Consider the following 71,881-nt stretch of genomic DNA (forward strand, 5'->3'; position numbering starts at 1 on the left):
TGGTGATCTCGTGTCGCCTTTCAGTCTGTTCTCCTCAGATCTTTTCCGTATTATAAAACTTCTTCAGCTCCAGGCTCTCCAGTAAAAGGATCTTTTTCTCATTAGCATCTTGCAAGGGGAGGAAAAAGTCGGCGTTCGTTTTACATTTTTCATTTCGAACTTACTGCTCTTTGAGTTGAGTGGAGGCGTTACTTGCATTGGTTTTAGTTTCCTTCTGGCCTTTTTTGTGTCTCCTGCTGTTCCTCCTTCCTTTCTCATAGACTTTTACATTACGAAATTTTAGATGTCACAGAATGGTCTTAGCGGAGATTGAATGATTGCTCACAAGGGCATCCTAGAGTTGGAGGAAGGGGGCACAGAAGGGCCTTAAAATTTGTGTTTTCAAATGAAAAACCTTTAATCGGCTGTAACTTTTAGGCTTTGATGGAAAGCTCAACTTTCGTCTTGCTGGACCTCTATTGCGTAGTGTGAGTGCACACAGTAAATAAGCGAGAGAAGGGAAGCGAGGGGGGGGGGGGATTGGTTTGATATTTCTTGCAAATATAGTCATGTGGGGTGTCAAATGAAAGGCCCTGATTGGTGTTATCTGATTTGAATCCTATTTTGAAGATTTGAAAAAGAATAGAGCGAAGGGCGCAACCGTACCAAATTTAAAGTGCAAGGACCTTATTACTAAAAACTAATTAACTGCAAAATCATTTTTTTGGCTCCCTAGTTTCGAAACTGCCGGAATATTAGAATCAGTACTACTGATATGTCGAAGCTGTAGATTCCGACCCACACCAAATTCTAATCTTTGACTCATCGTCAACAAAAATTACCAGGAAAACTGGCAATTCTACACTAGAAAACCCGATAAGCGACAGGAGTAATGCTTACGTAACCTTGACTTCTGTAACAGATTAACGTGATGTTTTCCTCACATTATGCTCAGCGTCTTAGAAACCATGAATGAGTGAACTGGAAGATGTTTTCATCGGAGTCACGATGATTACAACTCCCAAGTCTTCTCCATGCTTCCCACAACCAAGTGATTATAAGTGGTCTTATCAATTTATTGCGTAGGTCACGTGGTGTATTTAAATATTTTCTTTTGTTTAAAAAAAATAGATGTTTTGAGAGGATTTCAGATTTCAGCTCATTGGCGACTGTTCTTTATCGCCTCGCTTGATATAGTCCATGTTTTGAGTTTGGTAAAGCAACTCGAACCGCAAAAGTGGCTTTCTGGGGTTTGTTTTTTTGTCCCGGAGTGTCATTTCCGTGAACGATTTATATTTAATGGACATTTTCGCGGAAAGTTTCGCTTGCGGGTGGTCGCCATGTGGACTGTTGGAGCGCTTGTTTTAGTGCTAATATCCTCGGTAAATATGATTTTTGGGAGGCTTAGTACCTTCAGTCGTGTGACTTTTAACTTTGGACCTAGGTCCGTGCATCTACTTGAGTGCTTTTTGTATCTTTTCAAAAAGATTTTCGCCGGGAAAGGTTCTAGTTTACACAAGTAATCAAGTTAATGTTTGTGTTAAGTGTAAATCGTGACCTTAGTGTTGAGAGGAGCTAACTAGCCTCTCAGTATAAAAGAAGTGAGAAAGTTGGGTTGGGAGTGAATACAAGTGTAATCTCGTCAACTGGTTCAATGTGTTCTACTTATAATATGTTTTCTTAAATTCGTAGCTTCATCTAATTCTTTGTTTATCCTGCAGATACCAAAGTGTTCTACCGAAGAAATCAACTACGAGTCCTTGGCAAGCAGCCTAATATTCAGCAAACAAGATGACTACACATCTCTTCTTCGACAAGTTCAAAACTTTACCTGGAATTTCGATACATCCCGAAAAATATACACAAGAAATTACGGAGACGACACGAATCCAGTCAGCAAACTCAGGAACCTAACCGTCACACTGTGCCAGGAACTCAAATCGATCCCACACGAAAATATCACCCAACCCCGATTACGACGTCAAGTGAAATTGCTAAGTGATCTCCAGATAAATGGCCTGGAAGAGAATGACTACCATAGAGCTCAAGATCTCCTTAGAGGTCTCGCTAATTTGGTGAAGACCGCAAAAGTATGTTCCTATAGGAATCAAACGGACTGCTCACTGTCCTATCTACCACATATCAATGACTGTATTATCCGGACAAAAACTTCAAGTGAAATGGAGTATTATTGGATAGAGTGGCGTCAAGCGATCAAGTCTCGATCTCGACGATTTCTTGAGGAATATATTGAACTTTATAGAAAGGCGGCCTTGTTGAATGGTATGTATTTCCCTTTTGATAGCCAATCTTTCAAATGTTTTAAAACATGTACGGTATTTCAGGAACCATTTGATCTCTTCTCCAGTCAGATATTGAGAGAGCGGGAGAGATTTGCGAAGAACTTACTCTGAAGAAGAGATCAACTGGTTTCCGAAATACAATCCTCTATTTCCATCCCTTAAGGTAGTAATCAAGTTGAGCATTTTTTAAAAATTCGTCCGTTTATCTAAAGGGTTTTGAATTGCTGTTCCTGAAGTTCGGGGCTTCAGATTTCCTCAAGAATCTTCCCGTGCGCCTTCGGAAACCTAGTCCTTCGAGAACCGTTTAAATCTTCATAAATCCATTTTATTTCTCTGGGTTACCAGATTCAAAAAGATGGTCCTCGACCATCCCAGAACTAGACTGGACCTAAAACCGCGCATACTCATTTTCTACTACTCCTTCTTCTTCAGTTATGATAATGATATTATTTTTTTTAGGACACATAACACCATCACGAACCTGGTACCTATATTATGAAGACGATTTGTTAAGCGAACTCACAGAAGTTATGGAAGAGCTAAAACCACTTTATACTGAGTTTCACGCCTATGTTCGGCATCATTTACGTCACGAATATGGAGAGGAGAAAATATCAGATGATGGTCCAATCCCAGAGCATTTTATTGAGCAGGTTCTGCTCCATGCCTGGAGACAGCATAGTGCCATTGATACACCGTATCCGGAGAAACACTTACCTAACGTCAAGGAAAGTATGAATCGGCTCAGATATAATATTCAAAAAGTAATTCTTGTAGCGGAAGATTTCTATGTATCTTTGGGATTCGAAGAACTGTCTAGGTAAGTTTTTTTGAAAAACGAGTGAGTCCCACGTTGGGCACTGTTTGTGATGACTGTGACAGCTTCGGGATAATCAATTGATCATCCGAGGTGGTGATTTCTAAGGGCCCAATTTTGGCATACTTTTGGAAAGAATCAAAAAGGACTTCAAACTATTTCTTGCTTATCACGAATACAGATTCAATGTTTGCTATGGAGGGGAATATCATTTCACTCCTTTGGACTCTAATTTAAAATTATGTGGTTGCCATTTATCCGTTGGTACGAGCCATCGCTTGGACTTCTCGAGATGTTCGCGCTCCTTTTCTATCGTTCTACGTCAAGTGCTCCTGGGCTGATCCACTTGTCGGTCATCTTAGGAGAGTGGGTTACACTGCATGGCGTAGTCAACAATGCAATTGTCGCCCCTCTTTAATGTGTGACCTATCCACTGCCACTTCCACCTTCCGATCACATCGTGTACATGCAGGAGGACTGCATCCCGACCAAGTTCTTCGTTTGAAATCAAGTGAGCAATTTATTTTATCCAGCCGCGGCAGGCTTGTTCTTATTGATTGAGGGAGTCCTGAGTCCATATTCGCCTGATGATGAATTAATGATGCGGTCAGTATATTACTGTCATGCCAATACCTCATTAACTGCGACGATTGGCATCATCGCACTTGCTTTGAATGACGGCTGGTTTTGCACCGGCGGAAGTGGAAATTTTAGAAAGCCATTGCCACGCCAGGTTCCATCAGTGTAAGGGATTCTAACCCACTAAAACCACCTCTACTTTCCTGTTTTCCCTTCTATGCGAGATCGCCGCAAAGCATTACTTCACGAGGAGGATTGTGCTTTAAGCGACTAACCCTCTCACTCTTCGTACCGTCTTTGCGCGCTCCCCTTCTCCAAGTTCCGCCTGAATTACATCAGTTTCTCCGATGATGTTCTGAGGGTTTATGCTGATTTCTAAACGGCCCTCCAGGCTCCTCCTCTCTGAGCGAAATAGCGAACAGTAGAACATAACTGGTGTGCGACCATGCCCTAACAAGAATTGGGTCAGGTGGTAGCGAAACTCGTCGTGTCATCTCTGAATTCACATCTGAATGCGGGTTCAACGATACATCTGTGAGTCAGTCCACCATTGCTACCATTTTTCTAGCGACCCCCGCCTTTGGTATTTTGTGTCCTTTTCAGGTAAATTTTCTCGTGCAGGCAGCGTATCTTACTTGGAAGAATATCCATCGGGATCATTCCCGTAATAACAGACGTTGTCTCGCCTGAGATTATACTGAAGGCGCTACACTCCCTTAATGCCACTAAGTGACAAATCTTGTAGCAGTTTAGGGGTTGTCAACGATCTTTAACGGGTCGCTTACGATACGGGGTCCCCAAGGTGCCCGAACAAGTAGTTCTGACCCCTAAGCTGGCATAATGCCTGCGTCCTAGGTAGTAGCCTCGAGAAAGTTGCTCGGTGAAGTGAGAACTGCTAATGACCGGTACATGCTAGGACACACTGGGAGTCCCCGAAGCCGTCGACAACTTCTTATCGACGAGACTAGATTTCCTCGTCTGCTACTTATAGTCAAGCCTAAAATTAATAGACAAGAGGTACCATCCTCCAAACTACAAATTAATATGTACCGGAGTGCAATCGCTCACGAGTTGCTAGCGCAATTCGCTGCGGAGATCAAAACTGATTTACTGCTCATTAGTGAGCAGTACCGGCCCAGTTTCAAAGGCCGAGGGGACGGCTTTGGTGTTTCGGGATGACGTTTCCCAGTGTCTATCTTACGCCGAATGAGACGATGCCGGACTTTCGACACAGCCTTAATGCTTTGGAGAATACTATCTTGGGCACAGATGGGCGGATCCTGGTCGGGGGTGATTTCAATGCCAGGGCACTTAAATGGGGCATACCTCACTCAGACTCCAGAAAGAAACGACTTCCTGAAATGGCGGCGAGAACAGGACTGGTAGTTCTAAACACCGGATTCCCCTCAACGCTCCGTTGGCTAGGCTGCGAAGGAAGCATTCCAGACGTAACCTTCGCGTCAGAGTCACTGGTGTCGCTGGTGAACGAGTGGCGAGTTCTAATAGACTCTTTGTGTAAAACAAAACCTTATTAAAATCGGTTTACTGTCTGTCTGTTTGACACATGCATTTTTCACGGAGACAACTGTAGCAATTCACACCAACTTTGGTGGAACGATGGCAACTATGAATGCTTACGCTTACAGTGAGTTACCTAATTCTACGTCGGATTTAAGAGCGGTTCCCATACATGCAAAAGGGGGGTGCACATTTTTTCTCATCAAATATAGTCATGTGGGGTATCAAATGAAAGATCTCGATTAATACTTTCGAACCTGTTCTTAGTTTTGACATTTGTTGGAAAGGTGGGGAGTGCGGGGGTCGAAAGTGATCATTTCTTCAACGAACTCATTCGCAGAAACTACCCAACGTGTTCTCATTGCATATCTATTTCAGTAGAATGTCTAGTAATATTTCACAATTTTTTTAAGAATTAAAAAAATGTCATCGTGCAGGTCTTTTTTCCTGCCTACTCTATCTGAATTGACATGAGACATGCTTGAGGCACTGGAAAATCGTCTCCATGCCCCAGGCCAGCTATTGGGGATGTTGAGGGCTATTTAACTTTTACTCTACAAGATCCGGGAAGGACAGCGCAGAATGACGGTAACATTGGGGTGGCTCAGGAATCTATCCTTGATCTGGATCTTTGGAATGCCTTATACGATAGTCTTCTATGACTTGAGATACGCGGACGGTGTTGCGGCACTAGTTACCGTACGTCCAATCGAGCAAGTTCAAGGTTTACTGGGAATGATGATGGATGGATGGATTCTTCCTAGCACGAGAGAAAACTGAAGTTGTTGTGCTGACGCAGGAGAGGGTTGTCACAGTTCTCCCTTTCAGGTTGGTGAAACCATGGTTTTGTTGAAGCCGGCGGTGAAAGATTTCGGCATCATGGTAGACACGAAGATGAGCTTCTTCCAGTAGATTCGCAACACCGCAGACACGGCTGCGGCTAGAATGTTTCCGATTTTCTGGCTGATGTCCAACGTCGGATGTCCCTTATCCAGTCCGTCCTCCTTTACGATTCCGAAATATGGGCTGACTCTCTCAGTAAGAAAATGTACCGTAAGCGCCTAGCGCAAGTACAAACAACAGAATCGAGAAGAGGATGGACGTGAGTCTCATAAAAGGCCGTGGCTCCATCGAGAGCACGATAAGGTTGACTATTACTTAACCCAGCTGCTCAGCGGACACGGGTATTTCCAATCTTAACTGCACACAATTGGGAAATCACGGTCGCCCGACTATATTTATTGTAAGGACGTGATGGATGATGCCTGCCAGACCTTTTCGTCTGCAGAAAGTGGTAGTGGGTTTTGGGTTTTCGGACACTTAATTGACGCCATGCTGTAGGGCGAAACAGAGGAAGTTGGATTGGAATGCCAGAGCAACTGAGACTCCCTGAATGCACGGGGATTTGCTTCTATACGGAATAGGCCTGGCCTGATGTAATGTGTCAAATGTTCCGGGCCTGGACGCTTCAGAGGGTGTTTTAGCTGGTAGTCTGTATGAAATAGAAGTCCACCTAAAGAAGGGGTGTAATTTTTTGTCATCAAATATAGCCATGTCGGATATCAAATGAGAGGTTTCGTTTAGTGCGGATATTACTTTTGACATTGGTCGCAAAGGGGAGAAGTGCGGGGGCAAAGGAAGGACAATTACTTCGAGGAGTCGGTCTCAAAATCTACCCAACAGAAAAATCTGAAAAAAAATGATGGCAGTCCTGGAAAGGCTCCCAAAAGTATCTTTTATAAATGAGCGAGACGTCGTTCACTAACTGTGACAGTTACTTTTTAATGTTGCCATTTGGATATCTATTTAAGTAGAATGTGGAGTTGTGTTTTAAAGGTTAAAAAAATGCCATTCTCATCCTGCGAATATTCAAATTTTCCCTTTTATTTATTGAATAGGTTCTCCAATGCAAACCAGCTTATCTGCTTTATTTATACTTTTCAGCACATTCTGGACCGAGCACATGTTAAAGATTCCGGAAGATGCGGATGACCACGATTGTAAATCGAAAGTTTATGATCTCTATCCGGAGGTCGGTCTACGCTATTGTACAAAAATCGATTTCCGTAAATTGATGCAAATGCACGGTACCATGGCGACCGTTTTCTATAATTTACAAAAGAATTCATTACCAATTGGCGTAGATAGAGAGGCATTTCCGGGCTTTGGTAATATAATTGGAGAGGCGGTAATTTTATCGGCATCAACCCCTCGACATCTTGAAAATGTCGGATTAATTGAGAATTATTCTGTTGACAAGGAATTGAATTTGAATCGACTTTTTCGGTTGGTAGGTATCCTGTTTGCTATGGTCTCCCAGATCCTCATGTAAATTGGATGTTTGTCGCTATTGAATTGAAACCCGGCACAAAGGGCTGTAAGTTGTAAAAGGCAATCATTTGGAGGAGGATTCGTAATTGAGAGCTTTGTTAAATGGAGGCTTTGTATGTTTCTCATTTCAGGGGACACATACCCTTCTGTCGATACCAATGTATTTTGTGAATGAAAAGTTTTGGGTTGACGCATTGGATCATCGAATTAGGGCGGAGGATTACAATTGCGAATACTGGAAAATTAAGCAGGAATACGCGGGAGTGGAGCCTCCGGAGAAAAGAACCGAACAGACCCTGGATCCTGGCTATCGATTTTACTTGGGCCTGGATGATGCTCGATCCAGTACAATGTACCTACTTGAATAAGCCACTTGTCATTGTTACTCCCCTACATTTTTTTCACTTAACTTTCTTCCAGCAAGCTCCTTTCGGAATTAATGGGATACCAAATCTACAAGGGACTGTGCCTGAAAACCGGACAATATATTCCCGGCGATCCGAACTATCCGTTACATAATTGTGATTTCTACAAAGAGCGACAAGCTGGAGATATCCTAAAGTAGGTTTTTTTTTCCGTTCCTTCCTTCCGGGGTTGTATTTTTCAGTGTCCAAAGTTTGCCTGTAATATATTCGGAGAGATACTTACCAGGGAAGATTTTTATCGTAGGAAAATAATGTCATCGGGCGCTACAAAATCGTGGCGTGAATTGCTAGAAATGGCTACAGGCGAAACGAAACTCTCAGCGAAACCCATTTTGGAGTTTTACGAACCGCTTTATACTTGGCTTAAGGATTTTAATGCAAATAACGATATTAATGTCGGCTGGGATATAACAGAAAGTAAGAGTATAAAAGCATTCATTAATTCCTCCCTACAACTGGTTTTAATGCAATTTCATACTCGTCCCTAGAGTGCGAAAAAGACGGATGAGGATGTTGATATCCATTATATGGTTCTAGACGTCTGCATGGGTCTTTATTTGAACAGGAAAGGGTGATTTTTTACAGGTTTACGGAGTTAAGGCGGTTGTTAGGGATTTAAGATGTAATCATTGTATTTATGTAATTATGTTATGAATAATATATTTGAAATAACAATTCCGAATAGGTTTTATCATCATAATAAATGTACTCTTAAGTGGTAATGGAGAAAGTAAAATATTAAAGGATACAGCAGCCTTTGGTGTTCCACTTTGTCTGATGAGTTTTATGTTGATATGATAAGGTAGAACTGAAAGGAAAAATTTATGGTTATGCTTTTGCACTTTCTTCACTTCTTCCTCGCCATTGAACCTATTTAACGGATGCCGTCATAGATATCACACACTAACCAATCTGATACCACATCAAAGATCCAGATCTCCTTCCCCGAATTGATCCATTACTGACTCACATTCTGGAAATAAAACAAAAAAGATTTAATAAACTTCAATTCGGTATCTATTCTACCCAAAAATGTACTTAGAGGTGATTCCCATCCAACGTGAATATTCCGTTTTGTATTCTCTCGGATTAGCCACTCTTCCAATGGTTTGAAGTAGTCAAGAAGAGCTGAAGCATTGAAGGCTCTTGTTCCGGTCAGAATCTCCAATAAATCCCGCCATGTTCGTTTTGATCCAAGACTCATTATCTCCCTGATAAAGATTGAATTTGTTAATCTTAAATGATGCAATCCAACTAAAACTGAGTCAACTACACACATTTTAATTTGAAAGACCGTGATATTTATGTAAATATATGTTCCAGTCAATAACGCAGGAGATTCAACTCGCAGTGTATTGTTCGGAATTTTACGGTGGAGAATAATCATTGCACATCTTTGACCGTGGACGGTAATTGTATAAGGTCTGATGTTAGTGTCATATGTGTGATGAGGTGTATTAGTGTGTGCTCATGTGGTCGCAGATATGTGACATTACACAATTTTTTATGGTTTGTCACTTGCGATGGGGAAACACACGCAAGCATACCATCTAAGTGCCATCGGCCAACCAATTCACTAGTACATCATTAACTACATGGGTCACGAGCCAGTTAGTTATCTCATCCCTACCTTAAACATACATGCTGAAATTTCGTGCCCTTTTGCTGCTGGGTTTCCTTCTCCTGTATGCAGTCTTCTTGTTTTTAGTGTTGTACCCATTCAATCGTGGGACGAAAACATGGGTGGATAAGATGAACCCACTTCGTGCGTTCTTTCTTGAAATAGAAACATTGTTTTTTGGCGTTAAACCCGTTGCTCGTTCGTCTTACCAAATTTTCCTGAGAACGAATGCTTGTTCTTTCAACTTTATTTCGAGAGGGGGAAAAAGATCAGGAGACATGCGAAAGCTCCTCACACAAATTGTTTCAAATTTGACCATAAAAAAGGGAAGGTTTTGACTTTTCTCATTTTCTTGACTTCGAAAAACAATTTTTGAGAGCGAAACTAGATCGCAATTGCGTGCGTTCGACACATAGCTTTGTATTGATGAAGGGTGTAAGCTACTGGTCTATCAATTTTAGATACAAATAGAAGACAATATCTAACCTCTACGTATTCTCTTGTTATTTTGGGGCTGCATTTCTTAGTCACAGCAGAGGAATAAGGTTGTTCTTGCACCCACTAGATAGTAGAGAGTCTAACCCATATGTCTACTGCATTCCGCGTCCAAAAGGGTCCATTCGATTGCACTTGCACAGGAGTGACTTAGTTTTTCAAGGAACAAAACATAATTCAGTCTAAGAAACTGGCAGCATGTAGGCAATTTTAGTTGGATTTTACTGAATGAATTGACGCAGGTTGCAATCACCCAACTCAAAAGTACTCACCTGAGTTTATCTCCAACTTCCTTATTTCCATAAAAATGACAGGAGCTTGACATATTCACCCGATGACGTTCAGGTTCCACTAGATCACAAAGTGCTCTATACGCTTGAAATCCGAAGATCTTGGAAAAAATTTTTCTATTTAATGAAAATGCTTACAGTATAAAAGGATATACGGAAACCTTTACAGTAAGGTATCAACTTACGCGATTGGTCGTCCTTCGAAGATATCATAAAACGTCAGATTTGGGTCGAAATGAACATCGCTTCGATACTGACAAGGTTCTATTCCAGCGTAGTCTTTCATCAAGGACCAATAGTCGCAATTATACTCCTTTGGTTTGATACTTTTTTCGAGGATTTTTGTCCATAGCTTTTCCAAAACAAAGTCCTCCATAAGAGGGAACAGAGTTTCCACGCTCTAGTTATATGTAGAAAACATACAAATCAAATTATGTAATTGTAAAATTATTAAAGAATTTAGGGACCAAAAAAATTTAAGGATATACTTCAAATTACCAAATAGAACAGCAAATTAATTTGTAACTCCTTTTTGAATTCATACTTTTCCGGCATCCCGATTCTCCGCAAGTAGTCAAAATTCATGGCTGATAGAGATATTGCATCGGCAAGTCCTTGTGCGAATCCTGGACAGGGTTGTTTGTTGAGACCAACAGGTAGTGGTTTTCTCTGCTGATCATATTGGATGAGAGTCATGTCGCCATGTAATTTTATCAAAGTTGTGAAATCATGCTTTGCACAAAATCGAATTCCAATTTCAGCGTCAAAATCGAAATATTCACTTGTACATATTTTGTGGGCGGTCATGTTGGGTTTGGAGATGCGGGAATGATTCCTGAAATATCCTCTGGGGAAGAAATGGTTTCTTTTTTATTGAAAATTTATATTTTATTGGTAGAAAACTGAGTATTGGAAATGTATCCAGTGGGGCTAGAATGCGGGCTTAGCTGTTATATTTGCTATTAAGTCTGAGGTCTACGCACTTTCCAGAAAAAAACTGTCGAAATTTTTAACTGACACTTGGTGTCTAACCGGCCATTGAGGAGTTGGAACTAAGAAAGGGAAGAGGTCGACCAGTGCCTTTTATCTTGGAGGGAAAGTACTCATTTACTCCAAGTGCAGGCTTGACGCTTCCAGTGAATACAAGGCCTATCTGATACTTGACACCTGGGGTAACTGGCATACGACTGAAGGAGAGCACAACTTGACCTTTAAAACAAAGTTCATTTCAGCGTGATATGGGGTATAAACTGCAATCAGCATGAAACTCTCACAGACGGACCAATGGATTGAGAAATGGTTTTCTAAAAATGCTATTTTCAGGAGGAAACCTCGGTTCGCAGACTTCCAGTTGAAACCTCATCATTGACAGCCACTTATTGGAATTGGTATCCAGGATGATAACTCAAGTTTCAAAATTATGTTACCCAGAATGAAGTAGTTAAGCAGCAAAGATTGTGGTGATTTTTGTCCTTGTACAACTTCAGGGAGGAGAAAAGAGAACAAAGGGCTTGCTTTAGCGAACTAGAGAGACAAGAGTAGTATCTGTAGGCGGAAGTCTTCGATATCGCCACTATAGTGAGATGTTAACTCACTTTCATCCATATTTTTTACAGTCAATCCCAGAAAATATTGCTACTTTTTCGCACCTAGAAAGGTCAACGGTTCAGTGTATTTTCCCTAAAGGACGAACGGGTAAGTCAAATTGACAAATTGACGAACAAAATAGTTGAGTTGGTCTAAAGAAGAGTTGCCACATGGCAATAGCATATAGATGAGCTCGGTATCCTGTATCATACCTGGATTTTCACCAAACTTATGTTAATCATCGATAAAAGATGGTTGTACAACTTGGTGAAACCACTACTAGGTTGACGGTCTACCGGATCACAATTGTGTTAATTTATAGAGGGTTGTTCACGTAACCTGGTGGACATTAGGCCTCCGTGGCGAGCCTTCAGTATCCTTGGGCGGTCGCGCTGAAGGGCAAGGGGGGAATTCCTTCTCTGAGGTGTTGTGAGACTGAGGAGAGTATGGCGAGGCTCAGATGTTGGAAGTCATTTGGCTGGGATGGGATGATCTCATGTTCAGTGTTTGTTTGAACATTGTTTCCCGGGAGCTATTTCACTACATTCTAGAAGATTGCTAGGGTGGTTGTGCTCCTGAAGTGACTAGAGAAGAAGAAAAGTAATTCTTATCGTACATTTGATTTCCTAAGTTGGTCATCCATGTTGTCAAAATTTCATCACTGTGCCTGCCAGGAGTTAGCTCTAGGGAGGAGCTACCTCCATGACAGGAAATGATTCGTCAATCTTGTCAACGATCGTGTGTGGATGAATGTGGAGTGGAGCGGTCCATAGGGATCAATTGCAGGTCCATTTAGATGGAACCTGGTGATGCATAAACTGTTGGCTGAGCTTAATTCTATGGCTAAATGCGTTCCTTACGCGGATGATCTTCTCATTTTTGTTGAGAGGAACAATCGAGGTGAGATCGAGCAGTGGAGTACTAGGTGTATGCGCATCATTATCAGTGGGTGTTGAAGTTTCAATCGAGAAAACCGTCGCGATGTTGCTGAAAGACAACTTACGTCGTCGGCCCGTAGTACTTTCAAATGAAGCAATGAGAATGAAATATACCTGGGAGTTACAATCGAGGAACGTATGCGCTTGTGTCCGCACTTGTTCGAGCTTAGGACGAGTTTAACCAAATTGGTGTGTATGTTGAGGCGTATGATATGGGGTCTAAGTAGTGTCTATTAGAGGAAGTTCTGTCGTGGACTTTGGGCATAAGATGGACTTCCCCTACTGAGGCATGGTAGCTGGAATGAGTTTTTTCTTCTCGCGGAATCTTGCCTCCAGTCAGGTTTATATTCCGTGTGACGCAGACTCAGAGGACTGATTCCTCCATTCTGCGTTAGTGTTGTTTTGTTACGTCTTATGTGTTGTATTATACGCAGAGCGGTAGTTAACTGGTGGAAAGGTTTCGTTGTGGTTCTCCGCATCAAGCTGATTCCAGTCAACCCGTTGGGGAGTGCCGTCCCCACGTACTCGAGGAGGGCGATCAGACCCGAGTCTGCAGGGACTCATCTGAAGCGGATGGTGTTACAAAGCCTCACCAGAGGTTATCTGGTACTATGGGAACCGGAATGGCCTTCTGAGCGCGTATGTTCCAGAAAAATTCCTGGAAAATGTGGTCCGATTATTTGCAGTTGGCCCCTTGTGGTTGTTTCATGGTAGTTCTGGCTGCGCCCATGACGCTGGCAGAGCTCCTCATGGGCCCAAGGGTGCAGTTGTGCTGTACAACTCGGGCGACGTTCCGGATAGGCGTTGCATCCACTGGTATGAATGCTGAGCCTGCACTCAGCATAAATTAGTACCGCTATGCCAGTCATGGCGAGGCTCTGATAATGGTTTCCAAATCAATTTCATCAGTGGGGCAATGAGAACACGCCCAACGACATTCCTAGAGGGCTCAGAGCTCAGGGAAAAACTGGGATATACATGGATATAGCGGGAGGAGAGAAGGAAGATGAGGTTTGGTGGAGAGAGGGAAAGAATTAAAGGTCAAGAGAAGGAAAGTACGGGAAAGTGAGAGTAGAACTGCATAGGAAGAGGGATGAAAAGAGGGTAGGAGGATCCCACTGTGGGCAATGAATAAGTCGCCCTAGGAACACACGCGAAGAAGAGAAGAGGAGGAAAGACCGGGAGAGAGCTAAAGCATATTTCGGTGGAGAGGCAATGATTGGATCTATGCGTGTTGGCAATGGATAAGTCACATATTTAGAAAGGGCAACAACTCCATTATGATTTGTCCCAGGAGGTTTGACGGATGTGTCGTCCTAGAGCCTCATGTTGCATACCTGTGGAGAAGGAGTGCAAGTTTCTCGGAAAGTTGAATAAACAAGAAAGTGGCTAAATTACCTGCAAAGACATTACTGGTACATTCCAACGAGGAAGGAATGAGATTGCGTAGAGAGGTTGTGCAAGAATAAAGATACTTGGTATTTTGGGTGGACCTAATCGCGCTCCTATGCAGGATCCATTTAAATCCTTCCTATCACACTTTTTGACACCACAATTTTGTCGCTTCCGACAACACTGCCTGCAGTTACTATTAGTATTAATAATTCCTCATAAAATCTATACCAGCAATACCCTGCTTGCTTCCGCATTCATCTCTTCGCTCCACCACCATATAAAAGCAACCCCACATTTCATTAACCAATCAATACTTACTGCGTTAATTCCATTAGCCCCATCGACTTGAAATATTCGTCAGCCATATTCACATTATCCTTGAAGCGTTTGTTCTTCATCCTCAGTAACTTATCAAAATACACTGGATTATGTTGCACGTAGGGAAGATAATTTACATCCAAATTTCTCATTTCCGTCCGATATACAATTTCTCCCAATAAATGCTGCGGTATAGGTCCACCATTCATCATGAATTTCCTATACTTTCCCAGGAGTAAATGGCGAACATATGCATGCAACTGGATATACAATGGTCTCAGTTGGCCTATTAAATCTTCCAAAACTTGAGCGAAATTCTCTTCCTCATATTCTTCATACCACATGTCCGAGGTATTTTTGTATCCTGGAATTGTACAATACAAAAGAGTTGGTATAAGAATCGATTAAGATTTCATGCCAAGGAATCATTTCTTTGGCAGTTAGTGGGGGTCGTGCGGTACCAGTGATTTAATGCAACTGCATTTTGGATAAACAGGGTTGTAAGGATATGGAAGTCGAATGGGGTCGATGCATTGCCTTCTGTATTAAAATATCGTATAAGCTTGAGCATTGAACGCCTACAGGCCACAAGGATAACACATGTTGAGAGGATGTCCCAACGAGGATCACAATTTGAATTCAATAATGACCTTTTGAAATCTGATAATAAATTCTCCGTATTCAACAGGAATCCTTTCGAATTCTCCTGAAAAACATCCATTCTCAAGGTATCTTTTAAGGCCAACTACGAATCTCGTGAAATTTCTCATGCATGACCTTTCTAGGAAGGTAGCATTTCAAGACTATGTGGAAATGACTAGAAGCTCCTTCAAGAATTTTATAGCGAGTTCGTGGAAAGGTTAAGAGATATAAAGCCATTGGAAGTCTCTGCACAAGTAAACTTCCGAGAGAAACAACGTGGGAGATTTAAAACCGATCCTTTCCAGTAAAGATAAGGTTGAAAAGATGTTTTTCAATAACGTTCACTTGATGGCATTGTGTAAGCTTCACATGAGGGAAAGTATTTTATGTATGCTTTTGACTTCTTCATTATTCTTTGACATTGGAGAAAGGTTATATTCTGTAATAAATGGCAGTGAGCGAGCAAACCTCGTTCTCGCTGGTGACAAAGGAAATTAATTAGAGGTGGAGGCGTATGATATCCAAAGTAAAGAGGCTAAGGCTCTTCTTCCAGTAGAAGAATTGATTGTAGATCGATCAGGGATAGATACATATCTATCCCTCACGACGAACGAAGTAAGATGATGGGACTATGAAGAGTACTCCTTTGCCTCTTGCCACACTAATGGCAATATGCTTTTGTACTCTGGAAAGCCGAGTGCTAGCAGACGCGAATCCGGTGTCGGGTTGCTTCTGACGGCTACCGCAAGGCGCAATCTCTTGGCCTGAGCGCCGGTTTCTGACAGAACTCTGATTGCAGGATTTCGGTCCAGGGGAACGAGCATAACAATTGTACAATGCTATTCACCAACGCAGGTTTCCGATATAGTGGAGAAGGATGCTTTCTATGAGGTTGTCTAAAAGTGTCCTTATGATCGTAATGGTTGAAGGTGGGCTCTGACAACACCTTGTTCGGATATGTGATGGGGAAGCAGGGTCTTGATGACCGTAACGATACCACAGAACCTGCCACAAGATCAGTTGTGTTTTAACTGACCGACACCGTACGAACAAAAAGTCGAAAAGGCTCGATCAATAGTAGATTTAAGAGTGGCCCTAGATGTGAGTAGCAAGAGAGACACTGACATCAGCTTCGAAAGGGATCACCATCTAATGGTCGTTTACGTTCGTTTGCGTGTTGCGGCCGCCACTTCTCGCAGGTTTAAAGGGCTCCGATTCCCCAAGTTCAACATTGACCGCTTGTATGATCCAGCTATCACTTGACAGTGTCAGAACTATCTTTTTCATTGGCCTGGGCAGGTCGTCGATTGCGTTTTGAAAGAGTTTCATAAAAGATGACGAGTCATGGCAGGCGTAACGTGCTCGAACTCTTATACCGAGCGAAATCCCGGGCAGTTCATCACAATGTGCTCCGTGACAAAAGGGTATTTGCCGTTGCGCTTATCAGGAATGTTACGTGCTGCTTCGAGGTAAAATCTCAGGGGATTTTGATGTCCAAAGCAGAGTCTGCCAGGGCTCCATCTTGTCACCAATATTATTTCTACCTGTTATCGATATGATATGATACTGCTGCAAACTGAGAATTTGGCTGGCACACAGGTTTGGCATCCGTGCCCGATATGATCAGAAGGCGAAAGTGGCAGTAGATTGGTCACACATTATGTCGGGCAATGGAATTCACTCTCACCCAACGGCGTGCCATTTCGTTTTCGCCGGGAGCCATCGTAAGCCAGGCTGGTGTCCTTAATCTTACATCGTTATCTTACTGAAGCCTTGCGGAACAAAATAAACTCACATCCATACAACACAATATAATTTTTAAAAAAGGACGACTTACCATTCAATTTAGCTGCCCTCCGAAAAAACTTTGCAAATCTTTTTACTTTCACGATAGCTACAACACCTTCAGTTGCATTTCGTCCCAGCTTCCAAACTCTCATCATCTTTTCTGGATCATCACTCATATATGATCGATTGATCAGATACAAATTGCTGAGGACATTTTCAGGACCATCACAAATATAATTTCGTAAACACGTTCGACAATCACTACGACTACCTTTGAAATTGTTGATGATGGACGTGGCATTCCTGTAATCCTTGTGTGGCAGGACGAGAAGCCCGCGTCGCTTTAAAATCTGTAGTTGGCGTTTGACGTTCTCATTTTCATATGACTCGTAAGAGAATCTTTCCAAATGACTCGGATCTGGGTAGGATTCCTCCAATATATCAACTTTGATGTGATTGATTAGGTATTGCTGGACGGATTTGAGTCTAACGACGCAATCTTTTAATTCTGTAACGTTGAGTTTGTATCTTTCGTTTGTTTTGTTGAGGAATTCAATTGCTTCGAGCTCGTCAGGTGAAGGTGCGGTGGCGGCAAATAATAGCTCCTAAGATAGATAGTATGATGCATTTCTCAGTTTCAGATGCGGGTTCAGAGTAATAGGGAATTTCTCACCACTAGGCAGAAAGTCCAGATAAGTAGTCTAACCATGTCTGCTGGTCATCTTTCTCTTGTGAAAATTGAATTGCTGAGACTGGAGATCTGTAAATTGAGGTCGATTAGCTATGACACGTATCAGTAAAGATATCCTTAAATCCGTGCGTATATATAGATTTGAGGAGAACTTTCACTTTTCACAATAAGAAACTCAGGCGTCTTAATAAAAACATCAGTAATGATTCCGGTTTGTCCTATGAAAGCACACACTGCTCTCCGTTTTTGGCGCCTCAAATTAGGTTCCATACATGATAACACCAATTATTTTCGCGCCAGATGTACATTGATAACTCTTAAATTTTGAACAGGAGAACCTGCTTTTTTTAATCACTCCAAAAATAATCATTCACCTGCTTTGCTTCCTCAGATTTCCTTCGTCGACTTCTTCCAAAACTGAACCGGATCTTATCAAAAAGCGCACAACCTCTAACTCTTCTTACTAATTGGGTTATTGTGCGAAATCTATCAAAACTAAAACTCTAGAATCTAAAATTAAGTCGAATAGAACTTTCTTCTTATTTTTGCTTCCCCGACCATTATCAATTTTGATTTGTTTTGAAGGTTACATTCGAATGATAAGGCTACATATATATGCGTCGAATTAATGTATGTAGACTAACCAGGCTAGTGTCGGCTCCTTCAAATGACACATGTTTACAGCAAGTAGAATGATCTGTGCAAATCCATTATCTAGTTTTCGGCATTTAATTACGTCGATGACCATAAATCTGTTTCGTCAATTCGATGCTGTTAATGGTAGCGTCTCCTAAGATAGTAGATGAAATTCTTATCTGAAATGCTGTTATCTGGTTGTATTGGCTAGAAAATGTTGGAGGTAGTGAAATTTGGAGCATCTGCACGAGCATGGATGTGGTCTTAAATATTAAGGGACTTTGGAGTGCCGATGGCGCTAAATAGAATGTAAACCAGGGATTGAAACCAGCTCTTCTTCAAAGACGTTGACCTGTAGACCCCAGTGTGTAGGTTTTTACCTAGCGAAACTATTCCCGACTCTCCTCCCTTGCCTCGTGGAGCCACCATGCTAGCGGTCTAGGGACTAAATTTGACGATAATGGCATTTCAGTCTAAGTTTCCTCTAGATTTCTCCTTCTTCTCAAGCATGGATATTGGAAGAGTCTGCGCTGGGTCTTCTAGGACCGCAGTTTGGACAATCGGGTCGATTTTAAACATATTAAGCTACTGATGTTATCTTCTCTGTCCCCTGGCAAACCCTAGCTACTCCCCGATGGCAGGGAGCAACCTGTGTGTTCAATGACCTTTCAGTAGTCTTATCACTGCTGCTATATATCTACACCACTTTTCACCTGCGATAAATGAGAGACGAATTTAACCTTATAGATGATCTTGTTTGCCAGAATAACGCATCATCTGAGATAGTCCTGAAGGCAGAAAACTGGACTATTTTTCACTAGGCAGAGCGTAGATGTAGATGGAAAGGTGGAACTCGCTTCACATTAGTACAACTCAGCATCCTTGAAAAATTTGCGACTACAACCAGAGCTATATCGTCGGTGTAACCCACCGCTGTGGCTTCTTCCGGAATCGGAAGATTAAGTTGTACAGAATGCTCCACAACATTGGGCCCAGTAGGAAGCACTGTGGGACACCGCTGAGACATACTTCTTGGGCCTATCATCGGTGTCCGCTCTCGCAAATAGCTACCGAGAATAGGTGGAGTACCATTCGTCGCTAGGGACTTCGGTATAAGACTCCAACTGGCCGAATTGGATGTGTTTTTCACATCCAGGGTCACCAAGCAATATTTACTGGTACTATCCTTTCCATTGATTGCATTTTCGGCGAAGCCTGTAACCAATTTGATGCAAAGAATGGTTGATCTGGCTTTACGGGCGCTATACTGCTTCCGTGAAAGGCTTCCTTAGCTTGCGACAACTATTAAAAATTATCCGCCCTAATAGAGTGGCCAGAAGATGTATGCATTCATTGGAGGGTGGTTCACTTGATGGTTTAGCCTTTTCGGCCCCTTATGCCTAAGTACGGGATCAGCGATGTCTGCGCATGGTTGCAACTATTTCAGGAATTGGGTTATCTTCCGACGTACTACCTGCACGCAAATCTCGTCAGCAGCAATAAGGAAAACTCCGAAATTTTCTATTTCCTGCAAAGAGGGGTAGAACCGTTAGTGAGAGATCGGTGTTCCGTACGAGAAGAAGGAAGTTCATCCGCCGGACTTCGTGCGATCAGTCCGTCGGTGGAGACGAATTCACCACGGCAATGTGGTCGTGGTTCACAGCGGTTTACCAGCCTTAGACAGTAGTATCTATTGCTTCCTTGCTGGAGGAAATGTCCATTCGGGCCAGGGCGCTTTGAACAACTTGACGAATATTTCCGGCGTGGATTTCACGGCAAGCTTAAGAGTCTTATTGGGTATGTCATCCAGCGATGGTGCTTTACTGTCTCTTATTCTACAACAGATTTTCACCAGCTCGTGTTTGGTAACTCAAGAATTGCCATCACATCCTGGGACCACTGGAAGTGGGCTGGAGTAATCACACCTGAATGATTGCACGTGATCTGTGAAGATCAGCGGTCTCTGAATTGTCCCATCACGATTCTGTAGAGACTCCCACAGGACTCTATGTCCGCCTCCGAGCAGAGTTTCTTAAAAGGTTCTCTCCTGCTTCGCTGGATGACGAGGTTGAAGTTCTTGCCCCTGCCCTATAAGCCATTCATATGGCTCAGTGGGATCAGTATCAGTAATTGGTTTTTTTTACTCGGAAATGGGTATCTGCTAGTCATGGACGCGCGTCACATGCGTTAACGGTACATTGCGTTGTAGAGAGCTGCATCCGTAGAGGTGCTTCTTTTATTAGGTTGACCTAATCACACCCCCATGAGTATTTGCTCTTTCATTGCTTTTGCAGACCATCATGACGTTCTTTTCGAGTTTTGCTTTGGACGTTCAGATCCCTGCAGCTTCCTCCATAATTCAAAAATGATTTCCAGATCGTTGCTGTACGCGAAGTCCCCGCTAGCTTATCAGTACATATTACGCGCCAACGCAAGGCTGACAAAAGACAGCTGCATATGAACCGCTTTTTCCCATATGGTAATTTAAGGGGCAGTGTCCTATGAAAAGCCCAATTAGGGTTTTCATGTTCTACTTCTTAAAGGATAAAAAACTGCCGCTATAGCGAACGCGCGTTCTTTCGTAAAGATTTTCACCTACCGGCAAGAGTTCAAATTTCTTCATTCGGCTGGTCGAATCCTTGCAATTTCACCCTTTATAATAGATTTGACAGTGGACAGCCAGACGTTAAAGCCTGGCTCTGGCCCTATAATTGTTGATATCCCGACCCCTGATGAGCCAGTCTGTCAGTTTCCTCATTACTAGCGATGCCCACAACATGAATGTTTGGTTTAAACGGCCAAGTTTTAATAGCAGCTGGTATCAACGCCATATCAACTGGCTTTGATATATTGTTGCTTTTTAGTGCTGATAACGCTGCCCAACTCTCGAAACAGATTCCAATGGTGCGACCCCGCCAGAGGTTAATCTAAATCAACCTAGATAGACATCACATTGGCTAACGATGCTGACCATCTAATTCTTGAGGTAACTCAAGCGTGAGGGAATCCCCTTTCTATTAAGGCCCAGCGATTACTGTACCTCCGGTCAGCGCAGGTACGTTTCCAGTGAGGCAGCCAGAGCGGCCCGTTAAAGGTCACAGAGCACCTCTGAATCAGGTATATCAAATAAGCGAGGACACAAGGTTTGATGAAGCGATTCTGATTACCTGATGAGTCTCTATGGAGATGGCCAAAAAATCTTGAAATTTATTTAAAGACGGGAAGCCCCTATTCACAAAGGATAGATAGTGATCGTGTAGATCTGTCCACATTGGAGTCCAAGTAAGAGGAGTGTCCTTCAGGAAAAACAAACATATCGCTATGCTATGCTCAATACCATTCTACGAAAAATCGTTCCCGCCGTGATCTGATCCTGATCGATGGATATGGAAAACGTCGGCAAAGGTTTGCTCCCTTGCGTGATTTACCTTTTGCCTTGAATAGCAAAAAAGCCTCGTTGTTAAAAGGGACTTTTGCTTAGAGCGCTTCCTGCTGAAACAATTTGCCCAAACGTAGAAAGTTGACGCGTTTTCTAAAACATATTCGTCGGTAGTGCAGTCAGAAAAGCATTCCCGAATATTTGGTGTACCAGAAGATCGCCGTACCTGCTTGATCGTTTTCGTTCAGGAGACTTGATAATAGCACCTCTTTTGTTGGAGCTGGTACAAATGGTTCCCCTGGCAATGACATATATATATCGAATTTGGTTTTGCGAATGTTTGACGTGAGGCCAGCTCTCATACGAAGAATCAGGAGAGCAGTGAGCACTGGTCGACGACCTGTGTACTGGCTGAAGACTAGATCAAGCCGGTGAACAGGGCTCAGGTATACGGAGACATAATAACCCAAAAGGATTCAGGCAAATGATTGAACTTGCTTGGAATTTTCAGGGAGCAACGTCAGAATGACCAGAAGAATCTGTCTTCATAGAGTTACCCGTCGAAAAAAAATAGAAAGAGTTTCTTCTTTTACTGATTGTCTAGTTGGAGATTTAGTTTTCTCTTTTTTTCGAGTCAGTGGATAATTGTTATCCTCACTGATTACCTGTAGAAGAGTGAGGACGGTGAGCTAGCCAGTGTGCATAATAAGCAAAAGGTCACTGTCAGTTCTGCGTTGCATTATAATCAGTGGTTGTCACAGTCCATTCTGACCTGTACTCTGACGTGGCTACGAGGAAGATGCCCCCAGCCCTGTCATCCAAACCAAAACCGAGTGGCCGAGGAGAACCTCCACGCGGTGGCACCGGGAAACGCTATACTCACTTTGACTGTATAGTAGTGATGCAGTAGGTGAATTCTCCAAGGCTTAATTAGAGCGGTCAGCCCTGAGTCTGCCTGGGGGCTCATTTGAAGTGGCCAGTCAGCCATCAGGGGTATACTGGTACCATAGGAACTGGGATAGTCTCTGTCTCAAGAGATTTCCTGGTTCATGTGCGGTCAACTCGGTGGAGGTTCGAACAGAGACAATGCCAAACGTGGTGATGCGTTTCAACATGGTTGCCGTATTTCAAAGTTCAATTGCTATTTAAGTAGGTCTTGCATCTATCAGTATGAATTCTGAGGCGCGCCCTCATCATCCTTGTGTTTGTCTCAGTGAGGTTCTGATTGTGGTCACGAACTCAATCCGTGTCTTAAGAAAAAAGTGTGATTAAGTTAACTCGACAGGTACTTAAGTATCTTAAACCACCGGGGACGTAAGTCCATTCTGGCTAAGCTTTCCTAACAACTCAGTGGTGTTCTTGAACCCTTTTCAACGTCTGAACGGTTCAGCTCACTATTTTCTGTTTGAAACGCGGGTGATCCTTAGGTTTCAAGAAAATATATATTAAATAATCAATTTTCACTTTACAATTAATGTCATTCCAAAAGTATTGGAATCCTGGCACACTGAATACGGTAATTATATTCCTTATTCAAATTTTCACAACTTAATCTAGACCTTATCAAAACTTAACTGGAATCAAACAATTCAGCTCCAAACAGTGCAAAAACCCCCCAAAGGTTGTTTAAACTTTTTGAAAATTACCGACTCCACCTTCTACAATAGACGAAACATTACTTAAAATTCTCTCAATTAAATTCTGAATGTATCCAGGACACGACAAGTGAAGTAATACATCTCTTGTTTATTCAAAATAGCTGCAACAACAATGGAGTAAGGATTGTCAAGGATGTCGGCTGCATCCGGCTTAGTCATCTTTCTGACATTCTATAAATGGAAGAAATAAGAAATTCAGAATGAATGAGCGGAGGAGAGAGCGCAGAGAGAGGGATGACAGAACAGATGATTAAAATGAACGACTTACTGTTAGAAGGAATCCATCCGAGAGACTCATTGTTCGCCTTATTCTTTTGTTCAAGCCACACATGGAGGGGGCGGAAATATTCAAGCATGGCATTCGCTGTTAGTGCTCGTTGTCTTGTGACTGATTCGATGACATCGAAACATGGTTTCGTCCAACCCTGTGACATAATATCGCTGAAAGGATAACATATGGGTAAGACAGAGATTTCATTAGGATTTGTAACGGTTATGAAGGATTAGTAGAACAAAGAATCGATAAGGAACTATTGCAGGAAACTATGGATCTGGAAGGATAATTTTCGGTTGGAGCTCGGTGCCCAGTCCCCCAAGGGGTGGGTGCTTACGCTCCCATGCACATCTTACCTAAACATCTTCCCAGCTTCCGTGCTGTTGTAAAAATTGCACTCCTTGAGCGGCATCTTTGGGTTCCTCGGGTTGTACTGTCCGATTCTCGTGCAGATAATCTCGTAGAGATGAAAGCCCAGAAACTCGGATATCAATTTTCTGTTAATGGCATTGTTGAACATTAAGCTAAAGAGGGAAGGGGTGGAGTACAAAAATTAGTTACGTACGTTGCAAGAGGCATACTGCTCTGTGTTACTTTGTAAAATTGCTTAGACACGTCGAAATCATCATTATCCCTGCGGGTGGGTGCCTCTATCCCGGTCCACTCCTCTATCAGCTTCCAGTACTCGCAATTATACTCCTCGGGCTCAACCCTCTGGTCCAGCATGTCCGCGTAAATTTTCTCGTAGACAAAGTACATGGGCAACTTGAAAACCGTGTGAATGGCCTAAAATCAAATTAGGAAGCCATTTGATTACAACGGATAGAAATTTCCGACTTTCACTGGCCAATTTCCTTCGATTAGTCTATAAATCGCCCACAAAATATGCAAGGGTGTCATAAAGGACTTACCATGTGCAGCAGAGAATTAATGCTCATGTCGTCGTCCTCGTCATCCGCTGGGGCTTGGCCCAAGCCAATTTCACGTAAATGTCTGGCACTGCTCGTCGACAATTTTACAGCTTTGCCAATACCCTTCCACAAGCCAGGACATGCTTCGGCATTGAGACCGTAAGGTAAATTCTTGACGTGCATGTGAAATTGGATCTTTGCCATGATTGCATGGTCTTCCAGGAATGTTCTAAAATCAACTTTGGAACAGTATTTAAGACCTGCCACCCGCCCGAAATCATATACCACTGGCCGACAGTGGAGGGTGCTTTTGCTTTCGGGAAGGGATCGGGAATTGTTTGCCCAGAATGTGCTGAAAATGGAATTGTATTTAATGGTTACAGTAATGGACAGTGAGTGGAAGGTAAATTATGTACTGTTGGGAGGAAAAGGAGCAAAAGAAGGTACGGTGAGCGTCGTTCGCGTCCAAATAAAATTATTTCGCCGGAAGGAACGTAACTGTTATGGTTTTTATCATTTTCCTTTGTCCTTTTTACTTCTGCGACAATTTAAAACCCACCTGCTGTTCGAGGTTGACTGTGAATTCATAATAACCGGGAAGCCAAGAAATATCAATGAAATGTCTTAAGGACCTCATTAAATTTGATTGAGATTGAGTAGGTTCAAACGGACTTATCCATCCTCTCTGGCCTTATAAATCAGCAAACTTACCTGTTTAATGCTGGCATTCCCAAGGACTGGTAGAATCGGTCACTTTCCTGGATCATCTTTAATCCTGTATATCCCTTTTCCACTAATTTATGGCTGACAATGGGAAACAACATTTCGTTCTCGAAATCTTCATAAAATGTAAAATGCTCGAATCCTTGGAGCCAAACCTTTTCCAGGAGATGTTCAGGTATTGGTCCTTTTGCCGAAACAATGTTAGTACCGTAACGTTTACGGAGAATAGAGCGAAGATAGGCATGAAGTTGTTTGTAGAAGGGTTGCATATTTCGAATAAGAGATTCCATTTCCTTTATAACATCTCCGTTCTCGTAGTCATCATACCAATAGTCTGATGTTATGTTGAAGCCTGAATTTAGGAGGATGGAAAAAGATGAATGGGAAAAGTTATAGTTAAGGATATCAAATGATGAATGACGGGTAAATTGGAATGTCAAGCAACTGTTTTCAAATTAACATGTTAGATTCCACTTAAAAGTTAAAGAGAGATTCTCGTCGGAGATAAGAGTGGTGTTTTCACTAGAGTGGGGTTGATTTCATGCTTGTTATTTCTGGAACATTTACCTAATAAGCTTGATGATATACTCGTATTTTAGGGATGAATTCCTGTGAACAAAGAGCCTGAAAGAGTAGAAATATGTATCACGTTTGGCAAAAGGAGTCATTAGGTGTGAGTCAGCACCCTATGAGCAGGATTTAGGACCGGTTTTCCGAGAGTGAAGGTTACTTTGGTACTGTGAAAATCGTTTGATTTCGAATTTCTGATCATGATCTCTCAAAAAGCTTTGAGGGTAATTGGAGGTCATTAACCAAAGCGAATGGGGGTGGCTTTGGTTGACGCATTTTGGCCTTACATACGTGATTATGACTACCATATAATATATCTCAAGGACGTCTGGCGCTAAGTAGTCTTCACCAAAAAATGCTAATCTTTGTCAAGCAACATTTTTGTCAATAAATGAAGACCAGCGACCTATTTCATCAGTGAACAATATTCACCTTCATGGCATCTCGACTTATCAGGTTCAGGACGGGGCTGCCCCTAGGTCAGGAGGACAGCTTTGCAGGAATAAGGTTTTTCAACGTTTATCTTACACTTGAGGACGCTGTTTTGGGCATGGAGCTGCGTATTCTGATTAGGGGTGACTTCAATGTCAGGACACTTGAAGGGGGATTCCAGAGAGAAACGGATTCCCGAAATAGTGATGAGAACCGGGCCCGTAATTTTAAATACCAGATCCGCGCCAACGTTCCGCGTGGATTAGTGGCGAGTTCTGGTAAACTTCTCGGTAAGCGAGCATTGAAACATCACGTTCGTTGACGCTTCCTCTCTATCTACACCAGTCCTGCGATCTTCCTGTGCGTGGAATATTGCGAAGGTGAACATCAGGAGAGAGAAGCTCATCAAGTCCAGACTGATGATTGGATGATGAAGGGATGGATGAACATGGATTCTCTGTAACTCTGGAGGGACTGAACATGAATGAGATGGCTGAACCCATGTTCTCCCTAACTATGAAAAAAGCGATGCTCTGAGGTGGCAAGGAGGTAGACGGGACAACAACCCTGTCGATTGAACCACATCAAGTGACCGAGGAGAGCCTCCATAGTGGTGGCACAGGGAAACGATGTACTCTCTTTAATTCGCTGGTCGTGATGTAGTAAGCAAATCAGAAATCAGAAATGCCTGTAATTCCATAAGATAAAAAGGCGAGCTAGGCAGATTAGGCGGTTCATGGCACGTGCCGAGCTATCATTAACGGATATTAAGGGATTGTCAAAGAAACCACTCACTGCTGCATGGGACGCTCTAGGGCCTGAGTAGGATGAAGATCACGTCAGATTAAATTACATCCTAGGGCTAGACCTCTGGGACGTTTCTCATTGCAAAACAAGTCAAGAGGCAGATGGACTGTAGCCCTCGTTGGCAACATAGGTGCGTGGTTGAATCGGAAGCGTGGGCAGACTGACTCTTCCGTTACCCAGCTTCTGAGTGCTTTAACCGCCACGATTCCTTAACTCTGTATTTTGTATTGTGCCGTGGGCGATGTCGATCACAACTTTTTTCTTCTCGAAGGTGGGATCGGCTCTCTCTCTCTCTATCTTCGTCTGGGTTTTTTGAGAGGAGACTACTACGCTGTCCGCTTTTACCCTCCACCCTTTACTCCTCTGCTAGATATTGACAAAAAGACGAAAATGGCCTTGAATAGGTCACATATTAAAAAATGATGGCGTTTCTACCGCTGATGAGATCACTACTGCAGTAAGGTCTACCAGGGAATCCTAGAGAAACTTGGAGGATGTAATGACAACTAACACATTGGGGTTCAAGAGAGGTGGCCCGGATTACTCCAATACCAAACGTACATCTATATACATAAAGACGTATATCACCTATTTAAGGTTTGAATAGATGGCACACTTTCGAGTCCTTTACTTCAAGCTCTCTTCAAAGACAAATGCAATCGGACAAAAGGATTTTCTCTACTTGTCCTGAATCAATTGCACGACAAATGCTTCAACTTTACAATTATAAAAGTATCTTCTACTTTTACACTTTTCATTAAAGGTTTCAACATTTCCACAGCAATTGGCATCATTTCACTTTGTTGCTGCTACTACTTGAGATCCTTTTATTCCGAAATGCTTTGACAATTTTTCCTTTTGAATTCCTATTTCTTTGTTACATCCTTTTGGGGAAGAAAACGAAATGCTTGTGTAAGAATGATGGCTTTGCAATGAGAGTGAAATATCTGCACGTAGATCCAACTGTAATATCCTTACTTGTAGGGGGCGTCAGTAATAAGGAATAAACATTGCCAATCCGTGGTATTAAGCGTGTTCTTGTTCTTGAAGGGAATTTTGTTTGTTTTTGAAAGGATGTTGCGGATTTCCACTTCTTTGTGATATTGTTGATTGAATTGTTTCAAAATAAGGACAAAGATGTTTATGAGTGAAATTTTAAAGGATACTATCGCACGGAAGCTTACTTAGTAGCATGCCTTAACTCTGTCTTTTCTAACTAAAAGAAACATTTTAAAACATCAATTACCGTTCAATTTCGCCGATTTCCTTATGATTTTCATATACTCCTCAAACGGGATGCTCACGAAGTTATCAAGCTGGTCCCTCCACTGCACCCAATAGTACTCCATCTCCTTCGGGTCGTCCGACTTCAATATCAACTCCCTCAAATGTCCGTCATAAGATAAGTCGCATTTTGTCCGATTATCATAAGAACAAATCCCTGGTCGCTTCGATACTTTATTAATCAAGGGCTGAAAACTGATTTTTCTAGCCAAGTCCTTATCCTCTAAAATCCAGTCTTTAAATTTCATTATTTTATTAATTTGTCGTTTTAAGCTTGAATCCTGAAATCCTTCGACAGGCAACGTTTTCAACTTCTCGCAGACTTCCAGAGTGAAATTGCGTATATTAAACGTTGCCAGATCCCCGGCCTGGATGTCCTCGTTGGTTAAGTGTTTCAAATCAATCATGAGGAACTTTTGAACCTGCTCCGCTTGAGGCCAATATTTCTTCTCGAATTCGTCAATGTACTGGCGGGCGAGAGATTCACCATTTTGGGTTTGGATGACAGGATGGGTGGAGACTACCTAAAAAAAGGATTCATTCAAGATTAGCAATTCTTGACGTAATAATTTATGCCACAAGGATATCTTCCTCTGATGTTGGGCCTATTTTAAATATTTCGACCTACCAAAACTATCGAAAACTGCAGGGCAACATGCACGTAGTTGAGATACATTATTCCACGTGGGATAACTAACAATTCGCTCCACCGATTAACCTGGAAATAATTAAATTTTTTTTCATACGGCGAAAAAACTTATCAACCAACCATGCGGCTCGATTTTTTGCGACAAAAAAAAAAAAAATGAAATTCTCTTCATATTTTCATTCAATTTACATATTCATATAAAAACAGATATTTCATGAATGCACATATAAATATCTTTTATTATTTAATGAAATTCAGGGTTCCATCACATGATCCTATCTGAGAGGCGTCGGGTATTCAATCATCCATACAAATCTTGCGTAAAAATTGATAGTAAACGAAACGCGTTGGGTCGCATAAAGAGCAAATCGACCTATGGCCTCAATTTGATAAGGGTGATGAGTATACATCCTATATACACGTCTGTAGTATATTTATTATGTTTGGAGTAATTTGTTTATGAAATTCTGAGGCAGATTCACTGGGAATCCAAGCAAATAGTGGTAAATCCAGGCACCCATTAATCAGCAGTATGGAATTAATAGTGAAAGTAGAGAGTGGCATAAACCACGTACGCACTCATACTTGGTAAAGAGGAATTTACCAAAAATGATTAATAAAATACATATCAATAGCATAGGATTAAGTTTTCCATTATTGTTCGAAGAAGATACTTTTTCCAGCATCACATTTACATCAAGAAAAATTTACTAAGACCTTTCTTTGAAAAAAAGACATCCTTTTCGTGCCCACTGTTTAAAGAGGTGTATCCTCTCAATTGGCAGTACACTCCCTCCATCACACCCTCCTCTCAGACAAATAAAAACGACAAAACAATACACCATAAATGCACCACCTTAGACGCCCATGTGACGATGCAATGCCTGAGTTGGTTGAACATCAACCTCTCGATTTTGTGCCCCGGATTTGAAGCTTAATTGCGTCATGGCTGTTTATTTTCGCCGTCGGGTTTGTCTCACTGTTTTGGCTTATCATTTGCACAGCATTAAGCTGTGATGATAATGAAATAGAGGTACAGTCTTATTGAAAATGAAATTGGAAATAATAACAATAAAGAAAGAAAGACAGACTATGGATGGGCTTTACAACACAACAGAGTGAACAAGTGCTTTTAGGGTATAAGCGCAAGTTTATGCTACTATCATTCCATATCATTTACTTCTATCTATGACCTACATTGTCCCTAGATACGGGTACCTTTTTGACAGAAATCTGAACTCCACATTGAGTTCACGAGACTTCCACAAGCTGGATAACCGCTTGATGGGAGGTTAATCTGAAGAATCTCCTATCTCTTATTTAAAGGCAGTACAATTCCAATTCCAAGGTCTGTAATAATTTTACTATAAGCAAGTTAAAAGGGACTGACTGAGGAGATACGTAGATAGCGTCATTATCCTGCATTGGTCTTTCTTCCTTTTTTATATTTCGGATGTTTCCTGAGGTCTACACCGTTCCATGTTTATATGCTGCCAAATTGTAACACTTTGTATCTGCTATTGGCGTATTTTGTTCCAACCTCATACATCTTTTATGCCGGCTCGTTTTGATTAGGTGTGCCTCTTTCGCGGGGACAACATCTGGTATTTCTCTTTGGTTCCTTTTTCCCCTTCCTATCCCATTCTTCTCTCAGTCTCCTCCCCCAGATCCTGTCCTGATCCCAATTTAGATCATTGCCTGACTTTTAGTAATATTTCCTCAAAAAGGGTTTCTTTTCATTATTTGATCCTGAAAAATGAATTCTTCTCTTGACATGATTGGTCACTTTCCACATATTATATGATGTCTTTCTCTTGGAAGTACTCACGAAAACTCTAAAACGATTAGATTTGTTTGACAAAGCAGAAGGTTCCGCATGCACTTCGGATCTGGATTTCCTCTGCACAGTCTTTATCATCCATGAATCCTTGATGAAAACATATATTAGTACCTTTACTAACCAGTAAAGGGCATTGTGACATAGGCCACATTGTCAACGAATGCAGCAGAACCTCAAGTTGTTGCTGTTGTGCGAAGGAATACAGAATTTAGATAATAGCCATATTGCTAAGAGCACCATAGGCCTGGAATTGAGATGTTAACTGGAACGGAAAAATAAAGTTAACTCTTGAAGAGTCGGTTCTCTTAATAGCTGGATCCCAGATTAAACTGAGGCGCACGTCCCTCCTCTTTCTAGAAATCAGAGAAGAACTACGGGAGTGGCAGCAACTTCTTTTGGTACCTAAACTGCGTAAACCTCCAGGAGAGAATCGTTTCAATGATCCATATACATGTGACAGTCCTAGGTTAGTGATGTCATAGAAACCTTTGAGATTGACAATTTGGTTTCCGTAAATTAACCTCACAATCAAAAAATTGGTTACCTACTTGGCTGAAACTGTGTGGATTTTCCAGTATACGTATTACCAAGCATCCAGCGACAGTAAGAGCTAGGGGGTGATACAGAACGCAGGCGATGTGCAAGCCATTTCTGAAGTTAATATGTAGTATGACCCAGTAGTCAACACCATACTCGCTGGACCATCCGTCGATATTGCAGAACAAAACAAGACGAATAGGCTGATAGGCGGCATGGTGTAAAAGGAATTAGGACAGGACCATGCCAAGCTCTGAGCCCAGAGGGCAATAGACTAGCTACAAACCTGCGTCTAACACAAGGCGAGCTGCAACCTACTGAACAGAGCAGAGGCAATCCAAACTTTGAAAAAAGTGCCATGGTTGCGGCTACCTACCGTAAAGGCGAAAGTAAACCATAGAACCAGTGAAGGCAGGTAGTCCAAAGGCCCAAGTTTTGGATTGGAGACGATGAAGTTTGAAGGGCATCCAAAACGGAGCGATCGCTGTTGGTTGCAATTTGGGTGCCACCATATTCAGGCATTTCTCCGGATCTTCATCGCTAATTATTGTAATCTAAGACGAATTGGTCTTGCCAGGAAGCTGTTATGTCCGCCCTAGTCGAGGTCTCATCTGACTCTGCATTCAACGAACATCTTATGCCTACATGATCTGACTTCGGCCAACTCCTTTTTAAGTCTTTCAAATTATCTCTCAGTTCATTACGGAGTCGGATTTATCGTTCCCTAGGAAAATCAGTGACTGTGAGCTTCACCAAAGAATTGCTTGGAGACTTCTGGATCCCCTTGTGGAGCCACCGGGAAATGCTTATGTACATTGTATGCCAACTAGGATGACCTGCCGAACAGTATGTGCCTCATTCACCACGAACTAATAATGTTCTACGTAGGCTTACCTATTGATTGAGGTCCAAGCGGATGCTACATGCTGTTGCGTTTTCTAATATGCTCCCGGTTTGTCTGTTTTTAACGTTTTGTTTGTAAAACAAACTCAAATCCAGGACGGACATGTTCCCCAAGTTGTTCAAAGTGTGCATATCCGAGGAGATATTGTCTGCACCATGGAAGCGGCAGAAAGTGGTACTGTTTTCTAAGGCTGATGTGAACATGCAGGTGAACAACCCTCCTACAGACCCATATGTCTTCTGGGCACTATGAGGAAAGTGCTAGAGCGGGTGATCTACAACAGATTACTCTTGGTTTTTGGAAGGTCAAGTGGGCCTTTCGGATTCGCAGTATTGTTTCCGTTAGGTCAGGTAAACTAGTAATGTTTGCCCGAAGATGAAATTCACAGAAAGTGTAGTACTAGCAAATATTGCGTGGTGGTGACCCTGGACGTGAGAAATGCATTTCAATTGGAACCTAATACGAGAATCTCTGGGGAAAATTGGTATTTCCACCTATCTCGCAGCTATTGTCAACAGCTATTTACCAGAACGATCCACTACCGTGAAACATCATCTGGGACGATGTACTTAGTCGTCTTGTCTCGGAAAAATAGCGCTGATTGTAACTGAAAGCACCTTGAAGATGCTAAGGTATACTCTTGCGAAGCAATCAGTGCAATCCCGCCGTAAAACAAATTATGCCTGTATTCAAATTGGGAATTATATCATCCCTTCCCTGCCGGACATCTAATATTTGGATGTGATGATAGATGCGAAGCTCAGTTATAAGCAACACATTTAGTATGCTTGTGACATCATTTGTTGTTTAATGTTCTACAGCAGCTCGTATCTATTGACTGGCGGAATCATTGTCACATTCAGAGGTCGTCAATACTCTTTTTTTGCTAGGGTAATAACCCCTGGATTATTTTCAACAAGCCAGTTGGGCACATGTTCTGCGTAGATGAGGGTCGTCTTAATCACCCCCTCAAGATTCTGTAGGCGTTCCCCCAAGAATTCACGTCCGCTTAGAAGCAGAACTCCTTAAAGCATTTTTACTTCGGAAACCTGCATCCTCTTCTCCCGGGCTAGGACTCTACAACTGCTATCCAGCTCCAACGGTAACATTGAGGAAACCTACATCTTCTCATAAACTGTCACCTCTGTAGGCTCCTTCTTGTTGTGTAACGTTTATTTTCGCCCCAAAAAAAAAAACACAAAAGGAGACGCCCATCTTTAGGGTACCTAGAGTTATTGAACGTAAAATGAGCATTTAGGTCCCAAAAAAAGACGAAGACGGCTTTTAGTTTCGTCTAAATGGGTGTAAGAAGACCTTTAATTCGTCCGGTCTGACATCAAGAGGACGCGTACTTAGGATCCTTCAGTCTTTAAACCACATACCAACATCGCAAGTGTTAGTAGAATTAGGAAAGCACTTGCTGCTAAATGACTTAGTAATCGTCTAGCTAACGCAAAAAGACATAAAAGTCCTGGGGGTTTAACGTGAGTACCTGCCGTGAAGGCTTAATCCCACGGTCCTCTTCGGACACGGATTGATTTTGGGACTACAATCAGAGCCCCGCCATGCAAGCACAGCGGTCCTGGTTTATACTGAGTGCAGGCTCAGCATTCATACCAGTGGATGCGAGGCCTATCTAACACCTCTGCCGCAACTAAGGGGTACGGCACCCGAGTTGGACAGCGCAACTCCACGCTTGAGCTCCGAGGAGCTCTGCCCGCGATGTAGGCATAACCACAACCACCATGAAACTCCCACTAGGGGGCCAACCGCAAATAACCGGGCCGAGGACACATCCTCCAGGAATTCTCCTGAAGCATATGCTCTCAGAGGGCCATCCCGGTTCCCATGGTACCAGATAACCTCCGGTGAGGCTTCGTGGCAGAGCCACTTCAGATGAGTTCCTTGCAGACTCGGGTCTGATCGCCCTTCTCGAGTACGTGGGGACGGAACAGGCAAAAAGGCACAAAGATATTGGCACTTTCAAAGACGTGGTGAATGTGGGAATTTTACTTTGTATGTATTTTGGTGATGAGGGGAATTTCCAGGCTGCAAAGCCGACCCTGCTTCATGTCTGTCCATAATTTGTGCCATATATTGCTGCTAGTGACTAGGAAAAACGGTTCAGGAGGATTTGAACGCGGGGGTTAAATTATTCTGATTAAGGCGGTGATTCACTTTGTAAGTAAGCTTGACGAGATGTGGTAGGTGGGAGAGGAGCTGGTTCTTTCCGAGGTCAGAGTTTTTTAAGGGCTCAGAATAGAGACCTTAATAGAAATAAAGGGATAATAGGAGGACATGTATGATTTTCAATTCGGGCCTTGCGGGGTCACGTTTGAATAATATTTTGAATTTAGATAAGAATTTTCTTTCGAGAAATATTTCAAGAATGCCATAACCACTTCGAAGAGAGGCTTGATAATGCCTCATTAAATGAAATAATGAACCCCGACTCGGTCTTATAGCTGAACAATGCACGTGTATTTAGAAATTGATAATTTTGAGCGGATTCAGAATGTAATTATGAAATAGATGTTCGTTTTATTGAAGCTGAATCAGCTAAATCTGTCCAGTAGGATCTAGTTCGTTTCATTTCAAATAACAACCAACGGGTTGTACTGATAATGGCGCCAATCTCGGTAGGGCTGAGATCAACGAATCTATTACTTAATTGCGGGGGTGGGTCAGCATCGTGCTCTTTTATCTTTCCAGTGATCTCACTTATAGTTTGAGCATCTTTTTCGAATTGAACTTTAAGACTTAGCAACAATGATCGAAACATGGTGGCACCACATTATTAAATTGCTGAGCGCAAAATCGAACCACAAGCACAGAACTAATCCATAAATTTAGGAAGGATCGCAACCCTATACTGGGACCTTTAGATGTAATATCTTTTCCAAGTTCTTGTACTTACCTGTAACTGAAATCACAACCGAATTAATTGAAATTGAAACGTTCAGTTTTCACAAAACTGGAAAGCACTTCACTATGAAACTCATGATACTTCTCTGGACGTTACTAATGAAAAGCTTTTGTTGAAAATACCAAAATGTGGTGATTACAACCAACTAATTAATGCTATTAAGAAGATACTCCCTAGGAGCAAAGCGAGCAATGAACAAATTTTTTTAGTCATGTTTTTTTTTTCTTCTTTCTTGAAACTACGAATTGTGTGTATTACTCAAAGATTAAGTCTTATCACTTCTTCGGTTTTCTTCATTTATTCCATTTATTTGAATTTTTTTATGTTTGCTTTTGTGTTTTTATTCTGCCCGATTCCAGTGTACTTTGTAATTGATGATAGCAGCCAAATTTTACATGCATTATCCCTCCCCCTCCCCTGGTCGATTTCAAAACAAAAACAAAACGAACGCAGCATCCGACAATGAGATGTTAATGTACTTTGATTAACTTTCACCACAGCTAATTAACCACTGTTGCAGGAGAAAAATAATTGGGGTAAGATGAAAGGTTATGTGTGTGTATTCGTGTAATGAGGATTTGATTAGGTTCAAGGAAGATGGGCCAGAAGTGCGGGTAGCACATATTAGCGCACGGAACCTACTCATGATCTCACCGTTCCTCTTGAAATCAATGAATTATGAATGAGGTTTCGTAGTATTTGACCCCTGCTTCGATGCCATTGTAACTGCTTATTGGGGTTAGATTTTTAGCGTTAGTTAGTTAACTCTGGCTTTGAATTTGATGTACTTCCCCGAACTTGATTGAAAGCTATCTATGCCTCATGCCCGCGTACTAAACGATGTGGAGACTTTCTTGATAAAGTTTTCAGGGAACAACGAAAATCCGAGATCGATTAAGACTCAACCAACTTTCCTAGGCTATTACAGATAATTAGTAGTTTAGGGTAGGAGATAATCATTTGTTATTGAACGCCTCAATTAATTTGGATCGTTGACTTTCCCGCTGATGGAATCCATTTGAGAGAAATCCTCTTCGTTGCTCATCGTCCCGTTTATAAATTAGACACAGATGGCCGTTGGGTATACTGAACAGAATTTGGGATTAGTAAGATGGTTGCAATTTATCATTTTAATCGTTTGTTGTTTATAATCTGGTAAATGATTGTGTTTAATAATTTTCGCGGAAGGATAGCGGCCCGAATTGTGGGATAAGAGAAAGAAAAATCTATTCTTAATGAAAAGATGCAATTGAAGGATGGTCCGTAGAAGAATACTTTATCGATTGTGGATGGTAAGTGACTTGGTATCTGTTGTGAAGTGATAAGAAAATGATAATTGCAAATTAGATTACCACAAGAAGACTACGCACAGGAAGACCAAATCAAGTTTGCGTATTCACAAGTTGTATGTCGGTGTAGCGATGGCGTTCGCAATCACGCGGTCGTACACCAATGCACTGCATCACATACACGGCATTAACACCACAGTCAATGCGCGAAATTTTTCGCGCGTAAGTGATCGAACAACGTCGAACATGTGCAATGCTTTTCCTCTATCAAACAAATACAAGCAATGCACCGAGAGATAGATTTCCTGTTTATATGTTCGCAAATTTCTCCATATCTCGCACCAAATAAGATTTTCACTAAACTGGAAAGGTGATGACTAGAAGAGAACAATCATTATAGGTCATTTTACATCTAGTTACCCTTACATGGATAGGACACAGATGCATAACTCGCGTTCATGAATATCACAGATATTGTTTAGGTACTTAGTGGTAGACATAAGTCCTTGGGGAAGCACCTACAGAGTTTTAATGAAATGTCCTGGAAGTCGCCTATTTTTACGAATCACGTACTCTTATTTGTTGTAAAAAATATTCAGAGGTTGTTGCCTTGGCAAGATAGAAGTGGTGATTGCCTGTGACCGTTGTGGATATACAGCAACGAGAAAAAAATTGCTGAAAATTTGTAGTTCCATAAAGGATAACAAAACTACGGTCCTGGACAATATATCTAATGTGAAACGACTCGGTTGGGGAGTGCACATTTGGATTTTTGGTAAACCTCTATGCGAGATAGGTAATAAATTGTTTAGAACCTGGTGAATCAATCAAATCAGTAATATGGTTTCTGTAGTTAGGTTATTGAATTGATTGAAACTATAATTCACGGGCGTGGCAGCAAATAATTTCATGCAGAATTATACCTTAGCTGTGAGGTATAGCCAATGGGAGCCTAAATCGGAGGTGTCTAATTATGGTTGAAATGAAAATGTCAGCTAATTTGTCGCTAATTATCTGAAGGAAAGGTGGCAACACTGATTACACTGTAGCAGCACGCTATTCCCATACAAACTCCGTTTCTGTATGCGTGACTTGAAAAAAAAGTATTCAATCAATAGCTAAGGTATATTGATGCTGTGTACATATGCGGTCTCAACTATGTCCTATGGTTGCCATTTACCTCTTCGATGGGGTATAGCGCCGCGCCACCTTGCCAAGTTACCTGAACTGCCCTTCAACTCCCCCACGACTTCCCGAGACGCTTGCAATCCTCCTATACTGTCCTGGGCCAAGTGCCCTTGGTACGATTCACTAGTGGGCCATCTTGGGACAGTGAATTCCACTGAATGCAATTGTCGCCCCTGCTTAATGTGCGACCTATCTATTGGTACTAGAGAGGCCCGTCAGACTGAAAACCTTGGTTTACCTTAAGTCCAACTCTAGCAAGCAGATGTCATCAGCGTTATCGAGGTGCTTGAGGAAGGATGTCATAGTGCATTGAACTCCTCCACGTCCGCCGGACAAAGCACCATGAAGGATGTGGATTATTTTAGCTATTTTTTTGCAACGGAATGCAGGATGCAGATATCCATCCAATTGCCACACTCAAAACGAGTGCCCTTTTGGAATCTTCACGATCATCGCCTCTTTCCTCCCTCTAGGAAATGCCTCGAATTCCCAAGATTTCCATATAAAGGGAAGCAGCAACAGAAGGAGGAGCCTCACCTGATGTGATACGATCAAGAGCCGTGGAGAAGTGTTCTTCTCACCTCTTCAGTTGTCGGTTACCGTGGATGAACAGTTGGCCGTTGATGTCCTTCACAGGACCATCGAAAGGTTTGCGACGTGCAAGCTCTTTCATGATGTGTTATATACTTCCGAAATCATTGCTTTCTGCGGCAGTTTCCGCTTCCTTGACCAGCGTAATAGCAAATTCTCCCTTTGCACGGCACACGCTTCGCTCAACTTCTCGGGATTTCACTGAGCATGGGAGTCCAGGGCGTGTCACGCCCTTCATCACTCGCAACGATCAATAGAGCCTTCGACCTCTTCTGTTAATCGATCCGCTTCCACGATATATCCGAGTCGTACGGTCTCACATGATTCGCGAGTGCATTCCAAGCGGAAGTACTGGGGCTACTGGAAGCCTGTGGATGGCTTAGGCATGATCTGAGTCCAGCAGCTATTAAGAACTTGTACTCAGCGGCGGCATCTTCCAGGCTGCTGGGACAGTGCAGAAACGCGCTGAAGAGTTTTGGCAGTCCTATGGTTGGTACAGTCTGTGTACAGTTGCCAACTGTCTAGGATGGAATCTACTCGCATTACTTAACAACCACGGACCTCAAATGGTGAATGCTGGCCACCTGTGTTAAGTCCAGGAGGATTTGGTCCGCCTCTAACCGGGGGAAAGAGTCAGACACATTCTTTGCGATTGTTCAGCATTAGACAGAGTCAGGGTACGGAAACTGGGTAAGCCATTTTTTGAAGACCTCAGGGAGACTTATAGCTGCAGGGTGGAAGAGCTGCTACCCTTCGTGAATGCCGGCTGGACTCTGTCCCCTTGCTCTTGCCACAGCAGTTATTGTGTTAGGGGTTTGTGGCATTAAAACTGCGCGCCATAGTGCTAATTGTGGTTCTGGGAAAGGCCACTGATATCTACCTACCCTAGCCTGGGAGCCTGCTGTAGAGATTTCAACAAAAGAAGAAGTAGTTCAAGATAGACGCTCCTTTGAGGGCAATTAAATAATTGATTATGCTGATGAGGTCCGCAACCGCTTGACCAAAAGGTGATCCATCCGTAAAATAGAGATCTCTTGACATGTATACCTTTGGCAGGAGAAATAAGAGATTTTCTTACTCCTTATCTTTCTCCCCCTCAATTGCAATACGAATACGATATCCTTTCTAACTGGAATTAGCGTTCTGAGGAAAAACTACTCAAAACGTCCTGAAAGGCTGATTCCATTAGTTCAAAAGGAAATCCTTCTATGAAATACGCACTTGAGTAAAGGAATGCATGCAACTGTATGCATATTCAAGCCCCCTTCAAAGAAATGCATAGAAACGATGAAGCTTGTCTCAGACGAACTAATTGAAGACTTGAATCCACTTGGAGCAATGAATCCAGGCATTGGCTCTTCTTGATATTGATTTGCATATGAAAGCTCGCACAATTTGACCTCAATCCCCGATACAATGATTAAATAATTGTTTACGTTATCAATTTCTACTTCCCGACGTCAAAGAACTTTTCAAGGAGATACGAAAGGCACTTATCATGGTCGAAAGTCATTCTTGCGACTCTTGCGAGGGGATAAGAACAGTCAACAGGTTAACAAGAGAGCAATTGTCTGATGGCTTCTTGAGGTTATCTGAGCAGAAATCCAGAACAGAAAGGAAAGTGCATCTTTCAATAAATTCTTGTTTTTTTTTTGCTTATAATGGCCTTGGAGTGGAAATATTGAATGTTAGTCATAGAGTCTAGTACTTTGTCAACAACGGAGGAAGTACATTCATTAAAGTGAAAAATTTATTGATTCGGTTTTTTTTCGGAATTAGCAGACAAATATTTGCTATTTTGCTGGCGAGTGAATTAGAGTGAAGACACGAGGCTAGGGCCAGACGGTAAAATCATCGTGAATCGGGATTTTCCATTTGATATAAAGTCTAGATTAGATTCAGGGTGAAAAATCGAAAATTGCAATGTCAACAAGTGTGTGGATTGTTGTTTTGATTTTGATTTCGAAAGTAAGTTCGCAAATAGGAAGTGATGATTTTGAGTTTCTGTTATCTCCTCTAGCAGCTCATAAGAGCCAGCATTCAAATAATCAGCTGGCATCTATCAGAATCTATCTGTAGTGAGGTTGAGCCTAGCTCTCCTGAACCCTCAAACAGAAGCCACATGCAGAGCAACACAATTGCTTCTGGAAAACATCGTGAAAAACTCCTATTACTAATGACTGAAGTGACTAAGCATTTGCCTGACTCCTTGTTTTCATTACTTCCTTCTTGTTGGCCATTTCGCTCAGCGTCAAATAGACCTCACAGTTCATGATGATCCAAACAATTACTCGAACCAAGAACATTTCTTAATCCAATCCAACAATTAAGAAACAACTTTTATGCCATCCATACCTTGCACTGGGATATCTAAGGCAACAAGGATTACGCACTCGGGCGGTCCTCTACTGCAAGTCGTTCGCCGCCTAAGCAGCTTTCCCTTACCAGACTTGCCTATTCTACTTCTTCTAAAGTTTTCAATTACATCAAAAGTAAAGATGGTCTCTCTCCGTTTCCTCTTTCGCGCAAAACTGACGAAGGATGGCTCCTCCGACCGCGCAATTGCATCCTTCAAATTGACGTCGCACTCTCTCTCTCTAAGCTCAACTTTCGTAGGGGCAACTTTGGGGGTTTGAACTTAGCTCTGGCGTCAATCAACTGGGCTTCCATTCTGTCGTCATTAACCTGCAACCAAGCCCTATTCTCCTTTTATTCCATTCTGTCTGACTTCTCTCCTAGTTACGTTCCTTCCGCCCCCAAATCCCTGAGCTCTTACACATTATGGTTCATCGCTGAAATTCATAAAAACCTTTGTCTGAAGCAAGCTGCGAGGAAAACGTTTTAGTGCAGACGTTGACCATTTTAGCGCTCTGCGATCTTCAGTTAAGTTGCTGATAATTAAGTCTAGCAAGGATTATCTGAGAGCCTCCCAGTCCCTTCTCTGTTTCAACAAATTCTCTGTCTCCACTTCTACCTCTCCTCAGCTATCCTGTGATTAACTTTGCAGTTGCTTCTCTTCAGTGCATAAATCCTATCCCTCTTCTTCCTTTCTCCCCCTTCTGAGTGCAGCTTCCTCCGAATCTTCTATCATTCCCCTCCTTACTCTCTCTTTTGTGAAGTGCTGATGCCAATTGTCTTCCCAACCTCTTCCTGATTAAAACTTCACCAACTTTGTGGCCAAATGCCTCAACTCTCGGCAGGAAGTCCACGTCACGTCGATCTACTACTGCCAATCTTCTGGACTTCACCAACTTTGTGGCCAAATGTTCAACTCTCGGCAGGAAGTACACGTCATTTACATGGACTTTTCCAAGGCTTTCGATTCCGTTAGCCACGAGATACTATTGTTCAAACTCGCCTCTCTCAACCTTCCTCCATCACTTAATACATGGTTCGCGTCCTACCTTTCCTTCCGATCCTGTGGCGTTTCCTTTGATAGTTGTATTTCTAGTCTTTTTTCCCCTTCCTTTGGTGTGCCGCGAGGATCCATTTGGGACCTCTTTTATTTTTATTCTTTATTAACGACCTCCCCTCTATCCTTATTTGCCCTTGCTTGTTATACGCCGATGACCTCAAGCTGTTTTCTTCTGTTTCGTCCCTAATGGATTGCGCTTCCCTGCAGGCAAATCTGGATACTTTGGTCCATTGGTGCACAGTTAATAAGTCTCTTAATGTCAGCAAATGCCAATCGAGGTGTTACTCACTTAGAACCCCTCCCATCCCTTTCTCCTACTCTCTTGGTGGTTGCTCTCTGTTCTATTTGAACTCTACCCTTGACCTGCGCCTAACCCTTGACGATAAACTTCATTTTGACAGCCACTAATTTGATATCACCAAGGGTGCTTCCAAAATGTCAGGTTTCATATTGCGTTCCTGTACTGATTTCACCTCGGTCCAACCGTTCATAACTCCCTCATGAGAAGTATCCTTGAGTGTTGTTCCGTGATTTGGTCCCCTTTTCGTAATTATGGTTGTCTTGCCCTAGAGAAGACACAGCGCAAATTCATTGTTTCGCTCTTTTTCAAGATCTCCCTCCTCCGTGTTGACTATCCCGCGCACCACCGTACCTTTTGTATCCCTTACCTCCAACAACGTAGAACCTTCCTCGATTTTTGCACCCTCTTCAAACTCTTTACCGGCCTAATGGCCTGTTCCGCCTCTGCTGATATCGTTCTTCATAACGCGTCATACAACACGCGTTACGCTGACATTTTCGGTGTGCCTTTCGCAGAGCTCGAAGTCTACTTCCATTCCTCGATCCCAAGACTATGTCGGAGTCAGTTGTAACATACAAGTTGGCAACTGCTGCCAATAGGTGCGCAGCACGAAAGTTGCTGGATAGAATGCCGACTTTGAAAATTCTTCCTTTGCTTGATTTATAATAATATAATCCTCTAATTTCTAGTATAATGCAGCTGCCACTAACACATCCTTGCCCGAAGAGCAAGAAGGGTACAAAGGGGACGAAGACTACGACGAACAAGGACTCAGCGATTATGAGCTCCTTCTCGAATTGCAACGAGAAATTCAACGTCTCCCCCTAAAATCACTACGAAATCAACAAGAAATCTTTCAACTACGTAATCGACTTTTCAAACCAACTGAAGAAATAGCTTCGAAAATGGCTTCCCTTTCACTAAAAGCGATCGACAATGAAGTGCTCAAACGTCAGCTCTTGAATGTTAAAAATTCCATTTTACTATTGAACGAGACGGTTATGAATAAATTTCAGAATATTTCCAGCAGTATATCCGCCATACAACGACAGAATACAATTTGCATGTATAAGAATAAAACTGATTGTAGTTTGGCATACGTTCCGCACGTTCAGGATATTCTACGTGAAAATGACGAACAGGATGCTCTTACGTATTACTGGCAGGCATGGAATGGGAATCATTCAGAACATATTAGACACCTATTCAACGAGTGGTTGGAAATCGTTAGAAATTTATTGGATTCCTACCGTGAGTACTTTTCATCATTTTAAAAAGCTTTTAGTGTTGATTCAAATGGGGGTGGGTTGTTTACATTGAAATTCGCCTGGAGATGTTGGGGAAACGTTCATGAGAAGGTTACGAGTGGGTAGTTTGATAAATTTAAGTACCAATGCCAATGGTAATTTAGTAACCTTTACACGAATGTTTTTCTGAGCACAATTTAATCATGCATGATATGTGGGAAGAACAACCTACCCAAATTTAAAAGGAAAAGGAAGTAGATGGAGTTCGAACCACTGCGACAGATCTGGTTCGTCGAGGGAAGACGGAAAGAGAATGATCCTCATTTTTGACGAAGTGGGTATAGCGTGTCAACCACACCTATGCGCATCGCTCGCGATTACCTGAAATGCGCTTCAGCTCTTCCCACGACTTTCCGAGACGCTTGCAATCCTCTACTCCTCTGCACCAAGTGTCTGTATTTTACTAACCAATTTTTAAGGTTTTGAGAACCAAGGGGGCCTTCAATTTATCCGAGGTGGCTCAGAAACGTCATGCCATTTGTATCTCTGAAACCTAGCCTGACCATAAAATTCTAGACTTCGAGCTTCCAGAAGGCTATTCAATTTTTCGCTACGATAAGGACCGGTCTGCATCACGGTAAGTCTACTGGCAGTGGAGTCCTAAGTTTAATTAAACATCCACTCCACCCCGAATCCGTCTTCTCTTCATCTGTCTCTTTTTATGATATGGTGCCTTACGTGTCTCTCCGTCCAACAACGTTCCGTCCATTGTATCTAGCTTACGTATATGTTCCGTTTCCAATTCCTTCTAACAACCCCTGCTAATCTTCTTTTCTACTCTCATTTCTTATGAATACTTGTTCTGCCCTGCAATTCAACACCACGCTCCATATTTCCTTAAACTTTCCCCGTATGTGAAAATTGACACTAACAATTTTGAACTTTGAAACAGAGTTCATTAGCTCTAACTGCAAACCTGTGCGTCGATTAGTTAAGTTCAATTTCTACAAAGCCAACTTTGATTGTCTCAGGCCAAATCCTCCTTGACTGGGCACAAGTGGTGAGCCTTCGCTATCTGAGATCCGCGGCTGCTAAGTAGTGCGAATAGATTCCGCTCTTGGCAGTCGCCAGCGAGACACTGACTGTACCCGTTGAAGGGCTGCTAAGAGAAAAACCCCGCCTGGCCAATCCGCTAGTCCGCTCATTCCTCTCTATCTTCTTATGACCGAGAACCCAAAGGGGGTGACCTGCCGTGCCGCCCAGACTGCTCAGTGCGTTTCTGCACTGCCCCACTAGCCTGGAGGATGTCTTCGCTGAGTACAAGGCCTTAATGGCCGCTTGGCTGCCGGTCAAAATGGTTATGTTGTGCTTGGAGCTTGGATCATTCGCCAGCATTGACGAGCCTCCAATATCGCCAGTACTTTCGCTTAGCGAAACCTGGAAGATCATGCTACTCGGAGACACATATCGGTCGCCTCTGACCCAATGCTCCTGTATTAGTGCGATGTCGACCTCTTCGTCTAGGAAGAAGACAACGTGCAGACACGTGCACTTCGAGTGCTGCAAATTGACCTGCGTTACCCTCAGCATGATCTGCGTGCGTGGGGGGTTCGTCAGTTCCCGTCGAAGCGGCGATTCTGATCTCCTCCAAAGAACTCGTTGGCGGCGTCGATTGGATTCAAGTCGTCGACCGGTTTTGCAGAGCGGAACACTTTCATCTTTGCGCTCTTGACTGCGAACCGCACATTATAGCCTACCTTTTCCAGTGCCCCCAGGCACTCTCCATTTATAAGGACCAGAAAAGGTTGGCTGTTTGTCTGGCGTTCCTCCTCCTTGATAACTACCCATGCTTAGAGATTGGATGAGCTTGTCCTTATCCATGCGAATCTTCATCAACCAAATGCGGACGACCAGTTTCCTGGGAATGTCGTCGTAGGGGATGACTTTAAGCTTTACGCCGTCATAGCCGTCGCTGATCTTAGCCACGCGAGCCCCTGAAGAATTGGTCCTCACAACCTATAACGTGGAACTCATAGACCACCTGAGAAGAAGAGGCAAAGATGGATCCCGTGTTTTCGCCTTTGACGTGCAGGAGATGCCCAATGACCATCCCCGACAGCCTGGCCTCAACACTGCTCCACACCTTCGGCGTTAGTTTACCGCTAATGGAATTGTCATCCGCCAGCGTCATACGTGAGTGGCTCTTGGCCACGTCGCTGAAGGGTTTCGCAATTCGTGGCTCGTCGGCTGGCTGTTGCTGCTTACTTCTCTCCGGAAGTTGCTTAGTGTCCTTGCTCTTGCCCACTCTGCTCTGCTTGTGTTTTTGTTCGACCTCGTTTTAAGATCGATTGCATTTGAGAGTGGTAGGCTTTGCCTTCTACTCGTCTACCAAGCGTTTGCTGTTATATTCCCCAATAATTGGCTGGTATTGGGCGAGGTCCTTTTTATCTCGCTCGTCGGCAGTACTGGCTTCCTTATACTTAGCAATCTTGCTGAGAATATGCATGGCCTTCTGGTACTGGCTCTTGAGCAGGACACCAGTGGGCCTTCGTTTCTTAGCCGGTTTTCGGTGACCGACGTTATTGTCGGTCTTTGCTTTTGAGGGATCCCTCGACGTCGACGGTCTCGGGCTACTATGCCTGGTACTCACTACATCCAGCTTGACAGCGATGGATTTCAGACTGGAAACCACTAGTCCGTCTGCCGCCTCGCTCCGGGGGCTTCCTGTAGTTGGTTTCAGCACAGTAATGCTACGGCTGGCACCGATTGTACTACTCTCGACGGATGCTATCTCTTGGCTGGATGCCAGTAACTCGTCCTCCGATGATGCGCCTGGCATCACCACCTCTTCTTCTCTCGTCGGTTTATTTTGTTTTTTAATAATTGAGTCCATGTATTGGTTTCACGAGTAGTCCGGTATGGGTCTTATTTGAAATTGAAGGCGGAACTAAATTATGCAACTTCAACCTGAGGCATAATCAGACCATCGTGTACGAATGGTTCAAGTAGTTAGAGCGCTGGGCTGTCATAGCGGAAAGTCGTGATTCGAATCTCACTGATGGCAGAGGGATTTGTTATTGTGATTGGAAGTCGGATATCAATCGACTCAGCTGTGGATGAGTACCAGGGTAATAATCTCGGCAATGCTGGCTACATTGCCTCCTACAGTGTACTGTAGTGTACCGCTGCAGTCTTGAATGAAGTACTCTAATTGGATTGTTGCGCCAACGATTATTATTATTATAATTTCTCACTGTCCATCTTACCCTAACTTCCGAGATTCTGCTTTTTTCTCCTTCGGTTAATTGTTGGGATACCAGGCAGAATCCTGTCGTCTTCTACCGTAGAGTAGGAGCCTCATTCCCACTAAAAGTTCCAATCTCCCCACCTTTGGTTTGTTTTGCCCGATTGAAGAGTTTTTGCACCTTTGTTCTCACTCTGGCCAGATTCCTGTTCCACCAGGGTGCATCGCTTGATGACTTAACAATTTTAACCGGACAACTAGCCTCATATGCGCCAATGACGATTTTTTGTGGTCTTCCACCAATGTTTCCAATTCTACTCGCTCCTGATATCATCGCCCCTTTATAGATGAGCTTTGTTGTCGCTCAGGTGGCTTGCATAGGAGTCCAAATTTGTTCGCCTGCGATTCCTTCTATTCTTTTTATTTTAGAATTTCCCTGTGCCCCTGCACCTACCTGCATTCCTGTACCTTGCAGACCACGAATTTGCCCCCGGTACACCCAGGGTTTTTAAGCCAGCACTGTTTGAATGTTGTCCTTGGACGTCTTACAATCACTGCAGATTCAGCTTTTGCGTGGTAGGGGTTTACTCTTCTGGTTTCAGGCCTTCCTTATTTCTTTAGTTTTGTTCGAAATTATTGTGGTTGAATATAAGATTTCCAAAACCGACTGCTCCAACATTCTTCGCCTTAGTTTTGTACGCCATTAACCGAGGTTTAACCTTACTTTAGCTGAGTAGATCATAGGCAAGTTCAACATCAAAGCTCAATCTGCTCCTGCTGGCCATCGTTACCTTTTCAGATCAGACTTAAGAAGCACGACTCTCTCTTCCTTGCTCAAGTTTTTAGCGAAACCAGCTTTCTAGATTTTGCTCTTACTCTATGCATCTGAGCTACATTTTCCTCTCGTCTCTATTCGGGCCCAGTTTCTTCCAACCAGCACCTAACGTGGTCCTACTGTCCTTCCTTCGGCTCCTTCAAGGCCTTATGCTATGTCGTTAACCATCTTCGCCTTTCTTCACTGCCTCCTACCACTTCTCACTTGCCTTTCGTTTTAGTGGATGGGAAAGCTAAACATGTTTGCTTCTAGTTCGACCACTACTGACCGTCTCATCTTATCAAGATACTTTGACAGATTAAGATTCAGTTAATAGATGATGTCCAAACATACATCAGCAAGTGTCTGCCAATGGCATGCCCAACTAAAGTCTTTTCCACTGCTTTCGTCTATGGTTTTGTTTGCTCGCTCTGTATAGTGTCATGTGCCCAAAATAATTAATCTGCATTCACTAAATCCCGTGGTCTAGTTCCCTAGTTATCGAATCTTTTTCTTATCTTCCCCTGTTTACTAATCATTCACCTAATCTATCGGTCCCCACCCCCTCAAGGTTGCACAACATATACTCTTAACCAAGCTTATATATTCATATCCTGAATTTTACTTTACGGTCCGGAAATTAATCAATAAATTTTAAGGTTCTGACTTGAATTTCTAAGAACTCTATAAAAATATATAAAATTCCCTGATTCCGATAACTGACTGTTTTTCAAGACGGATCATAAATGGTGTTATCTTTCCATCCGGTCCACTTAAAACAAGCCAATAAGTATCGAAATTACCTAGCCCCGGTATTTGATCCGACTGTCTCTCTTATCAATTGAGTGATAATAGGCCGCTAGTGTTTTCTTTGAAATTTAATTCATATTTAATCGGAAATCAATAATTGCATTTAGATTTACTGATCTGACTTCAACCTTCGTGGGCAACACTCTGATAAAATTCTCTTGAGTCACTGAGTTTACAAAGATTAAGAGGAAACACTTTGTTATCGATGTTGTTCCTGATACAAGAGTTGAAGTTGTGATAAACCCCTTCGTCAACTTTTCTTATAAAAGCGAAATCCACTCGACTTGCTTTATATTGCCGACAAGTGTAGTCATGGAAGTCTCTAGTGTGATATTCGCCGCTTTTCTTATATCCATCGTCGGTGCCAGTAGTATTCCTATTCAGTCGCGAATTCAAAGTGGTTATCTTGTAAGAAGTGCCCATGACTTCCCCTACTTTGTTCACATAATCGTAACCTTCAAAGCGGGTTCAACACAACAATGTGCTGGCACAGTTATTACCGATCGGTGGGTCCTCACTTCTTATAGCTGTACCAACAACGCAGCAAAAATCAAGCTTTACTTCGGAATATACCAGCTAAATGCAACAGTCACTGCAACACAGATGGAAGTCGGCCCCGAAGCGGTGGTGCCTTATCCAACCAAAGTAGATGATATCTCGCTCATCCTGCTTCCAACTTTTCTATTTTTCGGCGACACAATACAGGCTATTAAGATAACTCAATCGACAGTCCCGGTCGACACGTTTTTGGTGGCTGCAGGGTTCCAAACTGGTCAAAATCTCCTAAAGTATGGCTTCTTCAATCGTCGTGACCCTAGTGTTTGCCGATCTTCATACTCAAACTTCGATGAGTTTAAGCAGATTTGCGCTACAGGATATACGAATCCGTACCAACGACCTTGCAAAGGGCATGAAGGCAGTGGTCTCGTTAGGAATTGGCCTGAAACACCTTACCTGGTTGGAATATTTTCGTCACCAAGTAGTTGTTCAGGTACTAGCCCAGCCGTATATGTGAACGTGATAAAATATATACCTTGGATAGAAAGTGAACTGAATAATACACCACCACCTGTACCTACTACAACAGCAGCGAATGTAGCTCGAAAACTACCTTAAGTATTGGAATTTAATAGTAATCTTTAATCTCCTAATAAATTTGATAAAATAAAGTTGTCATGAAAACTAACTACAGCCAGGCAATTTAGCTTTTTTCGACCCCTTTGTAGATGACAAGAACTATGACAATATATGGTTTAATTTAACTAACAGATAGTCCGACCGGGTAAAGTGCCAGACCTCTGTGCACCTAAAAAGGATGTCATGAACCCATGAAATGAACGGAAAGGAAGGCACGATTGAACCGAGCTTGAACCATCAGAGTCCAACATGGCAGTATGTGGCAGAGGGGAAGGGGGGGGGGGGGTTGCCAGGGTAGAGCGACAGAGAAACCAAAAGGATGTTCTAGCTAAAGAGATCTGGTAAGGGCAATGCTGAAGGCTTCGCCAGCCAAGTAAGAACTTTTCCAGACGAGGTCGTTTCAAAAAGGAAATCAGTCTAATCTAAGGATGACGTATAGACGTCGACCATAAAACCATCAATAGATGTAGCCTATCATTAGGTAGGTTGTCTGACAGCTAAGGGATCTTTTGGAACAGATATTTCAAGTGCATCATTCAAGGGCACTGGTTAACCCAATTCTTTCTGTAATGTTTCGCTAACTCGTAATGTGACTTCCAACGTCAGTGAACACTACTCCCCTAGTGGGAACCTGACAGTCATCTTTTATCTGAAAAACAGGTACTGTGGGTCTGTATGCCCAAAAATTGAAGAAGTCGTTAAACTGATTTACGAACGCTGTGGATGGAGAAATATTTATTACTTTGGATTACGACTCGATTACAAGTGTATTACGACCGTCATCTACTCGAAGGAGTGCATTACGATGGCATGCGAACATCCCCTAGCAATTGGAATTGTGAATTATCTGACCCTCAGTGGGGATGTCATCGTGCTAGACATGAATCCCCGAAAGCAGTAGATCCCTGATTTACCAGACCTGCAGGCAACTCTGCGCAGAGATTGATGTTGACTCATAGCTCGATTTCCTCGTAAAGTTTAATCAGGGACTGCCTCCTCAGAAGAACAGCCTAAAGAAATCCAAGATGTCTCCAGAAAAATCATTCTTTTGCAGGAACTTGATTGCACGACTAATCATCATTTTGTATTTGCTTCCGAACTACACTTTGTACTTTTTCGATTCGATGCCATAACCGAGAAAAAAGTCGTTTCTTCTGCAACGTTGATTCAGTTTTCCTCGTTCATCCATCCTAACACTTTAAAATTTTATACGCCAGATGCAGGTCTGATGAGGGGGGTGGGGCGGAAATAGGGGGTATCATGCTAGCCGCGTCCTAGTCCTATCTAGTTACGCCCCCAAGACTGGGCACCGCCCTGCCCACAGTGTGTGCATCGCTTTCACCAGACGTGTCACGATCCTTGCACCAAACACAGTTCTCTTTTTTATTGCAAATCTTCGCTTGGTAACAGATTGGAGACGGGTGTCCACGGTCCAGCCACCTGTAACACTTGGTGAGGGCTACTGGTATTCATACCCTGATTTTCCCGTCGTTAAGGAGGTTCCTCGTGTATTGCTCGGTAACTTCCACCACATCGATTTTTTGGCGTTAAGCATTGACAAATGATACCTATCCGAGCATTGGTTACCTCTGGATATTCATTCTGGTCTTTTTCTAACAGTGTGGCGTGTTATTCCCTTGTGTCCTTCTTTGCCTTGTTTCTTGGGCCCTGGAGACTACTTGGAAAAAATTTCTTTCAGACGCGTGTTCCTCCTTCCGCTTTTTCCGCAGCTCCCTTTCCAGTATTTTGTATGCGGTTCGTTTAGCGCTTACAGTATATTCCCACCAGAAAATGTGGCTGCTCCTGCTCTTCACGTGTCTTCCGCTGCAGCCCATGTTCACCTGTAGAAAGAAATGCAGGCCAGTAGTTCCTTCAGTTGCATCAGCTCGCATGAGCTTCAGTAATGTCGTTAGAACATTCGACTGTGCTTCCATCCGACTCCTGTCCGGATTCACTTGCTTGGGTCCAGGGATTTTATCTTAATTTTTTTTTCTAAAAGAGGAATACTGCAGAGGACTACAGTTGCCGTCTCCGCAGCTTTGCGAGGCTTCCTCTTCAATTGGCCGTCCCGGTGTTTCAGTCTTCTCTGCCTTTATTGCTGGGGGTTACGATGAGAGACCCATTTTCGTGCTGCTCACTTCCTCCTTCCCTCGTATTTCTCGACTTTCTCAAATTTTCGTTGTCCTCGATGAAAATTTGACCAGCGTATCTTGCGCAAGGAAGCGGGCTGCCGAGAGACGATGCCTAAGGGTAAAAAGCGCGTACTAATCTTGCACTTCACGTTAACAAAGGAAGGAAAGACTCACAAACCCGCAGATCTGTATTTTTTTTGCAAAGCCCTTTAGGACCCTCCTTTGCATACGCTGGGTCATGTCACCAGCAATTTCATCGAAGAGAAGCGCTTCAGCCTTTTCAGGGTTTTTTGTTGAATGTCTTCTAATGCTTTGCTTTTGGAGGAAGTGTCACCTACATTTCCCAGTTTAATTCACTCCTGACCATTTGGTGCTTGCTTCCTCGAGGCTTGTGTACACATTAACTCTTTCTTATAAGCAAACGTGTCGGTCATCTTAAGACACGGATTGATTTTCTGACGACAATCAGAGCCTCGCTGGAAGAAGCCCAACAGTACCAGTTTATATTGAGTGTGGGCTCAGCCCTTGTACTTGTGGATGCAAGTCCTACCTAAAGCCTCTTCCGAACTAAGCAGCATGGTACCCGAGTTGTACAACGTAAATCCACGCCTGAGCCCCGAAGGACTCTTGCCGTGATGTGTACGTAACCCCAATGAAATTTGCATTAAGGGGCCAACCGCAAATAACTGGGCCGAGAAAACATGTCCCAGGAATTCCCCTAAGATATGTGAACGGGAAGGGTTATCCCAGATCTCATATTACCAGATAACCTCTGGTGACGCTTCGTGGCCGACGCCATTTCAGCAAGTCTAGTGGATCCTTGATCACTTGGTGTTGAATCAGTCCACAGGGTTACTGCCCATCTATTTTCTTGCCAGCACCTGTATAAGTCAATCCTCATGTATTTCTTGGAGGCTTGGGTTCTTAGCAAAAAAAAAATTGCAAACTCTTATCCACATTCAAGGAGAGAATCTTTCGAGCAATTTTTCGTTTCCACAAGAGCATGGACGGATAGTAGAAGAAAAAGAAAATGTAGCAGACACTGCCTAAGGTCGCCCGGTAGATGCTACGTGTACCAAATTGATGGACCTCTGCCTGGAGTTCCTAGATCGATGACCGGTTGTTGACCCTTTTACAAATGAGTGATCTCTGTGTGGAGGATTCTTAGAATTTTTTTTTGGGCCTAAATTGCATGATCTTATTTTCTTTCAATAAGTTTTTGTCGGAGTTTGGACATTTTTTGAAGAAAAACTAAATCTTGAAGGTGAAGGATTCCTCTTTCAGTAAATCTGTAATGCTATTTTACCGTGTACGTCTCCTCCATTTTCCTGGTATTACCTTATGTCTGACATATTACACCAGAATAAAATAATGATCCATTTGCACAGTAAAACCCTCGGAACCGCAACCCATATCCTTAATTCGGTATCACCAATACGAGGATACGAACTTTCTAAGCAAATTAGAAAAGGAAGTGTTGAAAGTCCAACCACTTTATCAAGCGCTACATGCATATTTGCGGACAATAATGCGGTTCCTATTTGAGAGCAATTCAATCCAGCCCAGGTCCTCTCTACCCATTCATTTACTTCCTTATGTAATTCGTCATATTGAAGTAAAGAATCCTTTTACCAACGAAATCAACGCTGCTTTCCGAGACTTCGATCTGGCAGGAATGAAAAGAAAAAGAATCCTGGGAACATTTTTAACTGATTTGGAAGGTGAAGTTGAAAGGTGAGTCATTTCGAATGTCCTGAGACTTCACAAGACTAATAAACTTAAATTAATTTATCCTTTTTTCCAGATTACTCTCGGATAAAACCACGCAGACTAAAGACTGTTTGGTGGATCAATATTCCACCAAAGAGCGGGAAACATACTCACAATTATATAAGGACCTTTTCCGCAAGCAATATGAAAAACTTACATCTTCACGGCCTATCGGAATCAACCAGGAGCCGTGTCCTGGATTTAACGATGCCATCTTCAAAGCAATCGGTTTGGCTATAATGAGCCCTCATCATCTTCGCAATGTAGGCGTGATTAAAGACTATAATTACAGTGATGGCATGAGGTACTACCATTTATTGGAACATGTAAGTTGACAGTAGAAAATTAAGGACGAAAAAGGAATATCCTAGAAATAGTGCGTAAAGTCTAAGGAGAAGGTATCAGCGAACTTTAAGAGTGACACCTGCTAATGGTTAGAAACGAAAAGATCAAGCCTGTTGCAGTGTAAATTGTGGCCCTTTCCCGGTTAGCCTGCAGGACTCATGGATTACATCTGACCAGCAGGATTCCATGAGGCTTGCAGACCAAAATATCGAAGCTAAAATCACACCGGAATTGCATGTGAAATAGTTTCGATTTCTCGTTATTTACATTGACTTATCCTTTCATTTATTTATTTTAATAATAATTCCAGGCGGTACCCGACATGTTTGACCTGCTTACACACTTTGTCAATGAAAAATTCATATCAAGCATCCTCGACAACGAGATCACATCCGACGATTATACTTGCAAATATTGGAAAGTCATGAATAAATTTACAGGAGTGAAATCGGGGATTGATATTGAAAATACCTCGGTTCCCTTGCTCTACTCCTCGCATAGCTGTCTCTGGGACATGCAATTCTCTATGAAGTAAAATTTAAAGCCCGTTGATGCGGAGAAACGATTTAATGAAGTTACCAAATTTCCATTGTAGAAGGGTGTTCAGTGAAATTGTCGGATTTCAAATTTACAAAGGATTATGCCTGAAAGCAAATAGTACGGACCCATGGCAGGATTGCGATTTCATGGACAATGAGGAGGCAGTTGGTGTGTTGAGGTGAGCAAATTTTGAAAGTGGATTCGTTATCTGTAATTTACACCTTATTGCATTTTAGGGAGGCTCTGAGCCTCGGTGCAGCAAAATCATGGAAATATGCCTTGAAATTACTCACGGGGCAGGAGGATATTGATATTCATCCGTTTTTGGAATATTATCAGCCGTTAATGATACTAATAGAAGACAAGAACAAAGAGAGTGGCGCTACTGTGGGATGGAGTGAAGATATTGAAGATTGTTGATTATTGCAAAACATCTTGTACCTTATTCTAGATATTCATTGATTCCTTCCTTCCCACGTGTTAAGCCTAAGATCCTCCGGTTGTTTATACATGCTGTCCCTACCGTGCCTAATAAAAGTGTAGAGTTCCCTTTATTACCCCTAGTTCCCCTAGAAAAATTATTTTTTACCTCGGATATAACTTACCTCACGACGCAAATTTTCAGCTCCCAGAAAAACCTTACTTTCTCGCTATTCTAGTGTAGATAGATAGCCCTAGATAGTAAGAGCTCTTAACGAGTATCTGTTATCTGGTACTGAAAAAGCTCCAAATTGAAAAATATATTGCAAACTGCTTTCCGCTTTGTCATAAGACAACCCTCTAAAGAGGCAGGGATGGAAAATCTATTGTCCTTTTAATCTCAGCAATAATAATTTATTTATCGAATCGATATCGATTGGAATTCAGCTGCATAATATCCTCTGTGCAGCTGCTGCTTATGGGATATGCCCTTTGAGATGTTTACATAGTAGAGATTTCGTAAGAGTTGAGTTAACCCTTAACACATGCATAATTTTGAATGCCCCTGTTCTAGAAGGATCCTGGAGATATTTTTCAGATTTTGCAGATTGATGTAATAAAGATATAAACATTTTTTAGATATTCAACGTAGAACTTCGAAATTTTAATCCTGGAAACGTCCAAATCACACCCTCTTCAAGTTAAGGAGGAGACTCTCCTTCCTCCTTACGGAGATGGCCATCGAGCATCTCCTGGAAAGCAGAAGTGGAAAGAGGTGATTCATCCCCTGCTTCAATTCCTCCCAGGTTTTCTTGGATTCTACCTGATACCATGCGTGACCAATTTTCCAGGTGCCTTCTCGGTTCGGCGTTCCGGTAAGACCATTTACGCTTGTGATCCGCATGGATAAGAACATGCCCGTCCAATCCTTGCGCCTTTAATGATGTTTATCAAGGAGGAGAAACCCCAGGTAAACAGGCTATCTTTTCTGTACCGCATAAATGGAGAGTGCCTCGAGGCACTGGAAAAAGCGGATTAAAAAGGGAGGTTGCGAGTCAAAAACGTAAAAATGCAAATATTCCACTCCTCGAAATTGCGCAATGACCTGGACACAATCGACGCCGCCAACGAGCTGTTGGCCGAGATGACGAACTCCTTTCACAAGCAGATTATGCAGATAAATCTGCAGTGCTCGAAGTACGCCTCAGCTAATTCGCTGGTCTTCCTCCTACAGGAGGATATTAACATCCCACTAATACAGGAGCTCTTAATAGGAGGAGGCCAAACCACCAAAAGCCTCCAAAACAAATAATATAATTTATTTCATAGCGCAAGAGACACTGACCAGTGCAGACCTAGAGTATGTATTCTCGCCCGAAAAAGCCTGCACCGTTTTCTGTGTCCGGAACTGAGTTCCAACGACCCAACCGCGGTTAAACTGGTGTAGGCTGGAGCGGAAGACGTATATATTTCTCCGGTTTACGAGGCTCACGACCTATCAGTTCTGCTGGAAAAACTTCAATATTTGACGTGCCAACCTGTTGACAGGCTGCGATGCCCATGCAAGTTATACGCTTGGGATAGCTCGGAAATCAACGGAGGAGGCGAGTCTCTCTTTGATTTTATTATCATCAGAAATCTATCGGTGTGCAATAGGGATAGTACCCCAACCTTCCATTTTGCCAGCTTGATAAATTGTGACGGTTGAGAGTAGCTCCTTGATATCCTCCTTCGAACTGAAAATGGAACTTTTAGGGTAGTGAACTAGAAAGTATTTGACCAGAGATCCTCATCAGATCACAGTTGGATACTTTTCATTCGAGATCTCGCTACAAAAGTCTCCAACTTGTTTAAAGATTGGCAACCATTCAAGGACTGCCTGACGAAGTACAAGACTGCCAAGAGGCGGTCCTTGTTGGATTATTCTCACATAGGACATAGGAGCCCATCCTGGACGGAATCTCCTGATGAAACCTAGAAACTGCCTTGCTTGAAGGGTATGCAGCCCCACTCGTCTGAAGCTGGCAATCACCCAATCGGCTGGCCTATAAACAGTTGTTCCATATCCAAATCTTCGTGCCCAGATGGCATAATGCCAGTTATGCTACAGAAGCAAGGAGAAAGCGTTGTGCCGTGGCTTATAGAGGTTTACCAGAGTGGTATCTCTTTGGGGTACGTACCACACTTTTGGGGACATGCACCTGTGGTTTTCATACTGGGAGCGAGCAGACACGACTATGAATGTGCGAGGGACTTTCGACCAATCATCCACCATCCTTTTGTATTGAAGGCCTTAAAGCGCGTCCTGGATATCCACTTAGGGACAAGTATTGATAGAACGGTCTTCTCCAAGTCTCAGCACGCCTACCTCAAAGATGAATACACAAAAACTGCTCTTTACAAGACAATTGGGGTCTCCGGGCGAAGATGGTTCAATTTCTGTGTTTCGCTGACAATTGTTGAGGGCAGAATATACTCGCACTACTACCGATGTCAAAGGTTCACCACTTATGCCAAGTAAAGGAGGATTTGTCAGCCTATGTGCTCAGACCCATTCAAATGCATACAAGATTGCGACGGTCTACACTTGGCACTGGCCTAACTGGGGCCATGCTGCCAGACTCGGGATACCCTACAATCCGCATTGCCGAAGTTGCGGAGAAGAGGAGGAAACGCTCAGGCACTTCATTTGCGATTTCCCAGCTCTAGCTGGAGCCAGGCTAAGATCCCTAGTTGTAGAGGGAGAGAGTTGCTTTTGTTCGTGAATGCTACGGGCTGGCTCTGAAAATCTGAGTTGGCTGGGCTCTGTTCCCTTGCTTTTACCACAGCAGTCTTGATCGCTAATTGGACGTGCAGATTCCAAAAGAGATGACGAATGGGTCACCCCAGGAGCACATGGCGAAGAACAGTACACGAGGAGCGCAAGCGCCTCGGGAAGTCCTGGAGGGAGCTGAATGCACTTCGGGAAATCATGAACGAAGGGGGAGAATGGCAATCATATATATATGTCACAATTCCTGACAGAATATGAATATTGAATAACCGAATCAAACACGAAGCTAAATGTCTTTATCTCATGCCCGCTTAAATCGTTACTTGTTCCTCGCCACTTAAGTTTAAATCGCATGGACTAACATCATCCCTATCATGTCTCTTTCGGCGTAATATTTTTTCCCGATACTAACCTAGATAACCCCATCATAACCACAGAAGCTTATATCTCCTCGATATCTACTTGAGGGTTAAATGTAGATAAGGACCCAGCATCCGTAGTCCCGAGCTTGGTGAAAATATTGATGAAAAAGGAACATGTGAACTGCAGGGCACGCGAGAATAAACCATGAAGTAAACAGAATATGATGGCATCATAAAAATTCATTCTTTTGTGAATGAATTGGGTTAAGGCTAGCATCTATTATGGTCATTGTTACAGCTTTATGAGGATATGAAAATTTCACGCCGTATTCTGTATTCTGTATCACATCCATTCGGCTGAAAGTGGCTTCATCAAACTGCAGCGATGGATAGAGTAATTGCATATTATGAGCTCATTTCGTAGATGGTAATGTGAAGAGTTACTCGTGAAACGTGGTAGCGATGAAAAAACAACCCTGGCTTCTCGGAGTACCTTGATGCGGGTGGAAGCCCATAATATTCTAAACACTTTCCTTAAGTTCCTCTCAATATTCTGTCCATTTTCTCGAAGGTATGCTAATTCCACTTCTCTAAGTAAATGAAATTGTGCTGTGAACGTAACCAGAATAAAGCCCAAACATCACGTAAACCTTTAAGCATGATCTTATCACTTCTTGCAACAAGTACAGTAGGTCGCCTCCTACGTAGATTCCAGCCAGATACTTCTACCTTTGATTTTTTCATTAAATTAACTTTCGTGAGATACTACGAAAGTTCTAAATTAATATTTCATATGTTCGAAGTACTTTCACCCGGTAATATTATACCCAAACAGCCGCCACGGTGGCCAGCAGCATCGCAATGGTGGTGGCTATCTTTAATTCATCTTATTGCGCGTTAGTGAAACGGAAAATTTCATTCTTTTGCCGGGATTTTCTAATGCCCCTCCTTCGTCCCTTTGTAAGAACTCCTCGGTCAGATGCGAACCGTACGACTTGCTCACTTGATGCTGGTAGGTACCATTAAATTTTTATCTTGCAATTTCCTCTTCTACATTGAGAAAAAGGACTTGAAAAGATATGTCCTAATGGAAGAGATAGTATCTTTACGGGAGCCGAGGAAGGAGAATCGTTTCATTCTTTCAAGTTATCCGGATTTGGGGTTCATAATGCAATTTAGCACGCTCGCAGGGTGATGAGATAGTGGCTCTGCAAAGGGGAGTTTACCTCCCACTTGTCGTGGAAGGTACCTTGTTGCAGGACGAAACCTTATTGTTCATTCATAGGAGGAATATTGTGGTGGATATGGAGTTCGATAGTTTTGATTTAATCTGGAAAGAGCCATGAAAATGAATCTTGCAAGAAGAGATCGCCGGTTAAACATATAACCTAGTTGAGCAGAAAAATGTCAATAGACGGACTATTTTTCCAGCAATCGAGATATATCGTTTAGTCCTCGCTAGAAGGACAGATACACATACTACTACTCGCTACACTCACTTGGAATACCATAATATCTGGTTGCTTGAAATAATAGTCTACAGCTTTTTGGACCCATTCCAAGGCATGTCTCCTAACCCATAAAGAAGCAAGAACTAGCCGCCGTCCACTTGAAGAACATGACCCAAAGCCCACTTCGTCCTTACCTGAAACAACAACCGTACCTAATACGTTCTATGACCGTCAAGGGTTATGAAATCGGCATTTTAATTATTATTTTCATTACGGTCTCCACCAGGCCCAACATTTCTATCCACGAATTTTATCTGGTTGTATGGAAATTTTATTTACATGACCAACAGTTCAAGGACTCTAAGTATAGCTGAGCCATGTACTTTATTTTAGTGCCTGTACCTTCGCATGTATGTACATTTCGTCCTGAAACTAGGAAATAAAATAGCTAGTCTGATGTCCTTTTCGGCCACAGGAGGAAATGATCTGGAAAGGAGTTTACTGTGGCATAAAAAACAGACTGGACTGCTCGTGCGTACACCGGCTCGGGGGCTGCACATACAATGTGTTCGTTCCTCATTCAAATTACTGTATACGCTTTTAAAATCACGCGTGTTCATAATCTGTAATGTGTTCCCCCGTTTAATATGGAAAGCTCTCGTCAGAGGTTGTACGTCAATCTGCGACAATACAAACGGAATTTACGACATTTTTTTTATGATGACTTTGGTGTTGTTGGCTAAGCTGTTAGTGGTGGTCCGTGTAATTGCAGGGACTTTTTATAGTGTTGCCTGCAAAAGCATACTTTCTAATAATTAAAAAAAAAATAGAAATAATAACGCGACCTTTGCGAACCCAGAGAAGGGTAGTTCCGTAGGTTGCTGGTCTAGCTCCGTCGAACAAAGAGAAAACAATTCGGAAACCGGAAGTTCGGCCCTTTGAAAATTAACGATCTAGGGTCTCAGGTTACAGTAAATTTACGCGAGAGAGTCAATCTAAACCAACTACAATTTCGCTTATAAAAGTATGATTTCCACCAAACTTTTCAGTATTATTCTCTCTCTGTGTTATGCCTCAATGATTTGATATAAGTCGATCCTTCTTTTGTGGTCATAAAATCCATATTAGCCTGATTCGAGTTCTTGGCCTCGTCCTGGACGGGAATCATATATCTGGCTTATTGCGGAAACATGAAAAAGGATGGCCGCTTCAGCTATATTCGTCCGTCTCGGGCGTGCCCGAGAACACATAATATATTCTGTGTTCTCGGCTATAGCGGCGCATTCTGAATAGCAAGTATTTTCTGCATCCGCCGTGCTCCGCAGGGAACTGTTTTAAATCGTAATTCAATTCTCCGGGTTTTCGCTCGACCCATTTTTCCGAACACGGGATCAGTGTATGCATTTAGTGGCCTTTTCCGGAATTAATCCATCGTTGTGGCCATCTCCTGAACAACTCCTTTCTAGTATTTTTTCGGAAGTCCGCAGTCATATTGGCGGATTCGTCCTTTTTCTTTGCAAGAGGTAGTGTGCGTCATCCGTTAGAAAATTCGGATTTTGATAGTATGTCTTTTCCTACGATTGGTAATAAGGACCTCATCCGTCTTTTCGTCCAAGACAACTCCAGTTTAACCATTTGAAACCATACTTTGATGGTATAAATGGTTTCACTTCTATAAAGTTCCATCTTCTCAGAGTGTTTCCCAACAACCACCACCGTCAAGTCCTCCTCAAAACCAATTAACGTTATCTGTTTCGGTTCGCAACATACATAAATTATGCTCCATGCCAGGGGTCCCAATACGAAGCCTAGGAGAGCACCTGCTGCTGCAAGATATTCTTTCTACCAGTCATCTGTTACCAATTACCAGTTTGTAACCGAATCCCCTCCGGTCTCCATTCACCTCGTCGACCAAGTTCTGCCAGCAGCGAGCTTTGCTCCTGTTTATTGTGCTGCGAAGTCTCCATTTGGCTGATCTGTACTCTTTGATTATGGTATATGGCTCCTCTCAGTCGTTTAGACGTTGTGTCAAGCGGCGGAGTTTGTGACGTTGCTTCTGGAGCTCTGCAATTTCCCCCGTCCACCAATACCTAGATGGCTTGTCATGTCTCGATGCGCTTCTGGGCGTGTTTGCTCTGGAGGCCATCGCTATCAGGTTCGTAACTGTCAGTTGCAGTGCCATCACCGACGTTACACGCAGAGAAAAAGCGCCGGGATGGCGTAGAGTTTCTGTCAACCACTTCAAAGGCAATATATTGATGGTCGCTAGCCGAAAAGTCTTCCAAAACGCGCCTTCCGTCCAACGACGCCAGTTATTCCGACGCGAAGGTTACATCGGGAATGCGTCCCTCGCAGCTTGGGCGCCGGAACGTTCAGTTGGACTCACTCTTAGTTTTTCGAATGAAAGACACTTCCGCTCCGCTGTCTTCGGACTTGATTTTATAGCGGATTTTGCTGAAGACTTTCACAAAGGTATTACCTTCCGACATCTTATTAGTAAAAGCTGGGCGTCCTAGTCCTCCTTCATCTCTATTTGTTTCGCTCCAATATCAGATAACCTTTCTACGTACGCCTGATACGACTCAGACTGCCGCCGAAATCTGTCAATTGTGGTCCGGGTTTGACTTTCCGAAGCCTTTCGTCGGAGGACGCATCTCCTTTCTTGGAAATTATTTCCGGACGAATCATTTTCTCCTCCTTTAACTGCTTCCTGCAGGGCACCTTTGTCTATTGCTCAGATGTACGAACTACCGATTCTTCCCCTTTTGCCAATGCTAAGGCCATAATCAAAGAACCACTAACTTTCCCGGGAACTTTCGTCGGCAAAGCTTTTTCCACGGAGAGACTTTTTTTCTTTTTGTCTGCTTGCTGGACACCAAGGGGTTCACTAATTCCGTCCCTACTCCGTTTCCATACTCGCATAGCTCATTTATGAGTTCTCACAGTGAAAAAACGCTGTTCCAGTTTGCTACCTTCTGCGTTCGTCTTTTACAACAGCATCTTCCGAAGCCGTCCATCATAAAAAAACTTCCTTTCTTGTCATCCATATTTGCTTTGATTTCTGTGTATTCTTCCCATAGCCAATTTTTATCCATGAATGGGCGTTTTGCTGCGCATGACATGGTGGAAGATTTGGCAACTCCCCACGGGGACCCAGCTCCAGCAGCTTCGGATGACTGAAACATTATCGGGGACTATATTTACAAGGATCTGGGTGAGAACTACAAGCAGACATTCTCGAGTAAGAGCCTTTTTTTGAAGAAGAAATTTTTGGAGGTCTACCTGATAAACCCTGGTTCTCGGCACTGGAAAAACTAGTAGTATCCCATGTAGACTTTCCGTATTTTTCTTTGATCCGAAACCGGTCCTTTGCTTAGCGGGGTCCACCAGGTACCACTTTACTTTTCACCTTGCTTTCGAAAAGGGGCCTGGGAGTTCCTCTAATCTCCTCACAGAACGACTTCTGTAAGGAAGGACGGCGAATTAGGTATAAAGAGGGGTCCTGTCTTTTATATCTTTCTAGCCAGCGGTTCCAGATAGGATAACTCACGAGAATGCCGAAGTTGTCCCGATAGGATCGAAAAATAGGCTATGCTCTTATTCCTGGTAGTTCCTCATCCTATAGTTCTTCAATCTTACAATTTTCGTCCCAATAATTTCCGTTTTATTATCTTTTCGTATGTTTTCGTCTCTCTTGTCTCCCCTTGCCCTACTGCCTCACCAAGGAAAACGAACACCCACCTATCTATGCTTCAAAATCCTTTTTTACGTTTCAGTTCTAGTCTATTTTCGCTCATGGCAACACAACCCCCACCGACTACCATATCCTGCACATGAATAATTTGTGGGCGCAAAACAAATCCTCGAGAACAGGAAAGGGACTGTATATTGCCATCATCCTGTGCGGTCAATGTGACCTGTAATAATAATTACAAGATAGACTGCGGCTATTGTCGGCTAGGCAGCTAGTTGGCTGCTATGGGGGTTGAATGCGTGTTACATGCAAAATAGACTTCCCCATGTAGAATTCACGTGATCAAAGTCCATTGACGCTCGCCACAGAATGAGCTGTTGGTTGGTCATAAAGACACCACAGTTTTTCCATTGCATTTTCCGTTTTTTTTTTTCGTTCTCTGTATTTTTCATTTTGCCTTTTTGCTTAGGCAAGCGATTCCTGTAAGTAGTGCAAAATGTAGCAACAAGTCTTTGAATTAACACACGAACGGAAAAGACCCATGAAAGCAATGGGAACAGGAAATTCCATTATATTCTTGTCTTTCAGGGTGGAATTAATGGAATGATGTGTGTGAATAATAACCTTACATACTGCTCTGTACATGGAGATTATACTCCATAAAATTTGATATTCGAATTTTCCTAGAAAGTGCCCCGGCCTGCTATGCTTCGGGGGTCGAAAAACCACTAGTCAATTTCTAAAGAGCTCTCTCCTTGAACTCTCTCTTCAACCGATTTACTTATCCCTTCCGGTGCTTATTTTCATTCAGGCTGCCATCTCATGTGAAAACTCGTGTGGCAATCGACTTTCCGACCCGGCTTCCCGAAATTAGCAATCCCTGTTGAAAGCGAAGGACTCAATCTGTACTGGGGCCCAGATTACGCCACATCCACATCCTCTTTCACCGATTTTATTGATGCGTGAATTCTCTCTCATACAAAGCGCCAAATATGAAGGGTATATGTTCCTTTTCTAAACATTTTCTTAACTTTTCACGCAGTGGCTTTTCATTAGTCCTTGAGCTTATGAACCCTCCCACACAGTATTCGAAGGCATATTACTTGCAGCTTTCAGCATGAATAATTGATGAATATGCTCGACAGTTGGGGTGTTCAATCTGAAGTCAACTGGAAATAAATAGATTAGAAGCCAAAAAAAGCCAGGCCAGATTCCTAATATGCCCTATTGGGCCTGATGTCCCTTGACGAACAATCAAACTGACATCAGGGTGGGGGAATGTTATTAATGGGGCTCCGTTTAACTTTGCTTGACTTACTGATTTAAGATTAGCAAACCCCAGACGTCAATTGGCATGATGGCACATTATTTCATGGAGAGATTCCATCAGCAAATCTCCCGGGGGATGGGCCGAAGTGTGAGTGTGATAATTTTTCATTATCAGAATATTGAATTTGCATGCCATGCCGACATATCGGCAGCGAGTGAATGTTTTGAACAATATGTCTCTTGAAAAACTGGTCCTGGATGAGAGTGTGAATATGTTTGTTTAGAATTTAAATTCGATATCTGGAAAGATACCAAGCCGGATGGGAGCCTTTAGTCTTTACAAGGCCGGTGAGAACTCCTAAACTGCACCTCATTTCACCCGAGATGAAGTATTGTAGAGTTAAGGGAGAGGTTATCTCGTGGTCGCTGTATCCCTCATTCAGCAGTTCAGATCACCAGCGGTCCAACTTTTGTTTTTTGTTATGATATTTCTGCGACCCTATTGGGGACATCCTAGTAGCTGTGGGAGATGAGAATGTCTCAGTTCTACCCCTGAATTTTCAGGGGTTCATTTGGGTGGTCTCGTTGAGGAGGATTCATAGCCCTGAAATCCTGGCAGGCCAACCAAAGGGATTGTCTGCTGGTGATACAATTCAAGTGATGCTTTGTCGACTTGACCACCTTCCATATTCCTCCCTGATGAAGACTCTGGCAAATGAGATAAAATAGAGTGCTAAGGTTTGTCATAGTCTGTGGTTCTGTTCTGACTGGAGAATGACCAGAAAGCTGGTCGATTGTTTTTGCACAGGTCGAAACCTCGAGTTCGACAATCTGTAAAGCACGCAGACTTATCGAGGAAAGAATGTATGCTAAGGTTCTTGATACTCGGGACTTTTGGGAATGGAGGTGGAAATTTTAGAAGGACGCTTCCGAGCTAGATTGTGGTAGTGTGTGGTATTATCAACCACTAAAACTACCCACGCTTTCTCCGCGAAACCTCCGGATTGCACTTTGAGCGACCAAACCTTCCGCTCTTCGCGGTTTCTTCCTTTCCAAGTTTTGCCAGAATTCTTTTAATTGTGGAATTCACCGGCTCTGACTTCATCATTTCCGAGTTCTGAGTTCTTATGCTAATTTTCAGATAACCTTCCAGGTTCCCCCTCTCTAAGCAAAATCTTGGATAGGAAAACAAGATATGCTCCGGGTCCTCAGGTGTGCAACCACATTCAAGGCAAAAGGGAGAATCATCTAACTTGAATTAGTGCAGATACTGCCTGTAACCACCATGCCTCGACAGGAATTAGATCAGTTAATAGTTAATCTCGCCGTATTATCGCTGAATACCCTCCTCAAAATGGAGAATCAGAGTCTAGATCCAGAGACCCCCTGCGAGTCATAACAGTAGCCCCTTCTCCTTTGCGGCTGAAGTTTCCTTCTACTGAATCTTCCTCTCTCGTTTTTTGGAAAACTTAAGCAACAGTGTCACCGGCAGGCAAGCCGTAGTCAGGTTTCCAGTCTTCGTTAAAAGAGTTGCTATACTATCATTTCTGGCTGACCACGCCGTAGACACCGGGTGTAGGTTTTCCACTGAAGTAGAGAGTCTGTTTTCCACAAATTTCTCCATGGGGGAACATGAGTCTGGTGAGGCCTACCAAATTCCTGCCTCGGCCACGACCTGATTTCTCAAAGTCGCGGGTGGATTCGAAGTCTGTGACTTCTCACCACTTGGAGAGTTACAATCCTTTTTTTCTATCTTCATAGGTTTCTGGACATCCTTAGTGTAGTAGTAAATTACCACAAGTTCCCCCACCATGACAAGATGGTGTCCGTGTCCGAGGGTGAGTCAACCCCTATAAAATTTACTAATTTGGGGAAGACATTAAAGAAAGAGATCGGTCTGAAATTAGTTAGATCATTTTGGGCCTTCCTTTCTTGAAAATCGGAGCAAGTTTAACATCACGGTAGTCCTCAGGCGGATTTTGGTTGCGCCATGCCTAATTTAAGGCCTCCAGGAGAACGTGGTTTCACTCTTGGTGGAAGCAAAAGGATCACCGGAGAAATTTGCTCGGTCACTAAGGTCCCCAGAGATGGAAACATTTTCCCTGACCTGGAGGTCTGCCGGGTCTGCTTAGACTTTGGTCAATCCGGGAACTTCACACCGAAGGTTTGGAAGTACGTTTTTTGAACCCGTTCAAAATTGGTTCGCATCAGCTTTTGTATTTTGTAGGTCTTTTCTGTGCGTTGACCGTAGAGCATCAAAGGCTTCATCAGAGTTGAATTCCTGGAAGGAGTTGGTGAAGGATTTGCTAACTTCGCTCAGTAATGAGTTTTGGATGGCTACCAAATGAATGAGGTATTCCTGCCACTTAGGGCAAGAAAGATTCCCAGAGGTGTGCGCCTGACTGCTGCACAATAGGCAGGCTGTCGCATAACAGGCTGCTTCGATTTTTACTATTTTATGGTAACTTAGGCATCTCTGAATGTTCCATTTGCAGAGTTGGGAAGTGTCGCCAAAGCGCCCACATTTGAGACAGTAAAATAATTAGCACAGTAGAAATACGTTATGAAGCAACTGGGTGACAAAGACGCTTTCACTGCTTTCAAAGTCTTTTGATATCCAATAGTCAACTCTCACTCAGTTTTCTGCTCAGAAAAAGACGCTGGTTCACTAGACAATGTGATAATGGGACTGGATGTTATTTCAGTAATTAAGAGGGCATTACTTCTGATCCGAATATTCTTCAATAAGCTTTAATTATGAAAGTGAGTTCATTGATATATAATACCCTCATAAGCTCTTCTATCTTCTCTGCTCCTTTTTCTCGGACTCCACTATAGGTTCAACATGCTGAAATCCTATACAAGCTCGAACCAGCTCGTTTGATTGTTGATTGAATCTAACAGGATATCAACAAATATTTCCACATTGAAATGTGCATAAACTCCAATCAAAACAGCATCCCTTTCAAACCAGACCCATGATGATTGATTGCCAACCACGATAGTAGCGATTACTTTCATGAATATTAAAATATTGCTGTGTCATAAAAATCCTCCATTCAGGATACCGACATCACATATGAATGACGTGAACAATACGTTGAGCAAATATTATTTTTACGTTCCCATTCTTCGGGGTCCTTTCTATATTTTTCCTAGTGGCTCCCACTGAGCGCACACAAGTATGTAAGTACTGAGGAGACTATAATGGCCCTCATAAAATAAACAGATTTGTATGGACATGTAACAAGTGGTGAAATCAATCCCTCGATGACAAATAGTCGAGATCCTGGGAATTCTGTGGGGCCTGCAGAAAACAACAAGTTAATCTGGAGGATACTTTGTATTTGGTAATATGTTGTCTACTTGTTATTGACCTGACATGGATGGCATGGGATTAAATGTCGATAGTGGGCTGAAAATGTGGCAGTTATAATATTGTGGGCTTTCATCTAATTTATATCACCTCGCTGATAGTATATTGACACCTGTGATGACGTGATGGACGCTGTATCTCATCTGTTAAGGGGAAGTCACACCGCGTCCTTAAAGAATTATTGTGCCCCTTTTACTGTACCTATTAATCATAGTATCTCAAGCAAGTCTATAACCGTTAGGAATTTTAGTATATTGCCTACTTCCAGATCTTTCAACTTTGCATCTGTGTTCTTCCAGATGCCTCGACCTACTTTGCACAAGTGCCGGACACTGTCCCAGAACATGTGTAGAGATTTCCACACACTCCGCACAGAACCTACAGGCAGTGTCTGTAGGTATTCCTAGCTTCTCTAGGTGATAGTTTAGTCGACAGTGACCAGTGAGAATTGCCACTATGATTCGAAGGTTCCTTTTGGTAGGGTTTAAGTCATTCTTTGTGCGCTTGGGTTCGTATCTCCTAATTCTTATCGAAGTGAAACCTCGTTGTTATTTGATCACTGATACTCCCGGCCATCCTGCATATTGTACTCCTGCATATTGTACTATGGCTCTCAAGGGATCAAGCTTACGTTTGCTAGTGAGTGGTACTATGGTGGCTTTGGCAGGATTAATACGTAGTCTCACCATTCTGCACCAGGCACTAGTAACCCTTAGTCCACTTTGGATTCTATCACATAGGCTATCCTCATATTTGTATTTACAGATTAAAACCATGTCGTCCGCGTAACCCTGGACCTGTATTCCAGTAGTTGTTAGTACGTCCAAGAGTTCGTCCACTACCATACTCCACATAAGCGGCGCTATTACCCCACCCTGTGAACAACCTTGAGTAGTATTCATGACAATAGAATTTGTATCTGCCGGTACTTCTATTTGCATACTCTTTAGCATTTTGCCCATCCAGAAAGCCAGGATGTTTCCCACTCCCTTGCGGCTCAGGACATCTTGTATCTCTGTATGCGATGTGTTGTCGAATGCTCCTTCGATATCCAAAGACGCACAGAGTGCCATTTCTTTTGTTTCTATGGCATTCCGTAGTACATCCGTCAGCTGATACAGAGCAGTTTCAATTGATCGTCCTGCCCGGTAAGCGTGTTGACACTCATGTAGGGGACTACGCTTTAGAACGTTAGTTCTAATATAGTTGTCTATGACCTTCTGTTAGGCAAACTGGTCTGAAAGATTTAGGGTGAAAGGATCATTTTTATCCACTTTCGGAATAACGACCACTTTTGCCTGTCTCCATACCCTTGGTATATATCCCGGGGCTATGCTGCCCCTTATCACTCTCAGAAAAGTTTCTAAGATGATTTCTAGGCCTTTCTGGATTGCTGGAAAAATGTCATCCACTTTGAGTGATTTCAGTGGTTTAAACTTTGGCACTGCCTAGGTTCCTGTTCTACCATGGTACTTCCCTTGATGACTTAACTGTCTTAGCCGGACAGCTAACCTCATATGTGTCAATGACGAGTGTATTGAGGTTTTCCACCACTGTTTCTAGTTCCAGTTCGCTTCTGATGTCACCGCCCCCGTCAAAGTGAACCATATCGTTGCTCAAGTGCGTTGCATAGGAATCACAATCCGTTCCCCTAGGATTCCTTGTAATTCTTTTTATTTCGAAGTTTCCCTCAATGTCAAATCTGATTATTCTGTGATCAGACATAGAAGGATTATCCGACACCCTCCAATACCTAACCAGCCCGCTCATTAGAGTATTGCTTAGAGTCGGGTCTAATATCTCCTGTCTAGTGCTGGTCACAAACGTTGGAGTGTTCCCTATGTTATGGACGAACTACCATATGGAAAAGACTGGGGTGGTGGTTTCGGCTATGTGCAGCCAATGTGAGGAAGAGGTGGAGGCGGCCTTGCACTTTTTATGTAGATGCCCGGCGTCCTCAGGTCTCAGATGAAGACATCTTGGTATGGTCTTCTTCAATGAAAAATCTGGACACTCTCTGCCTCTGGAGAATGTTCTCAGATTCACTAAAGCCTGCGAACGCCGTAAGCCATTGAATAGGCCAGTAAACTAAACTAACTCCCCACGTTATATATTTCTAACTCATTGCTAAGAATAAATTCAAGAAGGTACTCACCTCTTCAATTGATGTCGCTGCTTCCCCAGAAGGGAAGGAGAAGTGGTAAAGCCCTCTTCTCTCAGTACTTCACCAGTTTAGCGACTTGTTCCGGTGGATCACGGATATCGTATCCTGGGAAGTATCCCGATTGCCTCTCGAGTACTCCTCCCGGCTTCCAGTGAGGCTTGGATAGCCACAAGGTCCCTGGTCAAGAACTCTGAAAGACATATGTATTTGAAATTACGTTTAAGAATTATGCAAGCTTTTGTTTTTTCAGTAGAGGAGTCCCAAATTACCTGCATTCTTCCTCCTTGCAGACCGCGAAACCGCCCTCGGTGCACCCAGTGCTCCTGAGCCAGCATCATTCCAATGTTCTCCTTGGAACTTAGCCTTGCAATTAACCCAGATGCTGCTTTCGTATAGTGGAGGTTTGCCTGGACTATCTTAGTCGGAGTATCGCCCTCGTGGCGCTTTCCTGGGCATCGCTGTCCACCCTAAGCCCTAGAAGTCCTAGGTCTAGGTCGTGCAGCTTCTACTCGTCACTGGGCAGCAGGTCTACTTTCCTGGCTGATCCAGTCCTTTCCGCCTCTATGACTTTCGAGAGTTTTTCAGGGACCTCGGTATTCTTTTCACCCGGTGTCTTCTCCAAGGTGTCTTTCCTCGGCTTTTTCCTGTGCACGTGCACAAGTATGTTCCCAAATCGATAGTTGATGTGGCAACTCCAACTTTTGATTGCCTCCAGGGATCGATCATCTATCCCAATTGTGAGGAGTCTACCCTTGCCCTCCATCTTGCTTCTGAAGACTCTCGCGTATGGAGATCTTCATTCTGAGCAATTAAGAAGTCCATGAGATCTTCAGTCTCTATTGTTGTGACTTTCTGAAGAAAAACTGTCACCATGTGTGCTCCTGGTATATCATCCCCAGCATTTGTTGAAAGCCCTGCTCCTTCCCAGCCTGGCAATTTAGGAACTGTGGTCCTAAGCCACCCTGCAGTGTCTTCCGTCGCGCAGTCCACCATCATATGACCGAAAGCGTATCCCGATGAACACAAGTTTCACAGGCTATCCCTTGCACATTTGCCTGATGACAAAGTTTTCCAAAGTTTTCTGCTCCTCACGAATGAGTATTTGCTCGGGAAACATTTTTGGCAGTATGACCAGTCGAATACCCTTCACCGCACTAGCATAGCTAATGGCGAGCTTCCTGATTCCTGCATTCACCCCTGATCTGCCCGGGTTTTCTCCTCTCTTGGGTTCAGATTTGAATTTGTTGAGAGCATTCCCTTCATGCAGGCTAATCTCCGCTGCTCCCTGCTTTCTTGACTCCTATAAACATGGCTTAGGTATATCCTGAACCTTCTTAAGAGCCTCTTTTGGTTTCAGGCCTTCCTTCAGATAATGCTTGCCCCTGCTTTTTAAGCAGTGGCGTTTGGTGGTTGTTGTCCTCGTAGTATACGAATATTGACCTTGGATCCATTGCTTGATGTCCCAACTTCTCCCTTCTTGGTTGTAATCACTTGGCTGTCAGTATTTCGGAGATGTGCCTTCGCCTGGTTAACCAGTATGTGTGCGGTGCGGGGGTTGTAGTTTTCTTTACTTCTGTAATTTTACTAGTTTGAATTCCACGAGTAGCCATGCTATAGCCCCCCGTAGCATGTAAGGTCAAGCTTACTCACTGAGGCGACCAGGTACCAGTGAGGCTCTGTTCGAATGCAGTCAGTTACCCCCGATTGCAAACTAGCCAATGGGCACGGTTATATTATAATTATATCAGCTTCTCTTCTTGCACTGAAATATTGGGTTCATAACTACGACCGACAATGAACGAATACTGGAAGACATCCTTATGTCATGCTATATTCTCGAGGAAACGCGAGAGTAATCTTTCGTCCAAAATCACATTATATTCACGCCCTCAAAACATCCCTCACAAGCAGCCCAATACTATCGGTACCCACTTATTAGCGATTCAGAATCTCCTTTCCAATCCTTGACAGAAATTGCTTCTCATCCCCCGGTAAATTCGTTTGAGAGGCATCCATATATCTGCGAACATCCCTGGGGCAAGTAATAATTCACTTCAATCTCTATCAAGTGGAATCCCAAAGAAAAAACAATAAACCTCATGCTCATATTTAATTCACTGAAACGATCAATACTGGCTCCATTCAGGACGTCACCCAGGCATTCCCGTCTCGTTAAGGGCGCTGGTGTTCATTGAATCCGTGGCTGTAAATCCACGAGAACCTGCACCATGTATACAAGACACAAAGCTATTTGTTTTGTATTGCATGAACCTTAATCGAAACCCGATTCCCGCATCACCAA

The 71,881-nt window shown here is 42.9% G+C and overlaps 3 protein-coding genes across 3 annotated transcripts; 2 read left to right on the forward strand and 1 right to left on the reverse strand.

Annotated features, from left to right (window-relative positions):
* Nucleotides 1–1,164: 1,164 nt before the first annotated feature.
* On the forward strand, nt 1,165–8,630 carry LOC119658875 (angiotensin-converting enzyme-like). The gene is made up of 8 exons (XM_038066647.1): nt 1,165–1,361; nt 1,701–2,262; nt 2,742–3,102; nt 7,141–7,486; nt 7,659–7,879; nt 7,948–8,088; nt 8,197–8,369; nt 8,441–8,630. Exons 1-8 carry the CDS (start codon nt 1,320–1,322, stop codon nt 8,458–8,460), a joined length of 1,866 nt encoding a protein of 621 aa, XP_037922575.1. The 5' UTR covers nt 1,165–1,319; the 3' UTR covers nt 8,461–8,630.
* Nucleotides 8,631–8,734: 104 nt separating this feature from the next.
* LOC119658960 (angiotensin-converting enzyme-like) lies at nt 8,735–35,894 on the reverse strand. The gene is made up of 16 exons (XM_038066833.1): nt 35,239–35,894; nt 29,020–29,109; nt 28,354–28,915; nt 25,287–25,650; nt 24,576–24,927; nt 24,230–24,450; nt 24,021–24,161; nt 23,659–23,831; nt 23,202–23,239; nt 17,076–17,631; nt 14,597–14,960; nt 10,857–11,205; nt 10,544–10,758; nt 10,341–10,475; nt 8,991–9,163; nt 8,735–8,925 (listed from the first exon to the last, which is right to left on the reverse strand). The coding sequence occupies exons 2-16, from the start codon at nt 29,065–29,067 to the stop codon at nt 8,876–8,878; spliced, it is 3,741 nt and encodes a 1,246-aa protein (XP_037922761.1). The 5' UTR covers nt 29,068–29,109; nt 35,239–35,894; the 3' UTR covers nt 8,735–8,875.
* A 4,093-nt stretch (nt 35,895–39,987) lies between these two features.
* LOC119659819 (angiotensin-converting enzyme-like) lies at nt 39,988–54,825 on the forward strand. The gene is made up of 7 exons (XM_038068103.1): nt 39,988–40,283; nt 42,721–43,282; nt 52,804–53,149; nt 53,220–53,511; nt 53,841–54,061; nt 54,126–54,248; nt 54,307–54,825. Exons 1-7 carry the CDS (start codon nt 40,239–40,241, stop codon nt 54,488–54,490), a joined length of 1,773 nt encoding a protein of 590 aa, XP_037924031.1. The 5' UTR covers nt 39,988–40,238; the 3' UTR covers nt 54,491–54,825.
* Nucleotides 54,826–71,881: the final 17,056 nt, after the last annotated feature.

This window comes from Hermetia illucens, chromosome 6, assembly GCF_905115235.1.
Source record: "Hermetia illucens chromosome 6, iHerIll2.2.curated.20191125, whole genome shotgun sequence".
In the NCBI taxonomy this organism is placed as follows: Eukaryota; Metazoa; Arthropoda; class Insecta; order Diptera; family Stratiomyidae; genus Hermetia; species Hermetia illucens.

Coding starts and splice junctions, on each gene's coding strand:
- LOC119659819 (XM_038068103.1), top strand. CDS start 40,239: ATGTCAACAAGTGTGTGGATTGTTGTTTTGATTTTGATTTCGAAA. Junction 40,284..42,720: donor TTTTGATTTTGATTTCGAAA/GTAAGTTCGCAA, acceptor TCTAATTTCTAG/TATAATGCAGCTGCCACTAA. Junction 54,062..54,125: donor GACATGCAATTCTCTATGAA/GTAAAATTTAAA, acceptor TTTCCATTGTAG/AAGGGTGTTCAGTGAAATTG.
- LOC119658960 (XM_038066833.1), bottom strand. CDS start 29,067: ATGTATCTCAACTACGTGCATGTTGCCCTGCAGTTTTCGATAGTTTTG. Junction 24,928..25,286: donor GGAATGCCAGCATTAAACAG/GTAAGTTTGCTG, acceptor TTCCATTTTCAG/CACATTCTGGGCAAACAATT. Junction 11,206..14,596: donor GGGCTAATGGAATTAACGCA/GTAAGTATTGAT, acceptor TTTCTTCCCCAG/AGGATATTTCAGGAATCATT.
- LOC119658875 (XM_038066647.1), top strand. CDS start 1,320: ATGTGGACTGTTGGAGCGCTTGTTTTAGTGCTAATATCCTCG. Junction 1,362..1,700: donor TTTTAGTGCTAATATCCTCG/GTAAATATGATT, acceptor TTTATCCTGCAG/ATACCAAAGTGTTCTACCGA. Junction 3,103..7,140: donor GGATTCGAAGAACTGTCTAG/GTAAGTTTTTTT, acceptor TATACTTTTCAG/CACATTCTGGACCGAGCACA.